Genomic DNA, 60,948 nt, shown 5'->3' with positions numbered 1-60,948 from the left:
CACAAACAGTCTATAGCAGCTTGTCTGGTTAAAACCAACTTTCCAAAGACTAAAAATAAAAATGCAGGAGGAGAAAAAGGAAGAGAAGCTATCTTGGAGAGACTGAAGGGACCTTTTGGTACAGAGAGGTAGTACAGGCCACCTTGAGAGGGACTGGAATAAAAATAGGCCAGCTGCCTACAACCAGGGCAAGCTGTCACTCTGACTTTCCTCCCTGGGCCTCTGATGTCTGCTTGACTCTCTGAGTCTAGCTCATCTCCCGGTGGTCTGCAGCCTGACTGCTGTCCTGACCTCCCCTTGCATACTGCTCGCCTACACTTGCTCCTCAGGGCTTTCCATTTAAAGTGTCTGTGGGGACATTGAGGGCTGGGCCCTGCCATCAAACGCTCACAGGAGAAAACTGAGGTAGTAGGAAGAGGAAAGCTGGGAAAAGATCATGGAGGGAAGAGTTAGAGCGACTGGAAAACAGAAATCTAAGTAATAAAATAGAAATCCAGGAAGAGATTTCCAACAGTGATACATAATGTTATGAGGACATTTGTCATTAAAAATCAAGAACAAAAACTATTGGATTTTTTTATTAAGGCATAACTTAACTTAGAATTACATGTTGTTTATATGCTTTTCATTTCTATAAAAATAGTTCAAATTTGCTTAAATTTATTGATATAAGAAGATATTTTCACCATCCCGCTCCTCCTCCCTCTCTTTCCCCTTCTTTTTTAAGTTTTTGCCCAATAGAGTTGGGAACTTATAGCTAGCTACCTCCTCTAACAAGAATAAGTATTTCCAAGCCAACTTGTAAATTATGATGTAAAATCTATCCAGAGCAGTATTTTATGCTTTATCATCTTTATTGGCTTTACTCTTCCAATTCTAAGGTAAAAAATACAAGCTGGGCAACTCCCTAGTTTTGTAACAAAAATGTGCTGCGTCCATGTCCGTATAATTAAGTATCAAACTGCATGATGATCCGAGGGAGATTTTCTATCCTATCCCAGCTTGAAATGTGCTGCTCTATCTTAGTTCTTCTCTGTCTCAAGCAGGAAATCTTAAATTTGTTTTTGCTGTTGTTTTGATGTTACTGTTTCTGTTCTGTTTTTTAGAACAAAGCTATGTCGAAGAAAAACCAAAACTTTCTGTGTCCATGATGCACATCCTTCCTTTTTTTTTTTGACCTTAATGTGTCAATGGCTTGAAAAAATTGGTGTTCCATGAGCACGAGTGAAGTGGGTGGTGCAATGAAAGTAGGCCTTGGGTTATGTTGTAAGAAACTAGATTTTAAAAAAATGCGGATGAACTCAGGCCCTTAAGAGCTCCGATTCAATGTCCTGTGGAGTCAATCCGTTCTCAGGCACCCGTGGCTAAGTTTGTTATTTAGCACTTCACTGAGTCTCTTTTTGAACTTTACAAAGAAACAGACTCGGGGTCACAGGGTCCAAGAGCTTTGCCTTGTTCTCAGTGGGAATGTGGACCATCCTTGGACACACAGCTCTGACCCTTTAACACATGGTCACTGCTTTTCGCCCTTGATCACTGGGTAGGAATTATCCATGCGTAGAGAACTGCTTTTGTTAACTTTGGTCATACCGTACATTCCTGGTAAAAACTACAGAAGGATTACTGGAGAGAGAAGATGGAAGAGAAAATTGAATTAGCTAGTTTTTTTTGTTTTAAATGCTTTTTCTATGTGGGGCATATATTTTGTCTCACAAATGTCACAGAATCATTTTGTTTTCTTTCCAAAATTTTGAATTTTCTAGTCATTAATGGTTGACTTTTTTTTTCTTTTATAAACATATGTATTCATGATAGTAAAAAACTTTTCTTTAACTAATTACGGCTGGAACATAGTAAGTTTGCTGGAAGAAATCTTCTGGGTCATCTGGCCCAATCTCTTTATCTTCTGGATGATATGTGCGGAGAAACCCAGGGAGGCAGGAATCTCTCCCAGAGTCGTGCAGTGAGTTAACAGCCAAGCTGAGACTTGAACTGGAGTCCTTGCACTCATGGCAAACGCTCTTTTCACGGAAGAGTGAGATGATTGGTCTTTTTCTGTGAGGGACTTCTCTGAAGTTTTATTTAATGCACTTCAAGCTTTTACAGTCAAGGATATTGTTGATGAAAATACGGAGATGATTTCATCATGCTTCCTTTCTGGTACGTTCTGAACTGCTGAGGACTGATTCATTGCAGAACTCTGGAAAGTTCCTCTCACACTGTCATGACAAGTCTGTTGAGTGGCCTCCAAGAGCCGCGTGAGAGGATTATCGCACTGGCTATGTGCTTTCTTAAGTTCAGAAGCTTTTGATTTGTTTTGTCTTATGAAGTAGACTTTCACTTCAGAAACAGTCCTCTTTTCAGGAAAAGTTGCTGTAGAAAAATAGTAAAAACTAAGTTACTATGATATTTTACTCTCTAGAGAATTTTCAATATCACATTTTTACATAGTATGAAAATGTCTAAAATATTTAATCTAACTTTTTTCTTTCTGTCTCACTAAAAATGGGGACATAATAGGTATGCCTTCCAATAGTAGTCTGCTTTAATATTCCACTAAAAATTCTGTTAAATTTAGTAAATCTTGAAATTTGCAAAACATTGATAGTTTCCTGTTTTTCAAATTATGCAGAAACATTTTGATCTCAAATTTTTTTCTTTATATTCAGTTGTGTTCAGAAAAAACACTTCCTATATGTAATATGTAATATGATTTCATCTCACTACAGTTCCCAAATTAAGCTTAGTGATATCTAAGGGAAGAAACCAAATAATTTAAAATATCTGAATGTATTTAAATGTCTCTTAGGAATGAGACTAATTAATTCCCAAAAGACAAGGTTATTTAAATTTTTTAGTAGAATGATGATACATAATTCCAAAGGTATTTTTGACAAAATATTTTGTATTTTTATCAACATTAATGTTGATAAAGGACATTTAATGTTTCAATGTAGGAAAACTTTGGTGAAGATTTAATTTTATATCAATTGATCAATTTATAGCCCAATTTACAATAAGTTCTCTGGTTGTATTATATAAACCAATCAAAAATATTTCAGGGTTAATAGCCAATGTTGAGTACCTTGACTTTTAAAGTATTCAGTAATGGCATTTTTTCCTCAACTCTGAGTTCTCTGTAACAATACAGGATGTAGTTGGTAAGATTCTTCTTTGTAGTCTTTAGACTGCATTACCTTGCCAAAGTGTAACAAGTATATCTGCTTCCAAAAGTCTGTATTTGTAGAGTTCTGGGAATAATTTCTCTTCACAGGAGCTAGAATTATATTAGGAGCAGGACACTCATCCAGGACCTTTTACCCACTGTCCTTTCCCTTTGTTTTTACAATTATTACTATTGAAAATGCTTTGTATTGGTGACAGTAGTTACAGATTCAAGTATTAGAGGAGAGCATGTCTTTCCCTAGGAAGTTTCAGCCCTGCCATTGGTTGCTTCTTAGCTGGGGCCCTTATGCAAGCACGTAGCCTGAAGGCTGCTGTGTCCAGCAGTAGGGCAGGGATGAATGGCCCATAAAAAACACTTGACTCCTGATCTCTCTGGGAGCTGCCTGATTTCCTGAGTCACTGAATGGATTCAAAAGACCAACATGTTGAAACCAGGAAGGATAGGCCCTAGGCAGAATTGCGAAGGAAGAACAATTAGACTCTTTCAACATTGCAGTCAGCTTCCATGTACTTCCTTCCCTCCTTCCCCGCAACTCCTACTTTGTGATAACCACCCTGTCATCTTCCTTTCTTAGCAGGCAACTAGGTCCTGCTCAGGCAAGGCTGATATCAATGTACAGTGTTGAATCAATGTCTCATGTTTTCTGTTTCTTGGTGCAGAATTCACTTAAATGCCACTTTCTGGATTCCTTCTGTCCAACACACACACACACACACGTGCCCAAGTGTAAAGGAGAGATATTTTAGGATTGAAGGACTGCTCTCTGCTCTACAAATTGCACTATATGTAATTTGTGCAGCTTTCATCCTATCGTGTGGCCCACATAGGAAGCCCTTTCTCTTGTATTGCCACATAACCCCTGCCTGATTCATCTGGTGCTTTCCTTCTTTTGAATGAAATCATAGGGAAAATTGTGTGTACATAAGGAAATACAACTTCATTTTCATGACGTTGAAGTTTTAATAGATAAATTTTGCATTATAATCGTATGTTTTTAAAAATAAAGGTCAGCCAAGGGTTTCTTATTTTCGTAGGCTTCAACATGTTTTGAAAGCTAGAAGACAACAAAAGTATGAAATTATTCTTAATATCAAAGGTGAAAACAACAACAACAAAAATCAACATACGAGTGAGGAGGAATTTGATTTTCTTTGACCGTTATTACAATAGGGAGAACACTCTAGCTCCAAAGGTCAGAGAGTGTCTTGGTAGGGTGGTTTTCTCCTAGACTTTTCTAGGGAGGAGGAGACAAGTCAGAGGTGGGTGATTTTACAGTGGGACTGGTTTTCTCATTAGAAGGGTCTTAGTCAGTCTGTTGAACACGAAATGTTTGTCCCTGCTTCTAAATAGGTTTCTTTGGTGGGGAGAGGAAACCCAGCTAATTCTTTAGGAGACAAAGAATGGGAAGTTAGAGAGTCTGTGTTTAGCATTGTCAAAGGTGAACAAGGGAGTCATGGGGAGTCGAGAATCAGGAGAAAGTTGGCAGTGATTCTTACTAAGTCCTATGGGGAAGGTGAGTCTTTGCAGTAAAAACGGAGAGATTTTTAAAATATTTTTTCATTAATACATTGGAAATATCAAAAAACCCATCACATGGGTGATCTTACACTTAATATATTATTTACAGCTCATACCAATAATGATTTTATGAAAAATAACTGTATTTTTCAAAGAAAAATATTAGCAAAAAGAGTGCCATTTACGTTTTTTATTGAAAAACATTTTGTAATGCCTGGCTTAATGTAAGAGAGCTGAAATCTCATGTTGTTTCTGCATTCAGTCTGTTGCAATATGTTGTTTTGATTGAAGTCGATGAAGAACATCCAGCTTCACACAAATACGTAGTTGGAAAAGGGAAAAGTAGACTTTGTGGATAATTCTAAATATTCTTCTTTGATACCACACCAAAACTCAACAAGCTCAGTTTCTTAAGATTATCACAACAGGGGATCTGAAACCATGTCATGAACTTTCCATTCTCTGTTACATTATAATCCATTGGTCCATCTTGCACTTTGAATGGATCTTTTTACCCATGTGTGGTTTTAGAACATTGCACATTAGTCATAAGGAAAATACAGAGTCACTGAGTAATACACAACTGCTAAATGTTGATGCATTTCATTATACAATATCAAGAAAGAACATTCGTTAATGATGAGGATCAAGGCTGCCCCAGGGAGAGAAGCCCAAGGTGACCTGCCCTACACAGTGATCTATATCATCCTCCGGGAAGCATAGGATGTCCTGACTCAATCCAATCTGATTCTTATCTAAAGTCATAGGACTACCCAATAACCAGACCCCACTTGCACTGATACCATTTAACGACTTTTTACATCATCTTTCCTTTGTCTTGTAAAGAAATAACTCGCATACCTATGCCTTATAAATTTAGCTCTAACCCTCAACACATTGCAACTCTTCACTGCCCATGGGTCCTGTCCCCATGCCTACAGCTCTGTACTGCCCATGGGTCCTGTCCCCGTGCTACTCCATGCTATTCTCTGAATAAGAGAGCACTACTGCCAGACCCTGAGAGTCCAAGAAGTCTTTCTTTTGACTTCTTGACTCACCAAGCCCGCATCAGTTAATATCACCACTGAACACATCAGAAAGGTCTTTTAGTATTGGGAAGCTCCTGGTGTTGGTTGGAAGTTTTCCAAATTTCTCATTTTTGTTTGGAAGCCTGAATTTTATCATTTACAGTAAATAGTCAGTTCTGTTGTTTTCCTTAAGGTAAAGGCTCACTTTGTTCATTTTTGAGATTTCTGCCAAACACCCAAGTCCCCCAAACCGTGGTTTGTCCATTAGCCCTTATTTCAAGTAAAATGGTGTTCCATGAAAAAAGGAGCTAGTTCATTCAGCTCAGAAATCAATCACAAAAGTGATTTTCCTCAAGATAACCATTGTTCTTCCGTAGGCAGCAGAGGTGTTTGTGCATATTTCCCTTTCTTCACACAGCACATTAAAAGAGATGTTCTCAAGATTGAGATTTAATGCTTTTATTGCTTCAAGAATATTAAGTGATACTTGCTTCTCTTTTCCTTTTTCTTTTCTGTTTTTTACTGTAAGCACATGGCAATGAAAAATGCAAGAACTCCTAGGACAGTTTGGAGTCACTGCCTTGATCTGTACTAAGGAGCCAGCGGCTTTACCCATCAGTGCCTCTGCACCATCAGTGTAAATATTAACATGGTGAAAAGGCAAATAATGTCTTAGCATTATTATGCAAATAGTTTTGACCTCCAAAGGGTGTTGAGAACTCCCAGGATCCAGCAGACCACACTTTGGGAATTTCTAATCTAGTATAATGACTATGCAAATAGGAGCCAAAAAATGGCATTCCTTGGACCAAACATATTGGTCCCCTCCCTATATGTTTAATGCCTTTAAACAGGGCATTCCCCGGTTTACTAAGGCTCCCACCAATTTCCCTCTTTTTACTCAGTTCCCACTTCACTCATGTATGTTAATTGGCCTCCACAGACATTTGAGTCTGTGACCACTGCCACAATTCAGCCTTGCTAATTCAGGGAGACAAGTAAAACCTGAGACATCAGTCTTGGAAAGTCAGTTTTTACAGACAGTATGATTGTTTTATCTGAAAATCTAAGAAAATCATCTGGAAAACTTTTAAAGGTAACACAAGTTCAGTCAATACTCCCAGTTATGATATCAATAAACAAAAATCAATAATTTATAAAACCACAATATCAATTAGAAAATAGAAAATACCTACATTTAAATCTAACAAGTAGTGCATAAGATCTAAATGACGATGAAAATTATAAAATTTTACTGAAGGACAGAGAATAGTCTAATCAACTAATAATAACAATAATGATATTAGTAACAACATTGTTTACTAGCACATATTAAATATCAGATAGTATCATGCAATCTTTCATTATATTATCTCATTTCATCCTCATAATAACTCCTTCAGATAAGCACTCTTAGAATTCCCATTTTATAGGTGAGAAAACTAAAGCACAGAAAGTTTGAGTGATTTGCCCCAAATCACATAATTAGAGTCATTCATTATGTCATGTTCCTAGATGGGAAAACTAGGTTTCATAAATAACTCTAGTCTCAAATTAATCTATAATTCATGGATCCATGAAAATCCCACTTGTTACATTAAAATAAAACTTGACCAGCTAATTCTAAACTTTATATGGAAAAGAGAAATCTTTAGTAGCAAAACATTTTTAAAAAGAATGAAAGAAGGGGGCTGGCCCGGTGGCACAGCGGTTAAGTGCGCACGTTCTGCTTCGGCGGCCCAGGGTTCATTGGTTCAGATCCTGAGTGCAAACATGGCACCACTTGGCAAAAGACATGCTGTGGTAGGCATCCCACATATAAAGTAGAGGAAAATGGGCATGGATGTTAGCTCAGGGCCAGTCTTCCTCAGCAAAAAGAGGAGGACTGGCAGCAGATGTTACCTCAGGGCTAATCTTCCTCAAAAAAAAAAAAAAGAATGAAAGAAGATTTGCCTTATCATATTCCAAAAGATTCTATGATGTTAAAGTAATTGTCTTTATTATATTTGGTGCAAATATAGAGAAAGAGATGAATGGAATTCACCTATATATGCACATACTTATGATAATGGTCATTTTTCAAATCAGTAGGAGAAAGATGTAATAAATAGTTTGTGACAATGGTTTATTCATTTAGAAAACCATTATCAGACCTCTTTGTATCATATCCTATGCAAAAATAAACTCCAAATGAATAAAAAAGTAGACATAAAAAGTAAGCTATAAAACAAATAAAATAGAGGAGAATATTTTTATAATTGTATGTAGTGAAAGCATTCCTAAGCGAGATTTTAAACATTCCAGAAAATATAAGGAATAAACCAACAAATTTAGCCACAATTTTACAAAATATATTTGAGCAAAAAACTTTTATAAGACAAAAACACCATACAAATGTGAGAACTCAAGCAACAGCTTGAAAAGAAATATGTATGACTTATTTAACAACTAAACATTAATATCGGACTATATAAGGAGTTCTTATAAATAAATAAGAAATTGGCAAGCAATCCAGGTTTTTAAAAACGGGGGAAAAAGACAAAAAAGATAATTCTAAAAGACATGTAACTGCCCGATAAACACTTGAAATTAGATTCACTCTCAACAGTCATCAGGAAAATAAAAGATTTTAATGACATAATATTTTCTATCAGAATAGCACAATTCAAAGATTGACAACATGAATTATTGCTTGGAATTCATTGAAAAGAATATTCTCACATTGTCGAGGACAGTCTAAATTGGTTAAATGTCTTTAGAAAGTAATGGTCAATATCTGCATATATTTTAAATGTATTTTTTTGTTGTTGGAGCACTTCTATTTCTGGTAATCTATTTTTAAAACATACTAATACACGTGCTGAAAGATGTTGGTACAAAGATGATCATTGCTTCATTAGCTGTGATAGCAAAACCAATCCACCAAACAAATAAAAAAGAGGTGAGAACTTAAATGTTATGAATGGGTAAGTGGTTATTTAAATTATAATAAAATTAAGTTATGGAATATTACACAGCTGTCACCAATAGACATAAGCTACTGACATGAAAATATCTACATATATATTAAGAGAAAAAAGGAATATTACAGCTTGAGTAAGTTTATTAATGATGACTCCCATTTTGCTAACTGTAGTTCTGCATAATTTGAATTTTTCCAGTGAGACTATATCAATGCTTATGTTATATTTGAAATATGTACATTTCTATATATATTTGAAAAATGATCTTTTTCAAACTTTTATTGAGATTCTATTTATGGTAGGCACAGAATAAGGCACTGAGGATACAAAAATAGGGTCCTCACCTTCAAGTGTCTGATCTGCTAGGAGAAATAGATGCCTCAGCATGTTGAATCATGTGAAGAATCACACCATCTCAAGGATCATAATCAAGGTGTACCCAGTGTCACACTAACAAAAAGAGATGAAAGACACAGTTCAGGGAATGACAAATCTATGTGGAAGAGTCAGGAGACATACAACAAAGAGACAGTGATCTGGCTCTTGAATAAATGAGAAGTTTCCTAGAAAGCAAGAATAAGGAAGGCACTGCTGGCAGAGGAAACTGCATATGCAAACGGGGCCCCAAGACGACGAGGCAGTAGGAATCAATGCAGGGGAGGCAATCTTTTCTTCTCTAAATTATAGTTCTAGCCTGGGTACCTATTAATTGGTCTCCTAAATATTAAGCAAAAAAAGGCTTAAGAATTAAGAATTTCCACAATACCTTCAATGTCTTCTTTCATAACTTACTTTGTGCTTTCTTTTTTCTCTCCTGCTTCTAGTCTACAGACTTTTCCACTGACTGCCATTCCACTTTCTACACAATCCTAGTTTTCAGAGTTGTTCTGTCCCCCAGCCCCCCATGTTTGTTCCATCACTAGTCTTTGTTTTAAAGCAGACTGCCTGGTTTTGTATTGCATCTTGTGAAAGCTCAAATGCCTAAGGGCTTTTCTAAAAATGTCCAATTTTTTTCAAGCATAGCATGCTCTATTTTTTAATGTCAGTAGAAGCTGGAATACATTTCTTCTTCAGAGATAATAGAGTATAAAGTTTTTCAACTAAGCATTAGTATAAGACCACATATCCCGTTGTATAGGAGACACCCTGTGCTGTTTGGAAGGATGGGTACCTCTTAAATTTCTTGCACTCCCATCCATTTGTTCACTCATAATAATATTTATCCATTTTTCCTTGGTAATACATTCTATGCTTGGTTTCACTCATTGTGTATTTTCTAAACCACTGGCATATGCAAAAATGGATCGCACAAATGTTCATTTTAATGATACAATCTTCTGGGTAAGAAAAAAGCAGACCTCAGAGTTCTGATGTGAAGTTTAGACAGTGAATGCCTGGAACCCTGGGCCTTAGAGACTACATTGGTGGCACAGCTGAGCCAGCTACAGGAACTGCCTGGAGGCTGCCACCTAGCCACCTTTTTAGACACATGCCAGGCAAGCACCATGCAGGTAGTCCAACCCCTTACGTTATGTTAGTTTCCTCGGACTGCATAACAAATGCCACAGGCCAGGGGGCTTACACAACAGAAATGTATTTTCTCATAGTTCTGGAGGCTAGAAGTCCAAAATCAAAGTGTTGACAGGCTTGCTTTTGAAACCAAGCCTCTCTCCTTGGACTTCAGATGGTCACCTTCTCTCTGTGTCCTCACCTGGTCTTTGCTCTATCAGTGCGTGCCCCTAGAGCCCCTCTTTGTGTGTCCAAATTTTCTCTTCTTCTAAAGTCACCAGTCAGTTTGGATTGGGGCCCATCCCTACAGTCTCACTTTAATTCAGTCGCCTCTTTAAAGGTCTTGTCTCCAAATACAGTCACATTCTGAGGTAATGAGGGTTACAGCTTTAACAGAGGAATTTTGAGGGGACACAATTCAGCCCATAACACCACTCCCTTTTTTATTTTAGATAAGTGAGAGATTCTCACCACACATAAAGAAAACCAAGCCAGTGTTAGGTTTGGCTACATGTGTTCAGGTGTCATATCAAGGAGGAAGGAAGGGACCCAACATATGCCAGGCACTGAGGAGGGCATGTTGCATAAAGTTTTTTACTTGACCCTCACAACAACTTTCAGAATAAGGTATGATTATTTGTGCTGTTTTACAGATTAAAAAACTGAGAATCAGAGACAAGGTATCTTACCAAAGGACATACAGTATTCGCAGGGCCACTTCTCAGACCCTGCTCCCTCCGAGTCCCTCATAGCTCATGTTCTTATCACTACTCTAGGCTGCACAGACAGGCAGAGCACCTAACACGGTCTGCCACAGGACGAGCATGAAATAAATGTTAGGAATTCTCACCACCATCTGCAGTCATCATCATCACCAATGGCGATTATCGTCATGATCTACCGTAAGTGCTAAGCATTATCATGTCTACCTTAGTGATGAGAAAACTGAAATCTAAAGAGGAAAAACTATGTGTGCTTGGGATTTTCACTCTGTTTTTCTATCTTCGAAACTCTTCCCACTAGACCCTGTTGCTTTCTGCAACTCAAAAACTTCATTGCTTGCAATTTTCTTTCATGTGTTGTTCCCTCCCAACCAGAGTCAGGGTAATTTGAAGTAAGGTAGTGGTTAAAAGCTGGGAACTGAATCAGGGCTTCTGGCCTCTGTTCTGTCCACATATGTAGATTTCCAAACAGTCTAGCTTTATACTTTATCCATTAGTCACAGAAATCTTGTTTGCTGTGCAACCCTAAATGGCACATTCTTCATTTCGATTTTTCCATTCTGGGATATTTTTCGTTTTTTTAAATCTCACAAGCACATTTGTGAGAAAGATAGGGCACCCCTTCTAAGTCAATTTCAAATTTTGAATTGTAATTTATCATGAAAAACATACAAATATTTTCTTAACCACAGAAGGATTACAATTTCCTAATTATCAGGTGTCCACTTGGAAGCTACGTATACTTTTTCATTGTACTCAAAGTCTGTTCTACATGATCATTATTAAATGGGATTCTGAATGTCTATTATGGAGTTTAACAGTCCGTTAGGGCCATAGTGAAAAATAATCAACCAAATATTCCAGCAGAGTTCAGTTCTATTATGGCGTATATATAGTTTGATTTTTCAAAAGAAGCATAATATCCCCATCCTTATGAATGTATCATGACTTGTCATTTCTGCCCAGTAACAAACCACGTTTCATTACGCACGATCACTGCTCATTTTCAGTGCATATAGCTCACATCTTCAAATAATTTTTGCTTCTTTTTAAGTTTAGCAATAAATATCTGCAGATATTATATTTTAGAGAAAAATTTTAATATTAGCGTCACTTTTCAGTAAACAGTCTAATAGGAAAAAATAAAATAGGTCTAGTCTTTTATGCTCATGGACAAGCACGGTTTATCTATTCATGAAAACAGAAGGTAAGCTTTATGAGAGCAAGGATTGTGTCTGCCACCTAGCACGGCGCCTAACACACTAAGTAAATGCATTCTGAATGAATAACTGACTGAATGAATGAATACAACTGACCTTGGTGTACAAAAGTACCAACCATTTCAGCAATTAAACAACTCACTTCATTTATGACTGAAAGTATTTATAACAGAATAGGAAAATGCTGATGTACCTTGGGTTGTTAATAGTAAGGAACTGAGAATTTTGTTCTTGGTAAAGTGCGGTGTTGTGCATGAGTATTTGAGAAGGCTTTGGGTTTTTATAAAATCTATGCAACGTAAATAAAAATTCTAAAGATTCTCTTTCCTGCTGTTTTAGTATACTTTGATTGTTTTATTCATAGGCTTTCCTTTTTTAAGAAAAATAGAAATACCACAGGACATATGTCAATATCTATAGAATTCCAACTGCCATGATTGAAGACAGCTGTGGTTTCTTTAAATCAGTTACTGACCTCAGACTAACTGAGTAAGGCAGCTGAGGACTGTGGCTGAGCGCTCACCGCCTAGAATGCAATGAGTCGGCACTCTGGGTTTTCATTCCGAGCAAAGTCACTGATTCACGGTCTGACCTTGAACAATCCTTTTGTGACTCAGTTTCTCAAGGCAAATAGCTCTCACATAATAGAGGGAATTAGTAGTATAAGCCTCAGCTGATATTAACAGGTATTTTAAAATCTTAAAAGGCAAAACATAATTTATTTTTAAATTTTGATTTCTCTTTTCTTCACAAGTGAATAATTCAAAGTCATATCTGTATCCATTTTTACTTTCTTCTCAAAGATTATTTTTATATATAATATGTATATTTCTTTTTTATAAAAAAAAAGAGTGGTTTGTATAGGACATACCAAGAACAACTGAAAATATACCTATAACATTTGAAAGCTGTAACTATGTCATAGCAACAATATTGATATTTTGAATACAAGACATATTGAACAATGCAAATATTTTTAACAATTAAATCATTAATTGAATTAAATATAGTACTCTATTCATGTAAAATGTTCCCTAAATCTTATGGATGAGAGTTTTTCTTTTAATATACTAAGGTAGGAAGATGATTTTATAAAAAACTCCGTCATATCTATCTATCCCTTTAAAAAATATCCTTTAGGGGCCAGCCCCATGGCTGAGTGGCTAAAATTCCCCATGCTCTGCTTCGGCGGTGGCTGGTTCATGGGTTCACACCCCAGGTGTGGACCTATTCCACTCATCAGCCATGCTATAGAGCCAACCCGTATGCAGAGTAGAGGAAGATGGGCACAGATGTGGGCTCAGGGCTAATCTTCCTCAAGCAAAAAAAAAGAAGGATTAGCGACAGATGGTAGCTCAGGGCGATTCTTCCTCACATGCACAAAAAATATCCTTTAATTTTGATTTTAAGTTTTCAAGTTCTGCAAACTTGTGAACTTTTGTATCTAAAGTTTATTCATTCATTCATTCACTACAAATGCTGTTATGCTCGCTATGTGCTAGTTGCTGCAGATATAGTGATGAACCGGACAGACACAGCACCTGCTCTGATGGAGCATACGTGCTAGCAGGGAATAATCGGTATATGAAGAGGCAAACAAAATTACTGCAAACTGTTGTAAGTGCGAACAAAGAATCAAGGAGGGGCTGTGATAGAGAATAAGAGAGGAGGGCCTTCCCGAAAGCATGAACAGAAATCATATCCCCAGGAAGTAACAATTAAGCAAGCCCACAAGGAGGAGCAAAGGCCTTCCAGGGAGAGGAAACCGAATGAATGAGTCTGAGCTATGGAAGCACGTGGTGTGTCCCAGGAGCTGAGGTAGGGCCAATATGGCCAGAAGGTGATGGGAGATAGACGGGCACCAGGTCATGCAGGGGGCATGCAGGCCCAGGGGAGCTACTGGGAAAATTATTTTAAATGCAATAAGAAGTTTTCATGAAAGTTTATAACAAAAATTTTCATTTATAAACAATATTTTTATTTCTTCTTTTAATGGAGTTCAGTGGTCATTCTGTTCATTTCATAGCGAATCAGCGTGAGCAAGGCTCCTCTGTTTTATTTTTCCTTTTATTTCTCAACCCACACTCTCACTCACCGTTGGTACTTCACCTTGCAAGCACCCTCTCTCATGTCCTTGATTTACGTACTCACGTGTACAGCAGCGTTTTGTATGCTCATGTGGTTTTGCATAAATGGCGCTAAAGTCTCATTTTGTCTTCTCCTCCTCTCACTCAACACTGTGCTTATCCGTGTTGCTCTCTGGACACTTGGTCCGTTGCCTCTCACCCTGCATAGAATTCCAAATTACATGGATTCCAAACAATGCATCCACATTTCACACGTCTGTTCCCTGAGCCAGCCATGGACTCCGATTCCCTAACCACACAAATAATGCTGGGATGAAACTTCTTCTGCGTAGATGCTTGTGTACCTGAGTAAGAAATGATCCGGAAGGTATGCTCAGGGGTGGCATTGTGCATAGGCACGTGCATACCTAATTTATGTGCTTTCATGTTGCTTTTCAGAAAACTGGCTGTATTCATCGACACTCCCATCAACCTTTGTTTTATGAACTTTTATAATTTTGATATTCTGGTATCTAAACAGTGGTGTCTGATATTTTGTTTCCTTTGTTGTTGTTGTTGTTGTTAGAAATAACATTAGAAGGAGCATCTCTTCATATATTTGTTAGCCATTTGGGCTGTCCTTCGTAGGGGTCATTTGTTCATTATCTTGTCCCTTTTTGTCCATCAGCTGTCTTCGCTTTCTCTGTGGATTTGTAGAAACCATTGTGTATCCTAGAGAGTAATCCCTTATTACAATTTAATAGTCCAACTACCTTTGGCTATTCTGTCTATTGGCTTTTTTGTTGCTTTTGGACATAAATCTTTAATTTTAATATAGCAACCTATCAATTTTTCACTTTTGGGTTTGAGATTTTAGAGACTTTGTGAAGAAATATTTTCTCACTCCTAGGACACAAAAATATCCTCCTAAGATTTTTTTCTGTTAGAGTTTTACCTTTCACATTCAGGCATACAATCCTTCAGGACTCCTTTTGTATGAGGTACAAAGTAGGGGCACAACTTTAGTTGTTTTCCAAATAATAAACCAATTTTTCCAATGTCATCTACTAAGAAAAATTGCCCTTTTCATGTTGCTTTTTCTTGCAATGATATCATAAATTATATCCTATACGTCTTCTTCTAAGCTTTGTTATGGTCTGTTAATTTATTTTTCTGTTTTTATCAAGACCATACTTTTTGTTTTTTTAATATGGCTCTGTAATATCTCCTAATAGCTGGTAAAGTAAATTTTCCCCCCTGGTTCTTCTTTAACAGCATTAAGATAGTATTTAAATTCTTCAACTTTACTCACCTCATCCAGGGAGAGAAAAAAAATAAGACAATAAGAAGACTCAGAAAAACTCCAATAACCGTCAAACAGAGGGGGCGATTGTAATTGGCTTAACCATTGATGTGGTTAGTGGACAAACCTTGCATTAATTCAAATGAAGTTCATATGTATAAAAGGTGGATACATACATACATGTATGTTCATATACATCTATATGCATTCATATACATGTATGTATGTAATCAGGCCCAAAAGATGTGAAGAGATTTGAACAAAAACTCAACAATGTCTTACCACTATTCTGTTCATGATGCCTAAAATCCACGTATTAAAGGTTCACTCTTCTAGGCAAATTTGTTTAGACAAATACCTTGCAGGAGGAATGATATTGATTAAAATAAGGTGATAGCCAAATTAATCCACTATTTTCAATTGGTTACTTATAGGCGTCTCAACTTGACTGCTTTCTGAGAGTATTTTTAAGAGTACAGAGAAGAGGCAAAGTACAGGGTGAAAGAGGGGCCCTCCCTCTGTTCCTCTTACCCCTACTCTCCCAGACCATGTCCCTAGATGGCTAATGCCCTCATGCAGATGGCAGCTGACATAGTCCCTGCCACAAGATTTGTATCCCAAGCATGGTGTTGTATTCCCGTAGAAGACAGCAGCTTTTGCTATTTGGCATGCTGAAAGGATTGCTTTGTTATTTGAGGTCAGAATTTAAATATTTAAAGCTGATTGCTATTCGATACTATCTTTTTTGTGACATTGCTTGCCCAATACCTTTGTTAAAACAAAAAAAAAAATCTCACTCTTGGTTTCTCTGCTATGATGATTGCCCAAGAATCCCCCAACTGGAATTCAATCTGGATATTCTATGGTCCCTGTGGAAAAGTCTGATTTAATGAAATGCTTGCATGTCAGCTCTGCGGTATGTACGCAACTACTGCCATTCCTTCTGGCCACTGCTCTTCTCATCTTGCAGAGTCATGGGATTCCATGGAGCAGTGATTATTTTCTTTATGTAAAAATAACAAGCAGGAAGAGAGAAAAAGTTGCCACATAGGGAGGGAGAAAGAAGGAAGAAAATATACGAAGTATATAGTAGAGAATTAGGACCTGTTGCCACCATTATTCATTAGTAGACAACACTTTCTATAGAGCGATCTGTCCTGCTTCTGTTTGACGTCCTTGTGAAGGCAAGTTGCCTGAAGATAACTTGACCTTGTTACTTTTGTTATGTCTCCTAATTTCTTGATTTGTGAAGCAAATAGAATCTATTATCCACATACTAAGGAGGGGGTGGTATGTGGAGAATAAAAAAAAAATAATTAACTAGGAAAGTACCTTACACTCTATGAAGAAAATATATCCCCTAATTCAGGATTTTATTTTTATTACACTTACTACTATCAATAATTTCAATATTTTTTTAATATAGCACAGATAAATCTAGCGTTAATTTTTTATGGGCCTTATCAACCCCTTGTTTTTTTTTCTCAACTCCAGATTACTGTCTCCTAGAGATATCAGTTATTTGAAGTTAATGTTATATTTTTTGAGATGATTTCAACTCTAACCTATCTTGAATACCCATGTGCTAAATGTTCTTCTATTAATTTTTCTTATTTTTTTAATTATTATAATATTTTGTAATCATGGAGAAAATAGAAAATAAACCACCTTTCTGTTTTTGGAGAAAATTTTACATACAGCAGAATACACGTCAATATCTAGCTTGCCTGTTCTCTCTGCAAAGCCAATGAGTCAGCAATGCCTTTTTTAAAGTTGCTGGATTAGTCTCCGCACAATCTACATAACAATGAAAGGTTTGTTCCTTGCCCCCTTTCAGAAGTTTAAAATGTTACTGCGTATGTAGCAATATCTTTGGGTATTTTCACTAGATTTAAAGTCTTGCAACACCTCAGCTCATCACCTAGGTATAACTTGTTTTCACTTGGCATTCTGTGAGAGATGCCCAGTGCAAAAATGGAGGATACTACCGCTACCTTGTGAAGATTATGGATTCTTCACTGCTACTCTTTTCTTCCTTATGCTCCTCCTATTTTATTCGTAAAAGGATGTAGGTACCAGTATTCTTGAGTGAGTTTAGTCCTGACACTGACTGGCATCCCTATATCTGCTGAGTGATGGTGGAGGATAACGTGACATTACAAAAACCAATGTCTGCTTGATGCTTGAGCACTCCCAGGTAACTCAGTGCTAATGCAAGGGATGCAAACTCCCCAGGATTAAGAACCACGGAATTTTACACTCACATAAGACTTTTGGCCTTTGTGGTACCCCACACACCACAGATATTTCCAAGATAATTGTTGTTGACTGAATGACATCTAAAAGAGTTTAAAGTAGTAATAGCAGTAAAAATGGTAATATCTATCCCCTATGACAGGATTTTGATAGATTTGATTTAACTTTCTCAAATGCCCTCTTCAAGCTATGTTGTGAAAGCAACTACATATTCTGCCTGATTCTAAAGTCAGGTCTAATCTCTGTTTTGTAATCTCTTTCACAACAGAAAGTAATGCCTTTTATAACCCAATCCTACTGTAATTATCCAGTGATACATAAACATACTGGTAAAAGAATAAATATATTCTTTGGTGAGATTCGTTCTTAGTGAACCCATTTTGGGTCCATGATATTATTTTCATTTTTAGTGTTTCCAATTTATGGCTCATATGCACAGCTCTCCTTTTCTTTCAGGAAATTTTTATAATATCTATCCATTCCTTATACCTAATTCTCCATGAATTTTCATAATCTGAATCATTACCAAGAATGTTGATAGAATTCAATCTATGATATTATTTCACTATCTTGGAATGAATTCAGCTAGGCCTGGTGACCTAAGTCCTACAAGGTGGTTACAAGATTTAATCTCTGAAGCAGAGTAACATGGTGGTTAATTCATCAGGCTCTAGAGTCAGGCTGCCTAGGATTAAACTCACTAGCTGTGTGATCTTGAGAGAGATTTGTAACTTCTCTATGTCTCAGATTCCTCATCTGGAAAACTGAAGGATAAAACGAATATAAAACAAATAACATCACTACCTTGTATTATGTGAAAATATATGTAAAACATTTACAGCAGCCCACACTCAGTGATTAAGCAAGTCCAGGGCCCGACCTAGGATACTCAGACAGCTAACACCCATCCCAGAGATCTCCACAGGGTAACCAAGGCCTCGGTGGGCCTGCATCACACTTCAGTTTCTTCCTTCTCCTTCCTTTCCAAATCTTGATCCCTAATAAACAGTTTGAAACTCAAACTCAATCTCAGCATTGGAAGATAATCAGATGTTTCCAGAGAACGCAGCATGCAACATCAGCTCCTCAGAAAACTCCCGGAAGCTTACTATAGGCCTTTCCCTTCATGTTCCTCATTGATATAGTTTGTGGTTGAAGTGGTAGTTTGATTTTCATACTCTCCTAACGTAATTTTAAGTCAAATGCATACTTTTGGACTAAGCTTATAGATTATACCATCTCCTGTTTCAAAGTTTTACTGATATTCATCCTCAATTTTTTAAGAAACAATATCTAATTTCCCATTATAAACTAACATATGTTGATAAATTAGCAAATTTTTAAAAAGCCTACAAGGAAAATTAAAATAACCAATAATCATTGTCACAATATTAGAATCAAGATATAGGTCTTATTTGTCAGTCGTTGTTCTTCTTGTTTAGCATAATGGGAACATAGTCCTGTGCTACGCATTCTTCTAGCAGTGTATCAATTTGCTTTATGACTAATAATAATTGCTAGCATACACCAAGAGCTTATATGCCAGGTACTACTCTAAGCTCTTTCTGTGCATGTCTCATTTTGCGTGCTCAATGAGTCTACGATAACTATTAGTTCTCCATTTTAGGGAGGGGGAAGTGATGTCCTGAGAACTTAAGCCATTTGCCTGAAATCACACAGTGTATAAGTGGCAGAGCTAGGATTCAAAACTAGCCATGTGACTCAAAGTCTATGTTCTTTTAAGCCTAAAAACTGTCACTGTTTTTTGCTTAAGCACTTGATATTTGACATTGTCAGGTGAGAGAATAGTCTAAACTCTAGAAGCCCTTAAACATCTTTTTATTGTTGTTTTATTGAGGAAGATTGGCCCTGAGCTAATATCCGTTGCCAATTTTCCTCTTTTTGCTTGAGGAAGATGGTCCCTGAGCTAACATCTGTGCCAATCTTCCTCTCTTTTGTGTGTGGGACACCGCCACAGCATGACATGATGAGCGGTGTAGGTCCACGCTTGGGATCCAAACCTGCAAAGCCCAGACTGCCAAAGCAGAGTGTGAACTTAACCACTGTGCCACCGGGCCAACTTCTAAACATCTTTACTTTCATATTTTCTGTCATACCTAAAGCTCTGCTCTTAGGCACCATGAAATACACAGAGGCCTAAGACAGAGCCTCCATCTTAAAAGTAATCTAGTTGGAAAGAAAGATGAGAATAACTGATCTGAATACACGAGAGTAAAATAAGTGCTATCATGGGGTAGAGAAAGTCGCAGTTTGAGAAAAAGGAGAAAAAATTCCAAATAGAGCTTCAAGGAGGAGGATTAAATCTCGAGAATTGTTAAGTTATAAAAGCAGAAGAGCTTTCCAGATTGAGATAAGCATGACAAGCAACGATATGTGAGCATATAGAGCAAGCTTGAAGGATGGTGAAGAAGCTGGCAAAGATACGATAGATTTATTTTATTTTACAGAACTGATTCTTTCCTGAAGAGCAGCATGGAATTTGAATTTTTATAAACTAAATCACATTTAAAAGTCCTGGGGCACTAACTAAATAGAATCATTTGACCTTAAGTGAAGCTAAGGATTCATTCATGGAGTGTAAAACACACATTTTTTTTTTTTTTTAAATCAACTTAAATAATTCTATCTTTTCTGATGTTTGGATTTTAAATCAATGAAATCTATCCTTTCTTGCTTTCTACATGGTTCTGCTTCTACTTTTTCTTTTTGTAGTGTTTTCTTGCTATTTTTTGGTCATAGTTGGTTATATTTCTCATGTTTCGTTTTCTAAGCCTGTAAATATTGCATACCAACACAATACACACAAAAAAGAAATATTTCCAAAATGATTTCAAAATCAAATTTATTTTCCGGTAATTCGATTTATAGGTAATGCCAAAGAAAGAATCAGGGAACATTTAAAAATAACTCCTAATTACTAACAGATGAAAATGCATTGGCTAAGTTTAGGCATGGAATTCAGGCAGCTGATTGTGTTGGAAACACAGCTGCATGCTTACATAGGTGGCTACACCCCCACATTCTAAACAGTCCCAGCGAGTGCTTTGGTGTCCACATTTGTCAGTCTCTGGATTTCCACGTACCTGCAGAGTATTGGCTAAAAGCATTACAGGAAATAGAATTATCTAGCTAAAAATACCTAAGAGTTTTCAACCTTTGAAAACTCAGATTTTAAAAGATATTATTGTCATTGTATCTTTGACAGGTATTATTCTACTTTGTAAAATTATGTCTTTGCTTTTTTCATCAAAGATAAAAGGAGATTCTAGTCCTGAAGAGCAGCATCAGGAGAAGACAGACCCTCTCATTCTCTAGAGGTTACTCTGAGTTTGCTTTACCTTGGATTGCCTGTGGACAGGCCTAGGACCATCACTGAGAGAAAACCATAGAGATAATCTGATGCCACGAAACTGAGGGACAGCATGATTAAAATATTTGGGCGTATTGATATCAAGGTTATACCTGTGTGTGATCTGGATTTGCAGAAAAAAGGCCAGGCTTGATATTGCCTGATGCAAAGTAGTACAGATTTTTAATACCCCAAGAGATAAGCCAAGGTTATAGGGAGAGAGAAAAAAATCACAAAGTGGCAGTATCCACAGGAACATTTTCAGTGCTCAGGAGGCATATTCAATTCATTCAGAGACTCAGAAGCATAAAAACCAAGGTAACTGTGGTGGTCACCTGTAGAATATGTCCATTCATCTTTCTGCTTGATGTCGTAATCAGTTAGATGTCCTATACAGGGGCAGAGTCAGGCTTTGTGGGATCTTAAAGTTTGTAATATTTTGCGGACCCTCATCTTATTTAAGAAAAATAATTTTTTTCTTTTCTTTCTTTCTTTTTTTTTTTTTGCTGAGGAAAATTGACACTGAGCTAACACCCGTTGCCAATCCTCTTCTTTTTTTTTTTCACCCTTGAGGAAGATTATCCCTGGGCTAACATCTGTGCCAAGCTTCCCCGTTTTTCTATGCGGGTCGCCGTCACAGCATGACTTGATGAGAGATGAAGGTCTCTGGCTGAGACTCGAACCCACAAACCCAGGCCACCAAAGTGGAGCACACAGAACTGTAATCACTCAGCCCCAGAGCTGCCCCCTAAGAAAAATAATTTTAAAAATTATTAATAAGGAATTGTGAGGGCACCTCCTGGGTGTTAGAAAAGACTCATGCAAGTAAGGGGTCCTGACACTGAAGTTTCAATAGCTTCACAGAAACTCTACTTCTGATGCCAAAGGAGCATGAAAATGCTTAAGGAAACTATCACCATCTTCAACTTGCTAGACAAGATGAATAACTCCCAGGCAAGATGGCCATACTTTTGAAAGGAAGCTGGAGGAGAAAAGGGAGATTGAATGGGAATTAAAGAGAGCTTCTTATGGGGTTTATTCACAGTGGTGTGCTGGAATCAGCTCATACGGGCTCTCAGGAGTCACTTGTTTAATTTTCAGAAATTTTGTGACTGGGCTGATGTCACAATGGTAGCTTGAAATCTGTCATGATGGGAAAACTTATAACATAGAAATTGGCAAATGCTATGATTTGGGACTTCTTCATTCCAAGGAGCCAGTTGTTAACATCAGTACATCATGGAGTTTATGGGAATTCAAAATCCATGAATTTACTAAGTAGAAATTAGGGAAATAAAACTGTACCACTATTCTGTTATACCGATAGGAATCAAATTCCAAGGAAGACTTTTCCAGAAACTTGAAGAATGAAAGGCAAGAATAAAAACACATTAGTTGGACACTTTTCTCCCACCCAAGATCCATCATCAATCTGGGTGATTGTCCATATAGATGACCATCCAGCTTCTTGGTTCCTACATACCTTAACCTCCTTATACCATGAACCTTCAATTCTTCTCCACATTCATGACCACATTTTGGATCTTCCCAACACTTACAGATTTTGCATCTCTGAGACCCCTATTTCTAGCATCCAAGACTCTAAATGCAACTTCATTTATTATTCATACTTTCAGCAAATATTGATTTCACACCTACTATATACCAGGCAGTGTTATAGATATTAGGGATAACGTAATGAACAAGAAATATGCTATAAGGGAAAACAGACAATAAAAAAGTAAGCCAACAGTTAAGATAATTTCTGATAGTGCTAAGTGCTAGAAATGAAATGTGGAAGTGCACTATGACAGATAATAATGACGTGGTGGGGAGGGAGAATACTTTACCTAGGCTGGCTTGGGAAAGCCTGTCTGAGAGTTTGTATCAGTTGGAATACAAGGAATAGAGAGAACCACACCCAGAGAAGAGGGAAAGACTGTCAAGACAGAGAGAACAGCATGTACAGAGGCCCTGAAATGGAAAAATCTTGACTTGTTTCAAGAACAAAAATGGAAAAAGATTAGTATAGAATACAGAAGTAGGGTAGAGAAAGAGAGGTAATCATAGAAGGTGAGGGTAGAGAACTAAGAAGAGATTGTAAAGTATGTAATTTTTCTGGATTTAATTATAAATACAGTGAAAAGCTTTTGTAAGATGTTAAGCTGGAGAACAACATGATCTATTTTCTATTTTTAAATGATTACTCTGTCTGCTGTATGAAAGTTGCATCAAAGAGGGATGAGTGTAGGGGAGCTGGCCCTGTGGCCACTTGGTTAAAGTTCCACGTACTCCGCTTTGACGGCCCAGGTTTGCAGGTTCAGATCCCAGGTGCGGACCTACTCCACTCATCAGCCACACTGCAGAGCCATCCCACATACAAAATAGAGGAAGATTGGCAGGGATGTTAGCTCAGGACTAATCTTCCTCAAGCAAAAAAAGAGGAAGATTGGCAACGGATGCTAGCATAGGGCGAGTCTTCCTCACCAAAAAAAAGAAAAAGAGGCATGAGAGCAGAATTAGGAAAACAATGAGAAGGTCTTTATAAGTGTCCAGGCAGGCAGAAAGGTGTCTGGAACTGGGCTGCAGGAGATAAAGATTGAGGCAGATAGGTAGATGAAAGATATTTTAGAAGTATTACTAAAGATATAACAAGATTTGCTTTTGGGTATAAAAGAGAAGATGCAAAAATGGCTCTTAAATTTTTCATGAATATCTGGGTGAATGGATGTGTCTTATTTTGAAATAAAAAAGATTAGAAGTGGAGGATTGGGGAGTAAATCAATCGTACTATTTTGGGTACACTGAGTTTGAGCTTCTCCTTTCAAATGGAGATGTGTCAAGTAGACAGTCGGCTATTATGAGACTGGAGCTCAGTTAATTGATATCGAGCAATTACTGTTTGTCCCATATTAAGCAAGGAATGGCTGAGGAAATAAGGGTCTTTAACTTGAGGGAGGATGGCATGATATTTGAATGATAACCAAGTAGTAGAAATGGTAGACTTAGTATGTCTCTCCAGAAGGCAAACTCTAGAACAGTGATGGAGCTTCATAGATAGGTAGATTATGGTTTACTGCAGAACTTTCCAATGATTAAAACTTTTCATCTATGGAAGGTTTTGCATTAGTCTTAAATTTAGGGTTAATCACAGATAGTACTTTTCCTTTCACTAGATTCCTTCAAACCTAGGACTCTAGGTCAGGAACATGCATCAGTAGAGAGGCTGGAAGAGACTGAGATCGCTTTGGAAATCTCTGCCTCTAAAATTCTGAAGGAGAGAGGAACTAACTACTGCTCTTCACCAAATATATGCCAAGCATATTTAGGCAGCATTCACATTTAATGCCAAGTAATTCAACATCAGCTCTCTAAGGTAAGATTGTTCCTGCCTTGTAGATGGTGAATACACATGAAACAATTAACAACAAATACAGAAAGCAAGCAGAAATTAAAATGTCTATAAGCTTTCATGCTGCTAGCTCTGGGTTGGAGAACGTGAATTGATCCTAGGGCCAGATGCGTTTCCCAGTATTTCCAGTAGGGTCTTACCTTGGGATAACCCACCCAACGGAGATTCTAATTTTGCAAACTTGACTCCTACCCAGATATCTGTAAAGGGAAATTTTCCTCTTTGTGCTTATTGGGCTCCAGCAGTGGGGACAAAGTGATGAGTCTTCCGATCTGCCACTAGAACGTGTGCTTGCTGCATGGAAGCAGGAACAGAGCTGAGCATGTCCTGCCCAATAGCGTAAACTCTACCAAAGGCTGTGTCGTTCATGATCAGAGAAACACTTCTCATCCTATGGGAAAGATGAACAAGATGGAAGAAAGGTCACAAGTGTTACTCTCGTGTGATTCTCTAATGGAAATGTGGGAAAGAGTGTCTCTGAATATTGGGATTTCAGATTTCTTTACTTTCTTATTTATATATTGTTTGACCACATTATAATGAATGCGTATTTTTACTAAAACGGTCATGTGCACGTCTTCTCCTGTTTTGTCTTTCAAAAACTATCTCATGTGTTCTTCTATGAGGATGTCTGTTCTGTCCCTGTCCCACCTACTTGCTACAAAATGTCAATATTTATCATTCAAAGCTTCATTGAACTATAACCTCTTCTTGAATTATTCCCTACCGGCCCAAACAATAATAACTGTGCCTACCCTATACTTTAATTACCTGTTTACTTGTCTTTCTTCCATATTAGAGAGACTATCGGCTTTTTGGGGGCCTTGATCTCCTTCACCTTGTATCTCCAGGACTACAAATAGTGCCAGTACATGGTAGCTGCTCAGTTTTTTTTTTAAGATTGGTACTTGAACTAACGTCTGTTGCCAATCTTTTTCTTTTTCTTTTTTTCTTCTTCTTCTTCTTCTCCCCCAGGCTCCCCCAGTACATAGTTGTATATTCTAGTTGTAGGTCCTTTTGGTTGTGTTATGTGGGACACCACCTCAGCATGGCTTGATGAGCAGTGCTAGGTCCACGCCCAGGATCTGAATCAGCAAAACCCTGGGCCACTGAAGCGGAGCACACGAACTTAACCACTCGACCACAGGGCCGGCCCCTGCTCAAGATATTTTTATTGAATTAAATTAAATATTGTTTCCTAGCTGGATGCCAATGGGCTGATGGGCAAGGAAACCAGCTATATCAAGGTCTCAGGGCTCTCATCTTAATTCCACCGGGTTTTGACCTCAGGGGCATAATTGATATTACTTATTCAGATAGCTTTCCTTTAACTTGAATTTGGAGAAGGGCAGCACCCTAAACATTTCTGAGAACTGGGAGATGGCCGCCAGCCCGGAGAACAGGGCTTGCCTCCTGATGTAACTTTACCAATGCTTTTTCTTCCTAGTATTTGTCTTTCAAACAAAGCTGCTTTCAAGACACAACTCTCTGCTCTCGGAAAGTACAGAGGCAACTGGCGGTCTCCTCCGTGACGGTGTATTTCTAATTAGAACAATACAATATGTTTTTTTTCCCTACTAAAAACAAAAGTCACCCACGGGGCTGAGAGTTTCACATTCTCTTCTTAGCTGAAAGGTGCCTGTTTTTCATACGCCAATAAAATTTTATTTGGCCACTTAAAAAAAACTTGTTGACAAGCAGTTGCATTTGGCTTGCCTTTTCTGGTAAGAGAGCATGTTTTTGAGGGGGCAGTCTGCTCAGGGATTAGGAGCCCAGACTCTGAGCCAGATTACTGAGTAGTCTGTCTCTACCACCTCCTCGTTGTCTGAGTCTAAGCAAGTCATCTGGTCCCTCGGAGCCTCAGTTTCCCCATTTGTAAGATGGGATGCACCCACCTCATGCCATGTTGATGGGATTAAAGGTGAACTATTTTCAAGAGTGATGGGAAACAGTAAAATTAGGTCAGCGATCACTAGAAAGTCGTCACCAAGTGTTAGCTATCATTAATATTCTTCCCTAGAAAATGTACTTGACCTAATTTAGTACAGTTTTAAAGGATAGGTTTAAAAATTAGAGTTAAATAGGTCAAGACCCATTTTGAACTTCTCCTTTCTTCTCTCTTTAAAATGAAAAAGAAATTTAACACAGATTAACAACTGAAAATGCGCTCACTTTCGGTAGGTTCTTGTCTCCACTGTTCATTGAGAAGTGCCCTGTAGTTAATAAGATCCTGCTTTGTTTTCAGTCTATTCACTCAAAGTTTCCTCTGGCAGTGTCGTGGGGTAAGAAGTGTCTCCTACTGTCAGTGCCAGGGTATAAGAACTACTTTAAAAGTCAATTTTAAGAATCAGTGTATAGTTATACCTTTGTGTTAAAACTGGAGATAGTTCAGCCATCAAAAGTTCAATGAGGAAAAAAGTGCAGCCGATATGCCCTGAAGGACTATATTCAGCCACAGCCAAAAATAAACACCCCACCTGAATGATTTCCTATACACTTCTGCTCTTCCTTAGCTCTCCTCCTTTATCTTCCATATTATGACCCCATGGGGCCTTGTATAGTGCAGAACATGTGAAAGGAGACTGGAAAATGGCCTTTGCTGTCTCACCTCCCACTTCTCTCTTTAAGACACTCTAATCAGGTTTATGTTTTTACCATGCAGCTAAAACTGCTCTTGTCACAGTCCCCAACAATGTCCATCTTCTGACATCTGGTCACCAGCTTCCTGTCCTCATCTTACGCAAGCTATCTGAGTCATCAGCAGTATTTGACCCAGTTTTCTCTCCTTCGTGAAAAACTTTTCATCTCTTGGCTTCCAGCACACCATGTTCTCCTGGTTTTCTGCCTACCTCAATGGCTTCTCCTTCTCAGTCTCCTTTTCTGGCTCCTCTTCCTCCAAGAGACTCTCAGTGTTGGTGTCCTCCGGGGCTTAGTCTTTGCCCTTCTTTCTCTTCTAACTTTATTCTCTCCCTAAGCTATTTCATCCTCTCTAATGGGTATAAGTGTCATCAATGTGCCATTGATTCCCAAATTTCTTTCTTTAGCTGCAATGGTTTTAAAACACATCCACAAATAATTTGCTGTACCTCCGACCAAAGATGGAATACAATTCTTCTCCCTTTAAATATGAACCAATCTTGGTGACTTACTTCTAATGAATACAAAGAGGCAAAAGTGAATCTGTGGGATTCCTGAGATGAGGTTAGGAGATGAGGTACAGCTTCACCCTGGTTCTATCTCTCTCTCTTAGGATGTGCACCCTGGGAACCCAGCCACAAGATTTTGAGAAGTCACACAGCCACATGGATAGGCCATGTGAAGGAGTTCCAGCCTAGCCCAGTAGATGGCTGATGGCCATTATCATCAACCACCAGACATGTAAGTAAGTGAGGTTTTAGATGATCCAGAATGCAGCCTTCCAATTGCCCCAGCTGATGCCAAATGAAGCAGAAATAAGTCCCCATCAAGCCTACTCAAGTTCAAGATTTGAAACAAAATTCATGTTACTGTTGTTTTAAGCCACTAAGCTTTGGCGATTTTGTTACTCAGCAACAGATAATCAGAACACTATTTAGACCCTTCCTCTGTACTCTGGAACCTGCCCACTCAACAGCCTCACTTCAATATATTACAGAAAATTCAACTTCTTATGGCAAAAAAGAACTCATGATTTCCTCCACAAAACTGACTCCTCCCCCTTCTTCCCTTCCTTAGTCAAAGGCACCACCACTCAGTCCATTTCTCAGCCAAAAACCTGGGAATCCTCATTGAATAAGGCCTTTTCTTCACATCACAGATCCAATCTATCAGCAAATTCTGTGACTACCCTCAAAATAGGTCCCTGAGATGGCCATTTCTAACTGCCTTCACCATCATCTGTTATAATCATCGCCACCATCTTCTCTTACAATGCCTAAAGCAGTACGTGAGGCTTCTAAAATGCTTGCCTGTTTACGCTGATACAGTCTAATCGCTGGACAAGCATCCTCTGCCAACATGCTTGAATGACTTCCCATTTGACTTACCGCAATGTCTGGGTCCTTATTGTGGCCTACAGGGTCACATACGAATGGGCCCCTGCCTTTAGCTCCAGTTTTATCTCCAACCACTTGCTCACTCAGTTCATTTGTTTCTGTCACAGTGGCCTTTTTGCTTTTCCTGGAACAGGCTACACTCGTTCCTGTTCCTGACTGGCTGTTTTTTTGTCTGTCTGGGAGGCTCTTTTCCCCAAATCACATGACTTTTTCTTTCAGGACGTTCAGGTCTCTGCTCACACATCCTCTTGTCAAAGAGGCCTTCTTCCATATGTTAAGTGCTCCACTGGCTTCTATTACTCTCTATCCTCTTGTGATTTTTTATCTTTCATGGACTTTTCCCCATCTGAAATGATATTTATTCATTCACTGTTGACTCTCTCCCAGATGGGAATCCAGGTTTCCTAAGCACAGAGACTTTTCACCATTCTTTATGCTTTTGTCTTTCTCAGTGTCGAGAGGAATACCTGCCACAGCTGTGAGCAGTCCATACGTATCTGATAAACTTTATTCAATAAAGAAATAGTTCAGTCAATTAATACGTGTGCTTGATTTTATTAGTTGGATTAAATATGTGTGAAGCTTTTTACTGATATCTAAGCTATTTCCATCAAGGAGACTTGGTTCTCCCCATGATGAGGCCTTCTTTGCTGAACTGGTTTGACTGAATTATTCTGAGATAATTTCTGCCTCTGACATTACATGAGAGCCTTGGAAGTAAAATGATAATCGAAACATTAAAATATGTAATACAGCCTCAATACTGGGCTTCATTTTAGCCTAGGAGTTATTTATATTCATATGTAAATTCTTCTTGCCTTATTGCAATGTGGTTTTTTTGTTTAGATATTGTGAAGAACCAGGAGGGATCTGAGATCTTATCCTGCTTGCAAGCTACAAGTTAGCCTGCCACAGATTTATGGATGCAGGCAAAAGACACAAAATCTGGGTGAGACCAAAGACAGTTTGTTACTCACAGCAATACCAGTCGCAGGATATCAGCATTTTCTTGCACTGGTTCCCAGAACCCCAGTTCCCAGAGGCCAACATGACCAGGGCCAGGTGACACTGGCACTTGCAGTGGGTTGTGTCATAGGAGAGAAATCCTGAGTTTAGGAAACCCTGATCTTTTATAATGGATTGCAAGCAAATCTGTTCAATCTCACCTCCAAGAGAGATGCTCTCCTTACTAAACTGCACAGTAAATAAAACTGCCCTCTTTTCCACAAGGAGACACTATCTCTGTCTTCCAAAGCCATTTGTTTTGTAACAACTTTGAAAGGATAGTCCAGAAAAATGCTGTCATTGACTCTGCTCATAAAACATGCAGGAACACAAAAGACTCATGCAGAATTGTCTCCTGTTATGGACTGAATATTTGTGTACCCCCCCCAAATTTTTATGTTGAAGCCCTAATCCTCAATGTGGCAAGAATTTGTGGGGCCTTTGAGAGGTAATTAGCATGAAATGAAGTCATAAGGGTGGGACCTCATGATGGTTTTAGTGCCTTTATTAGAAGAGACCTCAGAGAGCTTGCTCCCTCTCTGAGTGAGCACAAAGAAGAGATGATGTGAGCACACACAGAAGTGGCAGCCACCTACAAGCCAAGAGAATAGGCCTTAGAGTGAAACCAACCTTGCCAGCACCTTATCTTGGCCTTCCCAGCCTCCAGAACTGTGAGAAATAAATTTCTTTTGTTTAAGCCCCCCAAACTCTGGGATTCTGTTATGGCAACCTGAACTAAACGAAGACATCTCGCAACAGACATTTCCTTTGTACTGTCTTTTTTTCTTTTTTTTGTATGAAAGGTTTTTCTTAACACAATTAGCTAATAAAAATATTTGGGCAGACAGCTATCAGAAAAAATGACCAATACTGCAGCGATTTAAAAATATTATTACATCAAATGAAGCAAGATCTCAGTTTTAATTGACTATTGGTTACTCAGTATTTTGTTTAGTCTTTTTCAGCAAATAGGCTTTCATCACATAATGAGAAATCTGGAAATAGCATTGAACTGATATAGTGACTCACTGAAGCATAAGAGACCCACGCTCCTGTCATTTTTCTGCTCTGCCCACCTTATGTGGTGGTAAGATATAGGGCAGAGCATTGGTCCGTCCATAGACTGTGGTGCGGGAAACAGAATTGGATTAGGGGTCAAAATGTTGGTGCTGCCATTTAGTGTTAATGTCAGTTTGACCAAGCCATTGTGTCTTCCTGAGCCTCTCTGTGCTGAACTGTAAAATGACAATAATGGAAATATTCATTCTATATGCTTCAAAGAGTTATTATGAGGATCACAAATGCAAATGTGAATGTTGACAAAGAGCTGATTTGAATCTTAAGCAGAATTGATTTTTTTCACAGCACATTTATCACCTAAATTATTAGGGAACACATAATTTTAAAATATTGCAAGGTGATGAGTGTCAAGTGACTAAGGAGAGACCACAAATCTATTGAGTGTACAGCTATCACTTGTCTATCTCATCCTCTAGGTCTGTGTGCTGAAGCCACATGAAAGTATTTACTACTCCAGGGAAATATTATGAAATTTTAAACTCTGGGACTTTACACAAACTGCTTCTTCTATTGACAATGCATTGTCCCTTCTATTTATGCTTGGTATTCAGTCTTTGATGCCAGGTTAAGTATTGATTTTGGAATCTCTTTCCCAGACTCCTTGGACCAACTGGGCTCTCATTGTGGCCATTTTGTGGTTATCAGAGCATCTCATCTTTACGTTCATGTGTATCTGTTTATCCCACTGAGTAGTGAATACTTTGATGATTAGGGATTCCATTTGATTTACCTTAGAATTCTCAGTACGCAGAAGTATCCGACTCTTGTGGGTGTTTAAATTATATTTGATGAAAGAAAAGGAGAGAGAAAGAGGGTGGAGAGAAGGACAAAGGAAGGGAGGGAAGAAGAGAGAAAGGGAGGAAAAGGAATTCTGAAAAATGTAACACCATTTTTAATATTCATTCATCATGGTATTATGGATAAGAACATGGACTCTGGAGCTGAACACCTGAGTTGAATTGCAGCTCAATTCCCTATTGATTGTGAACCTTGAACATATTAATTATCTTTTCTGAGCCTCATATTCCTCATCTATAAAATAATATAATACTAGCAGCTACTTGATAGGGTTTTTGTGAGGATTAAATGAATCAGCCCATAAAAACAACTTAGAACTGTATGTATCCCCTCAATAAGCATTAGCCACCAAGGTTAACATTGGCGCATCTCTCTCTGATACCACGACCAAATAATATGTGGTGACTACAATTTCAGAGCTTAATTGTTTTTCAGAGGGCATCTTTGAGATATTTCTTGTTAATGGATATTTTGATCAGGTAGTAAGCCAATCTTGTTAAAAGAAGTTTGTAGACAATTTGATTAGATTTTGGGAAAGCTATCCTTTGTTTGTCACATTGATCGTGTCCATTGTTACATACCACTTTCATGTTTATTTTCATTTTTAGTGTGTGTGATAACACTCTTTTTGGAAAACATGTCCTGCCGGGATTGATGGGAAAACTAAAACTCCCCATCCTTTGCTGAGCTTTCCTGGAGATCACTGTCATTTGAAAACTAACGCAAAACTCTTGGTCAGATATTTAGTTTGACCCAACCCCACTAATAGGTAACAGGTAAGATTCGAATTTCCTGGCTTTACTAAATCTACAAGAATAGATTTTAGTATCATCCACTGTAGCCTCTGCTTTACAGATACAGAAGCCCTGTGAAGAGGTACAACGTCTAAGACCACTCAGCCACTCAAGCAATGCCAATTCTGGAACACAGCTCTCCAGATTCTCAGGTGCTCTGATGTTCACAGTGCCAAATGAAAATGGTCAGTTGTTGATGCTACATATTCCCTTCCACTAGAAAACTATTATCACTTTATTATTAAACATTTTTCTCTTTCTGCTTGAGGAAAATCATATTTTGGATGTTAAATATAAAGTAAAAAATTCCAGTGTTATAAGAGCTATAAATATGGTAGAATGTTTAAAAATTAGACGTTATAACAGATGATAGATTTTATTATTTTGATTTTGTCTAATTTTTTCTAGGCATAAATAATTGAAAAATACATGATATTTTGACCTGTATTGTTTTAGGACACAGACTAATGCTTGGGAATACTTGAGTTTTGTTTTAAGCAATAATGCTACTTGCTTACTACTGCAGCCTTGATTTCATGCCAGGAACCTGTATCACTTTATTTGAAAAAGCCACCAATGTTCATCTTCCAGTTGGTCAGGCATTGACCCCTGATGTTGCCATCAGTTTGTCATCCCCTGATGAATATCCCAGGCCATGCACATTCCACACGGAGATTCTATGTGGAAGGTAAAACGTACTCTATGACACTATGACATTGTCTGGAGAAGACTGTTAATGCTCTGTGAACATTCCCACGGAGAGATCTGACCTCTGTTCATCACAAACAGGAACTTTTTTTCTTTTTTTTAAAACCAGAAGCTACAGTGAGAGAGGAAACGATGCTGATTTCTGGGAGAAGTGGTATTGGAGCGTCTGTTTGCTGGCTCTCAGAACAATTGTGGGAAGCCCCACAGAGCTTGTCCTTTTTACTCAAAATAATGGAAAGCACTTCCACTCCTCTGCGGAAACAGAAATTCAAAGACAGGACACAGAGTCTCTAAGCTCTGGCAGCTTTTAGACAGTGTTTTTTCCCCCCTCACTGGTAAACTGAAAGAGGACTCTCCTTGTAGGTGAATTGGTGTGATGTGGTTCTCACCATGTATTCCACCATGCTATTTGCCTTTGGAAATAAAACCTTCTGGCCTGTCTGGTCCCATTCCTTTATTGAATAAATGTGCACTAATCCCTTTCTCTGCATTGAGCTAGGCTGTGAGGAAGCAAAAAGGTGTAAGATACTCTCCCTGCCCTCAAGAAATGTATAATCTAGACAGACACATGAACTGAAAAGTATACCATTTGGAGAGCAATTAGGCAATCTGTAATCTAACTGCTGTGAGTGAGCACTCTTTCTCCTGTTATCTACGCCAGGGAAAGGCTCATCTAAACTCTTAAAGGTTTAGCAACCAGGTGGAGGCAATATAGGTTCCATCACCTTGGAAGCACGTTATGAGATGCTTTGTGGCTGTTCGAATCAAAGAATTAGATTTAACAAAATAACGCAGAATGCTGATTAAATTAAAAAGGAAGAAACAGAAAAAAAAAATCTATAACAATACCATACATGTAAATTAAGATACACTCACACAAATCAACAATGCCCATTTACCGTACAAATAAAACGATATATGGAAACACACTTAAAGGATGGCCTTCAGTGTGGAGGGCCATGGGTATGGAGACTGTCGATTAAAAGGGATTGGATAAATACATAAATAAGACAAGAGGGGTCTTTGTTGATTATTAATGATCACGTGACACAACCTGAGGAGTATGAATAACTCAATCCTCAACCAAATTCCTAAAATGGATAAGGAAAGAAAAAAGCTAATTACAATTCAGAGCAGGAAGTGAGCTTAGCATTCAATATTATTGCAGAGAGGATTAATAAAATCAGCCTTGGGGATCCAGGAAAATGTTTTGGAGGAGGTGACATCTGGATTGAGCCTTAAATGCCCAATCTCACAGCTGTAACCATTTCCTTTACCACATACAGGCTTGTTCTTACCCTTGAATCTGAATCTGAAGCCCTCCCCCCCAGTGATATTGATGAGCTCTCATCTTATTTATTCCAAATCTATTGGAGTGGGTACTATTGCAGGCCAGGAAATAGAAGTTCAAAGAGCAACTGGCCTTAACTTCTTAGCTAGAGCATACCATGCCTAGAGCCATTCTCTCTAACGCGGCAGCCTCCATCACACTCAGTGAGGTATAAATCCATCCTGGTCATCCCATTCCAATTTTGTGCCCTAGGCTTTTACAGTGTTCTGGGGTTTTTTCTTTTTCTTTTTTTCTTTTTTCTTTTTGTAAAATGCAACCTTGTATTTCCCTTCCAACAATTAGGTCCTGGCTTACTCCACCATGGTCCAGCCAGGTGAGACCCACCATCCTACCATTTGATTCCTTTGTCTCTCTGGGACTGTGTATTATCTGCTTCTGCCCGGAGTCCTCAGGAACCAGACTCCTGCCATGTGCTAGCCTTGCAGCTAAGTCCACTGTGTGATGCTAACAGTCTATCGTGGAGAGATTCTCCCACTCTGCTTGCCAGACCCTCCCTCTTGCCCTCTTGCCTTTCATCATTGATCACTGTTTACCTTTTCCAACTTAGTCTCCTCGTCACCGCTCTGTCTGCCAGTCTGGTCCTTCCCTGGTACTGTGATGCTGGGGATGCCACCAAGTGTAGCTGACATAGGCTGGTGGGAGTGACCTAGTGTAAGAGGTTATGCACTGGGCCCCAAAGCTAGGCTTCCTGGGTGAAAATTCAGATATTCAACTAATTCACTGCACAGGCATAAGCAGGTTATTTAATTTCAGTGCCTGTGAATGAGAAGAGGAATATTACATCATAGAAATCAGGATTTTTGTAACCCTTAAAAGAATTGATATGTGCAAAGTACTTATAGCAGTATCTGCCAGGAAGCAAGTACTCTGGGAATGTTATCCACGCTGTTATTATCTCCAGGTTTAATCCTCCCTGGGATGCTTGCCTCATTCCTAACAACTTCAGTTCTGGCTCTGAGAATCACCAGAAAAAAAAATTAGGTAATATTTATTTTTTTTAGCTAAAAAGAATTGTTTTATTTGGAAAATGAAATACAGTATAGTGGGAACAGCTCAGAATCTGATTTCAGACGACCTAGGTCAGGTCACAGCTGTCCCTTTCTCGCTATGTGGTGCTGGGGAAGTTGATGTCCCTTAGCCTGTTTCTCATTTTTGAAATGGAAATAATAATGACCTATACCTCCCAGGATAGTATGAGGATTCAGCAAGGTAAAGCTTGTGAAAGCCCTTTTGTAAATGGTGCTATGCTAATATTTGTGACTGTTGTCATTGTTCTCTATCATTTGTTTCAGGCCGCTAGAAACTATGTCATAATACTTCCTGTACAGTCAGTGAGTGATAACCCTAATTCAATATTCCAGGAGCAAAGTTGGTCTTTCATGATGGTTAAGTCTCATATTTTGAATGAACTGGCCCAATTCATTGTGACCCTAGAGAAAAACAATCAGTGTATGAAGCGAAGTCCGTTACTAATAGATTATCTTTTAAAATGTGAAAAACAAGCACCACATACACACATGTACAAACTTAAATTTTTCCTTTCTATGTCTCACTTACAACTTATTCTTCATCTGTTAGTAGAATCAACAGGACAGAGCAACTCAGAAAAACTAAGACTTTCCTCGAATAGACAATGGCTATATTATTTGATGATTGCATCATCCTAGGAAGTAGAAGACATAGTGGTATCCCTTTGTACAGATGAGGCTCAGGGGAGGTGGGAATTTCCACCAACATCATCTGGCTAATTAGTGTTGAATTGAGGGCTAGTACCCAGGTGGCTGGACTTCTACCCCATACTGAAAAGAAACTCTATAAATCAAGTATAAATCAAGAAGAATTGGTATTTACTAGCCCCAGCTCTTTGCAAAGCAATAAACAGAACATAGTAAGTGGAAGTGTGTCTATTATTTTGGAAGATAATAGAAGAGATATAGATGAGGTGGCACTTCCCGTAAACACCTGATCAGATATAGTCTTCCTCCACTGGAATATATCGCAATGCATTTAAACATTACCCCAGGTTCACTAAAATACACTCCCCACGTAGATCTATGCCTGGAATGAATCCATTTGTCTGCCCATGCCCGCAGCCATTTTTCTCAGATGGACTTATGAAACCTAACCAATATGGGGTAGCAGAAATTAAAATCATGGCAGTTCTTTAGCATGAAGCATTTGTGAGTGTGAGCCATGGGCACTAGGCCATTAACCTGTTCAATGCCCTTTTAGTATGAGTTCCATGTATTTCCTCGGGTGCCCAGTAGAGTCTAAAGGGAGGGAGGTTTTCAATGAGGGGGACTGCTAAGGACAGTCAAGGAAAGCATTATGATAAAATGAGCCTGGATAGGATCCCTCAATGATAAATGGTAACTCAAGAGGCCATGAGAGCAAAGGGAAAGAGAATAGTAGTCATTGTGGCTTTTTCTATTCCTTGACACAATCCAGTGAAGCTGAACTCCCTTCGCTTTCCTCCTGCTGCTGACTTCTCAAAGTCTGTGTGTATTATTTTCTGGGGAAAAAAAAGATACTTTAAAAATTGCAGAATTATTTATAAATAAATTGATTATTTCTTAGGCTCAAAATGTTACTAACTGGTCTTTATAACACTCAGGTTCATTTATACACTTGTAAACTTTCATTTCCAATTGCTGAATAACACCTTTAAGTTTTGTGTCTGCTATCATGCTTTTTTATAGAAGTAAAATGAAAATGGTGTATGCAGACAGGTTTTTGTTTGTTAGAGTCTATGCAGGATTAAATCAAAGACCCATAACTGCACTCCAGATTCAGTGAACAGACGATATCTGTCTTACCAATCTGCTGAATATTCATCCAGCATGCTGCTGTTGAGAGTTCTGTCTAACCAATACATTCTTTTCCCTTTCGTACATAGAGTTTTTCAACACCTAATGTGGTAAAGGATGAACACAGCTTTACCTGAATACTAACATATCGGAAAAAGGCAAATGATAGTTTCTTACATTCTTAAAAAAGCATAACAAGGACTCTGGAGCCAGACATTTATGTTCAAAGTTAGGATCTGACACCTACCAGCTCTGTGACCTTGGTTGAGTTTCTTAAACAACCTGTGCCTCAAATTCCATAACTGTAGACTGGGAATAATAATAATACCTACCTTATAGGATTATTATGCAGAAAAAATGAGTCAACATTCGTAAACCATTTAGAACAATTTTTAACACTTAAAAAATCTAGTAAGTCCTAAATAGTTTTTGTATGTATATATATATATGAATATATATTCATGCATATGTGTGTGTGTGTATAATATATGTGTGAATAAAGAGGCTGTGACTTCAGATTTCTCAGTATGTGTCCCCAGTGTTCAAGCAATCATGAACTCATACATTTGTCAGTGCTTATTCTCTTTTGAAATTTGCTCTTTCAAAAGTTAATTAAATAAACGGTGCATCTTAAAATTCCTGACTTTTTCTTGTACTTATTGTTAAACACTGAAGTTTAAACTTAATTCTTTATTATTAGAATATAGAAAGGGACTTACATATTATCTTAAGAAAACTTGAATTGGACAAAATCTATATCTGAAAATAGATCTTTTAGGTAATCTTTAAAAAATTTAGTGAGGTAACCATTGTCAGCATGGTTTAATGTCTAGAACATTAACATAGTTCCTGTGTATTTCCTGTCCTTTTAACGGCAGCCAGTAATTCACTGTAAAAGCCACCTTCAAGTCCTCTCTCACCTTCTAAATCTATTCAGTCAGCAACACTTGTTACTCCTGCGTCTAGAATATTTAAATCAAACTTGTTTCCTCCAGTTGTTCTGACACTGTCCTAGTTCAGATCCTGATCATTTCTTTTTTTCTTTTTTGAGGAAGATTAGCCCTGAGCTAACATCTGCTGCCAATCGTTCTCTTTTTGCTAAGGAAGACTGGCCCTGAGCTAACATCCATGCCCATCTTCCTCTACTTTATACGTGGGATGCCTACTACAGCATGGTGTGCCAAGCGGTGCCGTGTCTGCACCAGGGATCCAACTGGCGAACCCCGGGCCACCAAAGTGGAACGTGTGAACTTAATCGCTGCGCCACTGGGCCAGCCCCCCAGATCCTGATCATTTCTCATATAAATTACTTCAACAACCTCTTCCCTCTAATCCATGCTATCCTATGATCACAATTTATCTTGCTGACACACTGATCTAATCACATGACTTAGTCATTTTAAAAATCTCAGGGTCTCTCCATTGTCTCTGAAGCACAAGTCTAGAGCCTGCAGCATGGTACAAAAGGTCTACCCCAAACAAGCTCTACTTTCCCTTTTCCTCATTGTCTCAGGCCAGTTTCCTCCCCTTCAGGCCCCTCTCCAACCTGTCACTAGATGAAACCAGTCACCATTCTTTGAATAAGCTATGCGCTTTTAATATCTCCATGTTTGTTACTCCCATTGTTTCCTCTGCTTCTGATGCCCTCTTTCTTACACTCAGTTTAGAAGAATCTTGGCTGAACTTTAAAATTCAGTTTAAAATGACTATTTCTCTAAAGACTTCCCCTAAATCCCTTCTCCTGAACTCCCGTATCACTCCACACATGTATTTCTTGTAACAATTTGTGTTGTAATTGATGGTTTTACCTATTTGTCTTCCCCACTCCCTGTAAATTCAGAGGGCCAGGCATGTCCTAAACATCTTCTAACCCCAGTGTCCACACCGACCTGGGTCAAAGAAGTTTAGTCAGGGTATATACGAGTCTGTGTGTCTGTATGTTTTAATTTAAAAAGTGCCAGTTTCAGCTCTGAAGCTGACTGGCTGCATCTCTTTAGACGAATCTTTCAGTTCTTTAAAATGAGGAGTTATATCATAGGCCCTTTCTGACTCTAAAATTTTATGATTTTATAAAAGTAAAATAGAAAATCAGTGCAAGCATATTGAGAATAAAAATACTCTATCAGGTTAATAAGCACAAATGTTCTTATGTATACATAAACCAGTATTAACATGTTTCAAGTAATTACCTAACCAAGCTAACACTAAATGGGGATTTCTTCTTTATTATATATTTTTTAAACTGAAGCCCTTCCATGAACTTATTAATAAATTTGATAAAGGAAAAGAAGTGAGGAAGGAAAAGGGGGACTATATTGGGTAGAGGAGAGACTGAGAACCCAGAAACTGCCTAGCGAGCTATTTTGAATATATTCGTTTGTGGGATGATTGGAGTTCCATTAAGGTGAAAGTTGCACTTGGGGGCAGAAGTCTGGGGACACTGGGCTTCCACATTCTGCAGGGTGCTTTCCTTAATTAAATGAAATTTCAGGGAAAATCATGCTTAAAAGATCTATGATTGGCAAATATCTTCTTTCCAAAGAAGCTACAAATAAAAAAGAAAGAATGCATAATTTTTTTGTTTGACTTGAACTGGAAGACAGAAAATGAATTGTAAAAAGTTATAAATGTCCCCAGATAAGACTCAGTAAAGTTTCCATTCAATTTTCCAATTAAGATAGAGTTCATAAGAAAAAAAAGAAGATTTTGCCAAACCGCATTGAAATTTTAGATGTAGAAATTTATTTAAATCTTATTTTATGATCAGATCCAAAATATTATAAATGAGAGTTCAATCTGAAACACTATTGTTAGTTATTATGGTTACCTTCAAACCAAAGAGAATCTCATCCAGAGAAACAAAGCTGGGTTCAAGGGTGTGTTTCTTTGTACTCTTCTATTGTTTTCAAAGCACTGTGCTAATTACATTAAAGAACACTAAAGAACTGAAGACAAGGTCATTGACCCCAAGGAAAACAAAAGTAACACACGGACAACAAATGGACAACATAAGCAAAGCCAAAATTACATACCTACAAACAATCTAGCAATGCCAAGAAATACAAAGCTGGGAGCTGATCTCGGAGGAGGAAAGTTAGTCTGGGAAGGCATCTAGGAGAAAGGGAGCCTCTAGCAAGGTCTTGGAGGAAGCAAAGCAGGGGTCATGCAGCTGAGGAATGAGGACCTTAAAGGCAGGGCAGCAACCTCAGCAAAACACATCTAGAGGTAATGCTGGACCAGATGTGTGCGGAAGTTGGGAGTAGCTTGATTAAAATGAAGAGACTCTGAGATGTCACTAAGAAAGAGATAGGGGACCAGCCCGGTGTTGTAGTGGTTAAGTCCATGCTCTCCACTTCAGTGGCCCAGAGTTCACCAGTTCAGGTCCTGGGTATGGACCCACACACTGCTCATCAAGCCATGTTGTGGTGGCATCCCACATAGAACAACTAAAAGGACTTACAACTAGTATATACAACTATGTACTTTGGGGAGACAAAAAAAGAAGAGGACTGGCAACAGATGTTAGCTCAGGGCCAAACTTCCTCACCAAAAAAAGCCTGCAAGAAAAAGAAAGAAAAAGAAAGGGATAGGAATGACAGGGACGCATTTGCAAGATCCTTGGAGAGTATTAGCATTTAGTGCAAGCAGTGAAGGAAGCCAGAGTTTATGCAACAAACCTTTCATCCCTGCACTCCCATAATCAAGAATGTATTCGAAGCTCCTTAGTGGATAATATTGCAAATTTCATCTCCTAAGCTTAGCATTCAACTCCTAGCCTGGAATTCAAGATTCTTCATGATATGGTCTAACTCACTATTCTAGTCGAATACCCTATTTCTGTCCCATACAAACCTCCACACATGCATATTGAAACTAAGTAGAGCTGAGGGCATTTCTTTATATTCTTTTGCATAAGAGTATGCTTTTTAGCATTTCTGCCTTCGCTACTATTTTCACTTCTACCTGAAATGCCTTCCCCACTCCTGTCGTTGTGGGTCCTCTCCATCCCTTACAGTCCAGCAGAATTCTGCATCTTCCATAAAGCCTTCTCTTCCTCTCCAGCCCACAGTGATTTCCACCCCAGTACACTTCAGTTTGTGCTTATTGTTTATAACACCTATTTAGCACTGAAACACTGACTTAGTGTATAGTTACCTTTACTTATACAATGTATGTGAATAATTGTATGTCTACTCATAAATAGTAAGCAACTAGAGAGTAGAGAGTTCTCTTATATTTTCCATTTCCCACAACACCTTGTACACTTTAAGTGTTCAGTAAAAATTAATATATTGGCTTCTTAAAACATAGGAGAACAAGACTATTCCTGTCTTTTAGGGTTTTATCTCAGCGCTTTCTTCAGCTCTTAATATATCATATGTTCTGTTTTTATTCCACATAATAAACAAATGATAATAAGGTGAAGTGGGAGAAGCATAGCCTCCGTAATCAGACAGATCTAGGTTCAAGTTCAGCCCTTTCTACTATAAGCCTTGTGACAACCTTGGGCATATTCTCAACTTCCCTAAACTGTATTTTCCTCTATTACCAATGAGAGTAATAAATATCTAACTTGCAATATCTTTGTAAGATAATGTGCAATAATTCTAGGCATTCATGAAGATTATCTATTATTAAAGTTTTCCACCTGAATTTTCCCTATGAATCATTGAATGGTTATCCTTCAACAGAGAAATCTTTTCCTTGCTCATTTCACCATTTTAAATTTTCCAGCATCTCTTAGAAATAAATACCTTATCCTGTTTTTTGTTACTATCATTATTTGTGTGTGTGTGAGGAAGATTGGCCCCAACCTAACACCTGTGTCAATCTTCCTCTATTTTGTATGTGGGATGCCACCACAGCATGGCTTGATGAGAGTGTGTAGGTTCGTGCCTGAGATCCAAACCCGTGAAGTCCAGGCCACTGAAACAGAGTGTGCAAACTTAACCACTATGCCACTAGGCCAGCCCCATATATCCTTTTTTCAACAGACCATGTCTTCTTCTCCCTTTAAAATGCTCCTGTTCTCTTAAGGTTCACTCTATAAGATTATACCACTCACTACTCACCTCGATACCGTCACCTACTGATGTCCAGGTCATTTTCCCTTATTCACTGAAAACCTGAGCATCTGGCTCACTTTCTTTCTCCCTACTAACATTAGTTATCATCATTTTTGGCAAACTCAACACCCTCATAGAAACAGACCTGATCTTCCCATGTCTCAGTTCTTTGACTTCCCTTCCAAGGCTTTTTTCCTTTCACCACAAGTTGGCCACTGGCTCCATTGCCTATACCCTACAGTTTGGCCATACTCTCTGAAACACTGATTCCAAACAACTCATTATGACCACTACTTCATATTTTTCCAGTTGAATTATTCTAGGTGTCTCATTCCAACAATTATTTAATTCCACTGTAACTCTTATCTGTTGCTCACTTTCCTCCTAACCTAACACAGATTTCACGCTTCCTCACTGAGATCACTCTTTTGCATACTCTCAATTCTTTTGCCCTTCTGTCCTTCTATCGCAATGCCTTGCAAAACCCCAAATCAAGTTTAATCTTGTTCATCACCTCCCAGAGCAGCTGAGCATAGCTAGAGAAAATCACACAATCGCGCTGAGGTTTCACTTTAATTAACGACCCCAAATCTCTTGGGAACATTAAACTTTTCCTGGAAATGCCACTATACTTCCCTGGCAAAATTGCTTTTCCACTATCCAAAATAAATTTATACTATCTTCTCTCTGGTCGGCCATCTAATGGCTTCCTAACCTTGCTTCTTATGTGACTGGCAAAATTAAAGTAATAAAACAAACATCCGTATTCTGTCAAATTTAACTATTCTACTGCATCTGTGTTTACAAACTTTGTCTTTTCTCTTATTACTACCCTGGATGTTATCAGGACAGGCAAACCCCTCCTCTTGTGCACTATATCCCAAGCCCTCTTACCTAAGCAAGACCCTTATTTCTACAATAATCCCCTTAATGCCCTGTATCTTCAATTTCCTATTTTATATCCCATACATAGGTCATATTCCTAAATATATTTATACATGTAAATAGATATGCATATACTCAAATTTCTCACCAGCTCCTGTTCCATTCCTCTGCTCTACCACACAGAAAAGCTCCTCAAAATAGTTGTCTGTGTGTCTTCTCTTCAATTTCTCTTTTGAATTCTGTGTTTATCTCACTTAATCAGTCTTTTTTCTTTGGCCTTTGTCAAAGTCACCAGTGACCTCCATCTTGCCAAATCTAATGATCGATATTCTGTTCTTGTCATGCTTGACCTCTCTGCAAAGTTTTACACAATTGACCTCTCCTTTCTTAAAACTTTTATTTCACTCAGCTTCTCAGATACTACCACCTTTTAGGTTTATTGCTTCCCTTCCTTAGTTTTCTTTGCTGCCCCCTCTTCTTCTAACCCCTGATTGTTGCAGTGCCCCAGAGATCAGTCAATTTTCTAATTGCCCACACGGTACTTACACAGATATCAATGAGCCGTCTCAAACCTAGCAGGAACCTTTGAATCCGCAGACTCTCCTTATCCTCCCCGATCTAGTTAACGGTGCCATTATTTAGCCAGTTGACCAAAGTTAGCAGTCATTCTTGAGTCCTCTCTCCTCCTCACTCTATATTCAATCCACCTGCAAGTTTTGGTCGTTCTACCTTCAAAAAGTTGGTTTCTTTGTTTTCACTGTTAATGAAAATGTATACAACAGTCTGAATGATCTTCTTAAAACATAAATTAGGTCATACCATTTCCTTTCTTAAAAATCTTTTACTTTCTTCTCTGGTAGACAAAAAAGAAAATCAAATTATTATTTATATTAGTTATTGCTTCCACCTGGAATTCTCTTCCCTAGATTTTTGCATGTGTCGATCTTTTTCATCTTTCAAGTCTCTGCTCAAATGTCACCTCCTCACTGAGTCTCCTTCAAATACTTTATGCAAAATACCTGCTCCTCTGCCTATAATTTTCCTTCTTCTTCCCTGCTTCATTTTTTTCATACCACTTACCACTATTTTAAGCTATATTTTTATTTGCATATTTATTTATTATCTGTTTCACTGTATGATAAGCCCCATGAAGGCAGGGACTTTACTTCCCTTGTTTATCATTGAATCATCAGTGCCTAAAACTGAAGCTTGCACATATTAGGTGTTGAATTAATATTTGTCAAATGAGTGTTGAGTGAAAATATTTAAATATGAAAACCTATGGATCTCCGTCCATGGTCTTGCTTGCTCATCTGGTATTATTCACTCTATTGCCACCGTTCTAATTCAGGCCTGGCATTACTTTGTTTCTGTTCACCTATGCCTCTATCTCTATTTTCTCTCTTTCTCCAATTCATTTTGCATGCTGACTCCCATTAATTTTTAAACAACTTTATCACTTTCTCATCTTCATTAAAAACATTGGTCTTTATATCTAAATTAAATTTTACAATTTTCAAAGTGATTTTCCTTGCAGTATTAAACTCATTTGAACATGCCGTCTGCCAACACAAAAATCTTTAGCAGTTCTCTGCAGCCTAAAAGTATTTCTCCTGACATTCAAAGCTTTTTGTAACATATTCCCAATCGACACTAAGTTTTAGTTTAGATGCTATTTACACTAGATCAAAAGTAATCTCTCTCTATGTTCTGAGTTTCTGAAGTGCATTGTGTTCAGACACTCATATGGCTCTTTCACATATTTTATTATATTGTCTATATATTTCCATGTACTGCTAAATTGCAATTTCCTGGAGCATGGGAACCATATTTGATGCATGGGTACACCCATGTAGCTAACAGAATGATATATTTATACCAGTGATCAGTATATATATGACTCATGATATTTTTTATTTACATTCTTATTACCAAATTTAACATATTTGTGTTAAAATCCATAACTGAAAATTTTGTAAAATGTATCTATTCAGGGTTATGTGAAAGAAACGTTGATCTTATCTTCTAACTTGGTGGTTTGGATTATGATTACTATGACATCAAGTTTTGAGGGATGGTGTAGCACATAATCAAGAGGGCAAGTTCTGGAGCCAAACTCCCTAAGTTCAGAATGCCAATTCTTCCATTTGCTGGCTTTGTGACCTTGGGCAAGATGATTAACATCTTTTTTGTGTCTCTCCCTCGTATTTAACAAGAGAAGGATAATTAGTAACTCTTTCATAGATTGTTAAGAAGATTGCTTAAGTGAAGATTATAAGGCTCTTGAAACAGTGGCTGGCACATGGAAATCACTCAACAAATGTGAGCTATAAGTAGTCTTCCAACTTCTATATGCAAACAACCTCCTACAAAGCTACCTATGGGAAAACCATCACTGCTTGGTATTTCCATTGGGATAATGGAATTCATGTTTAGGGGACAGATAAATGTTCTCTGTTATGTATAAACCTACAGAATCCTTTGTATATGAATTTACATCTCAAGCTCTTATTTTAGGGTGAAAGGGTGGAGCTCAGTGTTATTTCTTGGATGGTACTTAATATTACAAGGATAGTCACAAAAGATTAGCCAGCTCCTGATCCTTACATGAAAGCTGGCAGTTTTGAGAGCACACAATTATATATTCACAGAATCCATGGTTCAAATTAAACTCCTCAAAATTAAATTTACTCCCTTGAGAATGCTCAACTCAAAGCAAATAATATGAGATATTTTTTATGTTAGGATTTGTTAATGGAGGCTTAAAGACTTGACACAAATATTTATCTCTTCCCCAGGGAACAGATTAATGGATAAGTCTTTAAGCATTAGAAGCAATTAACACCAAAAAATAAATGGCTAGAACATGATCACACTAATCTGTAAAGACCTTAAATGGTTTCAGAAACTCTAGTCAAGATTCTCGTGGAGGAGCCAGCCCTGATGGCCTCATGGTTAAAGTTCAGTGTGCTCCACTTCAACAGCCCTGGTATGCTTCCAGGGCATGGAACCACACCACTTGTCTGTCAGTAGCCATGATGTGGCAGCAGCTCACAGAGAAGAACTAGATGGACTTACAATGAGAATATACAATTAGGTACTAAGGCTTTGGGGAGGATAAAGAAAAAGAGGAAGATTGCAACAGATGTTAGCTCAGGGCAAATCTTTCCCAGCAAAACAATAAAATAAAATTAAAAAATAAAGATTCTCATGGCAAAGACCAGTCTTTCAGGGTTTGCCATTACAAAATCATCTATCATTCTTTTCTCTCAGCCATTATGGAAGAACAGTTTTAAGATTTAGCTTTTGTTTTACACAGCAAGTAAATAAATATATAAATAAATTTCACATGATTAGATGCTTTACAATAATTGCTCCCAGTTTAGACTTTTAGTTTGCTTTTATGGAAAGAATACCAATAAGCTATATGGGTGCATTCCTTCCGTGAAGCTGCTATTTGGAAAACTAAGGAAATTCACTTTGTTTTTCCTTTTGAAACCAAAGTAGTACTAAAGTATCTGTTGCCATTAACGTGTTCCTCAGCCAACAGAAGGGAGACTATTTCAGCTGCCTACACTGAGGTTAGACATCCTCTAAGTAAGACGGATGGTTAGACTGACCTCAAACTAAACAGAGCTATAACTATTTTTTAAGGGAAACAGGAAGTGGATATCTTATGTACCATTTCAGTCTAGAAAAATAAATAAATAAGGAAGAGGGATGGCCCAGCAAAGAGATTCTCAAACATTCTTGGCAATGCAAAACATTTTTGTTGTTTGTTTGATTATGTGATCAACTTTCCTCTGTCTCTACCAGCTCCTTTCTCATGTCCTAGGAAAAAGAATGTTGTTAAATTATATGTTGAATTAGACACATTTATCCAAAACTATTTTGGTTTGAAAAATTGTATACATTTATAGTAATGCATATGCTAACTAAAAATTTGAAATATTGAATTGAAGTTCACTTTGCACTTGAGACATTGCACTTGAGAATAATCTATAACTAGATGAGAATATCTCAATTTCTTGCCCCCAGTAAGGTACCACGGTTGTCTGAATCACCCAGTCTTTGACATTTAGGCTTCCTCATGTAAATCCTCACAGCAAATGTTGTTTGCTTATTTCATGTAGTCAAATTGCCTGTGTCATCTCAGAGTCTAACAGTTATTAATATTAATGAACCCTCAGGCCCAGCCTTCTGAACTCTGAACTGTGTACGTGTGTTCTATTCTCTAGTAAACATGCTTTCAAAAATAGCACTGCTAGTCTGCCAAGATGAAAAAGATCTCTGGGCATTCTTTCTGATGCCCCTCAAAACCTGTTTTAACCTAGCCCAGGACACATAGAGCTGCCCCTCACTACTCCTGCTACAAAAATAACTTAATTTGAATATTTAAGACAAGTAGTTGCAATATTAGGCAACCCAGATGTATGCTGTTATGTGGCTTCAAAGGACGATTACTACATTTTTATTACTCCAAAATCTTTTGTACACCTGCTTGGTCTTCTACCTCAAAATCTCTTTGAAGACAAATGGGCCTAATTCTCCCCTCAGATCTAACTAAAGGCAGCAGGAATTACAGTTCCCATGGAGGAGGATTTGGACGGTGATGGCTCTTCACTCAGCCTTCTTTGTGGATTATACCGCAGAAATCTTCCAGGGCCAAATTTAAAACACATTTGTTTTAGAGTTTGCCATGTCGGGTATTATTCTGCAATTTCCATGCTATTTGATTTCTATGTAAAAGTGTTTTTCTGTCTCCACTCTGCTCCTCAAAGCCCATTTACTGCTTTCTGTCTCTAATATCTATTTTCAGCAAAGACGTTGAAAAACGATGGGAAATTTGAAGTGGCTCTGCTTTTGTTTGAAAAACATTACTGTGCTTTCTGTAAAAACTAATCAAAAGCTTCCTCCTGTTACCCATTTTACTGCATTGTAATGGGTACAGTGTATATTGCTTATGGAGCTATCGGAAGCATCCTGGGAAATGATTCAAATACTACTTGGTGGCTGGAAGCTTGTTTCACTCCACGTCTATATGGAATGAATGCAATACCATTGCACTTGCCGACCCAGCACTACCCCCAAATCCATCATTAAAGACAACATAACACTCCTTTGGAGTTATATCATTTCTTCCCATCAAAGGATTAATAGCGCCTTCATATTTTCTGTTTCATTAATTTATAGGGTCCTTTATCTGAGGAGATCAGCACATGTATTGCTCCTAAATGTAGAGCACAATCCCTGTAGCCTGGCCTGGTGAATATTGAAGTGAAGTCTCGTGATTTATGCTTCTACACACACTCTTCCCATAGACTGGGGATGCCAGAATACCAGCGGTCTGAAAGCCCAAATTGTCAGCATGGTACACTTTGTTTCATATCAAACCTCAAGAATTGTCAGTCCTGGTCCAAGAGAGTTGGCCCAGTTGAAGTCTATGAGACAGCTCCTTGCAAAAAAGATGACTAATGGCTCTCTCCTGGAATAAAGCCCCACCCGATAGCTACTTTTATTTATAAAACCCCTTTAGGAACTCACCCAAAGGACCCCTGAAAGCTGTCATCAGGGTATGCTTCAGATTCTCTGAAGAACACCATTCCCCTTCCGTATGTTAAATTAAAATCTTTAATAAATCTACAATAATATTTTTTAGGATAGCAATCTCGTACCGAGTGCTTATGATGGTTGCGCACTACGATGTGAGCTTCTTATACATTGTTTCATTTGACCATCTCCACAGTTCTGTGGGGTGACTGCTTAGTCCCTACCTCAGAGGCTTCAGAAAGCTCACAGGCAGGTTTAGTAACTTGCTTATTTTCACCTGTTCCATTAAGTTCACAAATGTCCACAAACAGTTCAAAAACTCTTCCTAAGAATTCCCTTACTGGGGCCAGCCTGGTGGCATAGTGGTTAAGTTTGCACTCTCCACTTTTGTGGCCTAGGGTTTGTGAATTTGCATCCTGGGCACAGACTTACACACTGCTCATCAAGCCGTGCTGTGGCAGCATCCCACATACAAAATAGAGCAAGATTGGCACAGATGTTAGCTCAGGGACAATCTTCCTTACAAAAAAAAAAAAGCCACTCAGATGCCAGCCCTGGTGTCCTAGTGGTTAAGTTCAGCATACTCCACTTCGGTGGTCCAGGTGTGGACTTACACTGCTCTGTTAGCAGCCATGCTCTGCTGGTGGCCCACATCCTAAAAAGTAAAGGAAGATTGGCACACATGTTAGTTCAGGGTGAATCTTCCTCAGGAAAGAAAAAAAAAAAAGAATTCCCTTACCAATAAGATAGGCACAATAATACTTAGCTCGTAAAGTTTAAAATCTTCACTCAGGAAACAATTACCTAAAAATTGGTCTACAAAGGACCAAAAGAAAATATGAAGAAAAATAGCTTTTCCCAGTGGGTTTATGGAAATTTATTTCAGCCTCCAAATTAAGCCACAGGTTTTAGAAAGGATATTATAGTCCAAACTACACTTTAAGAATAAGTCTTAAAATCACCCTCCAGATTACTTTTACGATAATGTGTAACGAACTTCAGATTCTCATTTAAAATATCTTGTCTCTTTGGTTTGAACCTCTATAGCTTACATCAAAACCACCATGCCATGAAGACTTATGTTGGAGCTACCAAAAGTATGGTATGCAGAACAAAATTCTGCAAGAAATCACTGACAGATGAGACTGGAGCATCATGAGCATTGGCCTCTCTACCCGTCCTTATCATGGCCTGATTTGTAAGCAAAAGCAAGCTACTCAACACATATGGGGCTCAGTTCTACGAGAGAGTGATAGACTAGTGGATATTACTCAAAGTTTCTTCAAGTTCTCTAATTCTGAGTGGTTTTTTAGGTGATTGAAAAGAGACAACAGTCAGACCACAAAGATGGGCAGCAGTCAGTGTCCCGGGTGAATCTGTTCAGTATAGAGGTAAAGCACACATACCAAAAGGTGAGTGTGCATGGACTTAAAAACTTGGCAAGGCACTGCTACATGATGGGGAAGAATGTGTGTCAGTTCTTTCAGTTCTATTTACGCACATAAGCAGTAACGTCTTTAACAGACACGTCAGAATTCTTACGAAGAACAAGTAAAAGACCATTCGTGATGTTGAAGGCAATATTCAAGGAAAAATGTTCTGAAATTTTTTTTAAAATCAATGTTTAACAGTATCTTTGGCAAAGGAAAAATTGTGAATAACATGGTATGCAACTGTGTATGGAAAAACTAAAAATGGAACTGTAATTTGGTCTTAAATTAGAAACACATCTGAGTTTTGTTAACAATTACAGAGGGATATTAATTTGTTTCTTTCACTCCTTAATTGTGTATATATTGTTAGACACATGAAAGGCGGGGGGGGGGGGCGGTGGGGAAGGAGGAGGAGAAAGAAGAAGGGAGAAGGATTAAAGCAGGAGAGGGAGAGAGAAAATATACGACAACTACACATAGACATCACAGTTCCTGTGTGAGCGTCACTCTGCTTACAGTCAGGCTGTCTAAGATGGGCAGAGGACTGCCTCAAAAGAGAAAGTCAATGAAGTCCTTTCAAAATCAACTAAAAAGGTGGCATGTTTAAGAGAAACCTATGATTTCTTCGCTGTGTAATCTAATAGTGCCCCAGTCTTACCACTGCTTCCAATAACAGACATACAAATACAAAACCAATGTAAACCATTAGAAAGTCCCGTGACACATACACTATGAAAACTATACTTGAATAAATTATAGAATGTAAGGGCATAGAATGGATTACTCTTATTACCTGAGCTCAGGGATGACTATTGAATGGCCATAAATGTTTCTCATGTAGGCCATACCCAACTGCAAACAGGCCAGCTTCCCATGCAGATTCCAGAACACCGTATCTATAGCCCAAGCACAAGTCAATTTCATGTTACTATCTAAGCCATCTAGCATTCTCTGGGAAGTTTATTTAAAGCTAAAAATATGAACATTAGTTCTCACATGTGTTTTTTAAGTCACACAAAATCAGACAGAAAGAAATTAAGAAACGTATTAACCTTTGTCACAATCTCAGACATTATCAAGTTAGTCACTAAATAACTTCCCAAGCCATAAGGATTTCAAGTTGCCTCCTTTTTGTTCTACTTCTAAATTGAGAGATTGTGCCACAGTAAATCTGCAACATTAATTTGCATAAGAATGATCCAGAAGTTTGTTGACAAGAACAATTCCTTAACCCTATCAAGTGGTTCTGATTCAGTAGATCTGGGTTGGCACCCAGGAATATACCTTTCTTATGAGTACTCTAAGATCTAGAGTCTAGGAAACTTCATAGACTGCATCTTGAGAAATGCTAGGTGCTTCATTTCTAAGGTTCCTTTCATCTATAAAATGTTTAGGCTTTATAGAACAGAAAGTAATGAAGACAGGGCAGATGAGTATACATAAGTGATGATATAGAGAAAGGACACATTATAAAGATAAATGAAAGACTCTTTCATTCATCAACACCTATTGCCAATGGACCAAGCACAGCACATGTAACTAGCGATAGAGATGAAGGGGAGCTCCCAATTTGCTGGAGGTGACAGATAATAAATAACTATGAGATAGTAATGTAAGTGCAACAATGGAGATGTGTCCTTACAAAGGGGGAGAACTGAAAAGTGATCAACTCTGTCAGGGAGGAGAATACTTGTTGGACTAAAAAAAATGAGGATAAGAAGGAATCCAGAAAGGATTTAAAAAGAGGAGAAAATAGAGAAAGGAATCAAAGCAACTAATGCCACATAAAGAGGAAGAAGCAACGAAAAATAGGAAGGTAGGCTGTAAAATTAGGCTGAAATAGAAAGATCCCATGAGAAACTGACAAAGATTGAATTTTGCTCTGGGTCCATCAATTCAATATACTGATAAGGCTTTAATTCTTTTGCCTTTTTCTCTCAAGTTTTTTCTAACAAAATTTCTAACATTTTCTAATTGAGTTCTTTGGAACATTTAATCTATATTCATTTTGTTAAAGAAGCTAGATTATCAGTGTGTCCAGGTAACTAAATCATAATGTAATAACCAGCCTTTTCTGTAGCTCCTGATTTCCAAATATTGAGTTTTTTTGGTCATTCTGAACTATTTGGAATCTGTTGATTATTTCTATTTGTTTTCTCCTTGGATGCTCCAAAACTGAACTCTTTGGACAATTTATAACCACTTGATAATCACTTAAACAAATTCCATTCTTCTGTGCTGCAAACTAAATTTAAAGCAAAATGTCATCCTAATATACATTGTGTGTGTGTGTGTGTGTGTGTGTTTGAAAAGGCAAGTTGACTGTTACATCCATGCACAGAAACAGTTTAGCATCCTAAAGTCTTTAATAACTTACATATAGAAATGCTATTCACTTGCTAAAGTTTTCACTTCTGCTATTGTTTTTATCTTTTTTTCCAAAAGAAAAATAACATTTCAGCTCTCTTAACCAAAGGAGTGTCTTATAAAAAAAGCAAGAGAATAAATCGTTTTCTTTTTTCCTTTTTTGTAACATTTTTTATTTAATTTCTTTACACATAATTTATATACATGTATATATAGTTCACACATATGCATTTTATATAGATGAATAAATGCGATCATAGGCATGCTTATTTTTTAATGAATTCAGTTTTTCTTTTTCTACTTTTTTGGCATCCCTCTCTCCTCTTTCTTCTTACACTAACACATTGCATTATCCCCCTCCAAGATGAGGCATATCAAAACCTGATGTCTTTGTCCATATTATCTCCATTGCCATGCAATTTTATACAGATATATAGCTATACTCACACAAAGACACACACATATATCTGATTTTTTTCATTGTTTGTAATGTTTTTGCAAACAGACTGCAACGTGGTCCCCATCACCCCACCTCCTGATATTCTCAGCCTTGTATAGTCCCTCATCTTGAGTAGGGATGGGATCTATGACTTGCTTCTAAGAAATTGAGTATAAAAAAGGTGCTTGGGTGTACATGATTACATACATGTGATTATGTTACATAAAACTGTAATGTCTTTTTTGATACAAGAATTTCTCTCCTTGTTGGATTTGAGGAAGCAAGTGACCATATTAGAAAAGCCCACATAGCAAGGAATCGAGGGCAGCCCCCAGCTGAAAACCAGCAAGAAACTTGGTCTCTAAATCCATCAACTCACAGGGAACTGAATGCTGCCAGCAACCACATGAGCTTGGAAGTGGATCCTACCCCAGTCAAGCCTCAGATGACACCTCATGCCCACCGTGACACCTTGATTGCAGCCTTGTGAGACCCTAAAGGGAGGACTGAGTTAAGCCATGCCCAGATTCCTGATTCATAGAAACTGAGATAATAAACGTGTGATGTTTTAAGTCACAAAATTTGTGGTAATATTGCTATACAACAGTAGACAACTGACATATATATAAAGTAGGATTATAGCAAACACATTAAAAGATAACTATCTCAGTCTTGCCTGAGGTCTGACTACTTGATCAGCTAGACAGGATGTGCAAAGTAGAGGATTGAAAACCACATTTCAGACCATTTCCAAAACCTTTCTTCAGTATTTAAAAGAGTTGCAATTGAAGAAGCCAGAGTTAGATATTGAAGAGAAGATTTCATTGAAGAGACCTATCAATTTGTCAAGAGAACCAATTCCCACTCCCATGGAATACTGGATGGAAGGTCTTACCCCTCACTTCAAGCCTAGTGAGAGGAACTTCAAAGAAACCATTTGCAGAGCTTGATACATGACCCCAGTGCTGACAGAGCTCAAAGATGAGAGAATTGCTAAAAGAATCTGGATTGGCAGAGTAGAGGGCCATTATTGGGAATTACTGTCGTTTGTCAACAGAAGGCCAAACGCGTATCTTTCCTGTGGACAAGAGGTGGGCCACAGAAGAAAGAGTTGGTGTGGAGTTGTTATAAATCCTGCTTAATAGGGCTATCTGCAGTGGTGAGGAGATCTCAGCAGAAGGAGCCTGAAGGGAAATAGCAGATGCCCAGGAAACTAGGGAGAAGCTGGAAAATACCAGACAAAAGAGTTGCATCAGCCCAAGTCAAGTGAATTGCAGGGAGACATGCCAAGTAATGGGATGTTCACCAAAGAACCCACAAACCATCCATTAGAAGTAGAGTCAGCTTTAAATATCTGCCAAGCTCAGCGAGTGTCAACCCAGGATAACTTAGTCACACAAAATCTTTCCTGGTCCTTTACTTCTTTTTCCTCCTCCCTTCTGCACAGCCACTCTGATGCTGGAGGAGTCAGAATTCACAGTTAGCCGATTGTGGGAGGGAGGATGGGAACACAGGCTGGCAGAAAGCCTTCTCTTTAGCATCAAATCAGAGCTGGAGAGAGGAGAAGCTTTAACTTTGAAGGAAGTCTTTAATTATTACATTGAGTGGGCATATTAATTACTGAACCGAGTCTTTTTTAAGTCAAAATGATTGAAAGACGTTTTATTATCTAATAGTGGGCAGTAAACTCTGAGTTAGCCCTATATTTTATCCAACAGCAGAAATTCTAGAGCTCTACTGCATAGTTTTGTAAGAGCAGTTGTGGGTGAGCAACACTGTTCTGATTGCATCCTACAAGTCCTGCTCTTTCAACGATTTTCTGCACTTTTCTCACTCAACTAAACTTCATGGAAGTTCTCACAAATCGTCTTGTAAAACTCTAACACATTTATTCATAATGGTTTGAATGAATCATAAATCTATTTGACCTGTTGATGGACACACTATTTTCCTCATCAGTTTTTATTTGCTTGTTTTGCTCCTATGAGCTTCAATTTTGATATTAAACATGCAACAATTAACATCCATATATAAATTTTTAAATATTGGTGATTTTCATTCCTATAAGATATTCCCAGGAGTGAAATTTCTTGGTGAAATATGTATATATATCAAGAAAGGCTGAAACACTTCACATTTCCAGCAGTAACGAATGAGTGATTTTTCATCCTGTCTTAGCCAGTTGTGTATGTTAAAACTCTTCAATGTTTGCTAGTCTAGGGGGTACAAAGTGATAATCATTGTTATACTAATTTGTATTTCTTCGAAGAGCAGTAAATCTGAGCATTCCATTATTTATAGAACACAGAATCTTAGATTGGAAGAGGTTTTTTAAAAGATATGCTAAAATCCTTACCTAGACTTTATAAATCTGAGACCAAGAGAAGTTTGATTGACTTGCCAGGGTCACACAATTCCTTATTGGCAAGCTCGAATTAAGCATTGCTATTGTAGTCTCTTATCTTGCAAGGCAATGCTATGTTAATCACAAGTCACTCTTTAGCAGGAACTATTTGATTACGAGTAAATAAGAGGTATAAATAATAAGCACTATGAGTTCCAAGAAGCGGGAGAGAGGTCACTGTGAGCTATAATAAGCAGAGAAGGGAAAATATTTAGAAGGAATAAAAAGAAAAAGTTATTTGAGAGAGTGAGTCAAAGTTTATGGCACAAATAGAAGTTTCTTTAACGGGAATGGTAAAAGGTAAGATTGTACAAATAGGCTTAAAATAGATTTTACTTTCAATACCAGGTTAAGGTATTCTTGCTTTATGTTACAAAGATGAAGCATTTTGGATGGGAATGTAGAATAATGAGTAATATTTTAGAAAAAGTGATATGGAATGTCTATACAGAGCAGATTTTTTTAATACAAATTTAAACAATTAATTTTTCTGCACAAAAGTTATTTTTTAGTTCTCGATATTTATTGTACATAACACAAACATACATACATACACTCTATATCTTTCAAAATAATTATTTCAGTACATCCTTCTCTCATGAAGGTGTCTTTCTTTTTTTTATTTTTTATTTTTTGTGCCTGAGGAAGATTCACCCTGAGCTAACCTCTGTGCCAGTCTTCCTCTACTTTGTATGCAAGACGCCTCCACAGCATGGCTGATGAGTGGAATATGTCCACACCCTGGATCCCAACCCTTGAACACAGGGCCACCAAAGCAGAGCCCAGGAACTTTAACCACTCTTCCATGGGGCCAGCTGAAGGTGCCTTTCTTGTTAACATCTTTTTATTCTAACATTGTTCCCACATAAGCTGCTCTACACTGGGGGGCGCCCGCAGCAGGGAGTGACCAATTCTTAGCCATTCACATTTAAACAGCTGCATAGGCCATGTGTTTATACAGTAAAGCTTGAAAAGAAAATGTTTCCTTTTTTAAAAAAATAATTTTTGATAGGAAAGAATCTAAATTACATGACTGTATGTAAATAACACAGAAGAGTTCAGCATTTTCTAGGATACCAAATAATACACAAGATAAGAGGCAAATTGTGCTAAAAATGTCTTCAGAAGAACTGCATTCATTCAGTACATAAGGCACTCCTGGAAAGGTGTTGTCAGACATCAGGTAACCTCACGGAACTGATGAGGTTATGATCTCTTAGTGAATTGCTGTTTTGTGATAAGAAACAACATGCCAATTGCCTAAAAGAATTATTAACACAGCAAAATCTGATTTGTTTCTTTGGTATGGGGACAATTCTATATAAGAAAAATCCATACATATAGTTTTTGAGAGTTATTAAGAATAGCGTAAAATTCTATACATGTTAAAATGAATAAGATATGGTGTTGAACAGAATACAGACAATTATATATTACTCAGATTCTAAATCTCCTTACATATTGTATAGAATTCTAAAAAAGCCCCTTAAAACATTGGAAGGAAAGTAAAAGAAACAAAAAGACCAACTTGAAAAATAGATTAAGTCCATAAGATTGTGAAAGGAAGCATGGTGTGAGCCTACAACATCTGAGGATTTTTATGAAATATGAATAAAAATAAGCTCTGTTTCAATGGAGTATGGTCAACATAAAGAATTTTCATCCCTTAGAGATAGGTTTGAAACTAATCTCAGAAAGCGGCTTGAATTCACACATGAGAAGTACATAATTCGATTTCAAATCCAGAAATGTTATTATGCACCAAGTATGTGCCAAGGATTCTGATATATGTTAGATAGTCAAGCTTATGAAACATGGTCTTTACTTTCATGTGACTTAAAGCTCTTAAGATAAATAGATGTTTGAGTACATTGGTTATTAACAACAGCACCTACTGTTAAAACATCACTTTTGTCACCATCAGAGATAATATACTGAGATAGCTGTCAGTCTCCTAATGTGATAGTTTTTGTGTTATTTTATTAGACTAAGCAATGTCAAGGTTTTTCTCGATACGGTATTTTTTCAACATAGTTTGACTGATGTTTTCAGGAAAGCCATGCTTTCTCTCTTCCTCCTCTGAACTTGAATGGCAGTTATTATCTGTCCTACTTACTCAGCACTTACCATTTGTTGCCTTTCTTTCATTCATTCAACAAACATCCAGAGTGTTTATTATGGCTCACATGCTATGCTAAACACCTTTTAATAATGCCGGTTATATTTTTAAGGCTATAAATGTATGGCAGTATCCAACCTTCAACTAAATTTTAAGCTCTGTCAGGTCAAAGAAATATATATATTTATTATGCATATATATTACCATTTAATGTATCTAACATCTTCCTATAAGGGCTCTCTTTAAGCATGGTAAAACATCTGGAAGCAAACTACTGTGGTTCAAATTCTAGGTTCACGATTGAATAGCTGTGTGATTTGAGGAAGCTGTTTGACCCGAGCCTAATTTTCAAATCCACTGAGTTAGGATAATAAAGCACGTACTTCAGAGGGTTGTAATGAATAATAACTGAGATGATATGTGGCATGATGTTTTAGTACATAATTGGTATATAATGCATTATGCCTGCCATAAGTATTAAAATAGGAAGGTAGTTACAACGTTTTTAATGTAACATAGGCCCTTAAATTCAAAATATAGAATCAGGGCAGCCTTGAAATTCCAGCACTAGATAGAAATTTTAGGAAAAAATGGATAAGCATTTAGCTTTTGAGGACTTATTTTCTCATTTGTAAAACTTTTAAAAATAGATAAAATTTTCTCTAAAGTCTGTTCAAATTCTACTATTCTTTGATTCTTTCACTAAAACAGAGTGTTCCAGCCCCTAATCATGAGACGTAGCATCAGTCTGACATACCAAGTATGAATGTTGTGTGATGATAAACTTGTAATCCTTTAACACCTGTTTCCTTAGTACGCTCATTGCCCACCTCTCTAATGCGACAGCACACAGTTAATAAAGCTTATGAAAGAGGAGACATTGCCCAAAAAATAAGGCAGTATTTATTACTGAAGGCAAAATATTGAACTACTGGAAAGAGACAGGTAACTGTCTCACAAACAAGCTGAGGTTGTTCGTTTGGGATACAGTTGCTAGGTAATGCTTTTATCATGGTGATTCAGGAAAAAGTAACTGCCAAACATTTTCTTAAACACTTGACAAAAAAACCCAAAACTCTATGGAAGGCAGATGTTGGCTAGCATCTGTTGGCTCTTTTCCCTTCACAGTTAGCCATAAATCACTTATATCACAATCTTTAACTTTCGTGTTTAAACTTTTTAAAATTTCCACTGTGAAGAAAGGACAATAATTTCTTTTCTGTTCGTCTTTTTTTTTTTTTTTTTTTTTCAGGACGATGGGCCCTGAGCTAACATCATCCACCTACAATCCTCCTCTTTTTGCTAAGGAAGACAGGCCCTGAGCTAACATCCATGACCATCCTCCTCTACTTTATATGTGGGACGACTGCCACAGCATGGCTTGATAAGCAATGCATAGGTCCACACCTGGGATCTGAACTGGTGAATCCAGGGCTGCTGAAGCAGAACTTGTGAACTTAACTGCTGTGCCACCAGGCTGGCCCCAAGGATTATAATTTCTTAAATCTTTATAGTCTGTAGGAAGTTTTTCTGTAATGAAATATGTTTGAATCACTTGTGTAAAATAAATGTTGATCTCAAAGATAAGAAAGGACAATAGTCTTATTCGGATCTCATTTCAACTGCTTTGCTCAGTTTAATTGCAACAAATTCCATCATCCTTTCCAATTCGATTGTCTCTATCAAATATTTTTGATTCCCAATCTATGCCTTGGAGGGAAACCTTGCTTATTGGCCTCAAAGTAATTATCAGCAGCCATCCATGAAGCACAGCATGTGTTGCACGAATATTTGGACTGATCATCTGTTGTGCCAGAAACTTTAAAACCTGTCTTGCTTCACACATGATTTATCCTCTAAAAATATCGACAGATACTGTAACTTGACTGAGAAGAAAAGAAAAAAAAATTAGATGTGGGTAGGTGAAAGGGAGTGTTACTCAGTGATTGAAAGCCAATTTTGGACCATCACTATTTACAGGAAAATAAAAAGGATCAGAAGCAACAGGAAAGTCATAATTCAACATTCAAAGAAATAAAGAAACAGGAATAAACAAGTAGAAAGGCCCTATGATGATTCCTGTCCTCTGGACATTTCTTGGTTCCCTTTCTTCAGTTTATTAATGGCAAAAGAAGTATTTTCAATGAGAGTCAAAGAAATGAAGCTTGTTAGTTTAACCTTTCTACAGGCAAGCCATAAAAAGAGACACAAGCTAGGAGTGAGACCTTGAATGAGTTACTTCAGCTCTTACACTTCAGTCTTCTCAACTGCAGAATAAGGGTTTTAACTAATGTGGACTAAATGAATAATTGGCCAATGACACACACACACACACACACACACACACACACAATTGTCCTCTGAGTTGAGAGGAGGATAAGGTCTCTGTGGGCTATAAAGAGCAGCTAATGTTTCTTGGTGGAATATGAAGAATTGGTGGAATAGCTATCAGGGAAAAATTAATTTATATAAACAGATTGACACTATTATATATTTTTAAGTAGATAACGTTAACTATAAGATCAGGACTATTTAAACAATGGCACACTGTGGAGGAGGTAGGTAGAATTTGCAAGGATCATTGTGAAAAACCAATTTGAGTTAGAATCAGATGTAGTGATTCCATCCTTGAATTGACTAGAATAAATCTAACCCTTGCTATTTAACTGAAGTAAATCACTGGATTATCATGATTAACTAGCGGTATGTGAATGGACAGAAGCTGTATAAGAGAGATTCATCCATTTGATAGATTTAACAAACAGATGAAGAGAGTTGGATGCAATGAAAAGCTGTGTAAATCAACTGGCAGGAGACCTGGACCCACCTTCAACGTTGCCACCAACTGACTGAATGACCTCAGTTTTTCAGTAATGCTTCCCAACTCTTAGAATTGTGCCCTATTTGCAAAAGATTGATACTCAGATAAATGACCATTTAGGTCTTATTCCGATTTGTGCAGAATGAGGATGTTAGTGGAATTCTTTTTCTGAGAGAGGCTAAATTAGCACTCAGTATTTCAATTTCTGCAGCTACAAATGGAGTATATAGGAGATTGAAGTACGTGTTTCCTAAAACACTCCAGACTCTGGTAAATGTTACACTACTTGAAAATTTACCTGATTTATTCCTCACCCACTGTGAGGACACCATTGAACATTATAGCCAGTTAGTAAAGAGGATTTAGACTTTTTTTTATGTTGGGGAAATGATGTCACTGCTACAATATTGCTATGAAATAACAACAAAATGTATCAAATTAAAGTATACATGAAATTAAACTGATATATTATCATTTTTGACCTACAAAAATGGCCATTTCGTATAGCTCAATCTAATATTCCACTTAATTCATTATTTAAAAAGAGAATGTTTATCATGCAGATAGAATGCAACAAAGGGAGAATAATTAAAGTTTAAAGTCTTTTGAAAGCACAATCAGAAATTAAAAAAAAAAAAGTGACAGATGGAAAGGAAAGCTCACTGAAATTTCAAAGAAAGGAAAGATAACAAGGAAAACACACCAGACGTAAATAAAAAATTGAAACAAGTTA

General features: G+C 37.7%; 2 long non-coding RNA genes across 2 annotated transcripts; one reads left to right on the top strand and one right to left on the bottom strand.

Moving 5' to 3' along the window:
• Nucleotides 1-540: 540 nt before the first annotated feature.
• LOC139073391 (uncharacterized) lies at nucleotides 541-43,338 on the bottom strand. Its single transcript, XR_011522062.1, has 3 exons — nucleotides 43,231-43,338; nucleotides 9,041-9,146; nucleotides 541-2,373 (listed from the first exon to the last, which is right to left on the bottom strand). It is a non-coding gene; the product is annotated as an uncharacterized lncRNA (long non-coding RNA).
• LOC139073393 (uncharacterized) lies at nucleotides 14,320-33,414 on the top strand. Its single transcript, XR_011522064.1, has 5 exons — nucleotides 14,320-14,601; nucleotides 27,805-27,932; nucleotides 29,435-29,537; nucleotides 32,080-32,247; nucleotides 32,327-33,414. It is a non-coding gene; the product is annotated as an uncharacterized lncRNA (long non-coding RNA).
• Nucleotides 43,339-60,948: the final 17,610 nt, after the last annotated feature.

The sequence above is a fragment of the Equus przewalskii genome, chromosome 9 (genome assembly GCF_037783145.1).
Source record: "Equus przewalskii isolate Varuska chromosome 9, EquPr2, whole genome shotgun sequence".
NCBI classification, from domain to species: Eukaryota; Metazoa; Chordata; class Mammalia; order Perissodactyla; family Equidae; genus Equus; species Equus przewalskii.
Note: the sequence above shows the minus strand (reverse complement) of the source record. Positions and strands in the feature narration are given on the sequence as shown.